The sequence below is a fragment of the Lepisma saccharinum genome, chromosome 21, assembly GCF_977018435.1.
Source record: "Lepisma saccharinum chromosome 21, izLepSacc3.1, whole genome shotgun sequence".
In the NCBI taxonomy this organism is placed as follows: Eukaryota; Metazoa; Arthropoda; class Insecta; order Zygentoma; family Lepismatidae; genus Lepisma; species Lepisma saccharinum.
The window spans coordinates 391,765-463,853 of record NC_139249.1 but is presented as its reverse complement, the minus strand read 5'-3'; positions in this window follow the sequence as shown (position 1 = coordinate 463,853).

Below are 72,089 nucleotides of genomic sequence, written 5' to 3'. Positions count from 1 at the left end.
TTCGGTAGACTCTATTTTTCAAGGTTCCCCACAAATAATAGTCACATACGGTAAGATCTGGCGAACGTGAAGGCCATAAACCTCTTGAAATTATTCTGTCATCAAACACCTCCCTTATAGCGTCCAAAGAATCAGCGGCGGTATGGGCTGTGGCCGAATCTTGTTGAAAATACCCATATTGTCTCTCATTATCTGATAACAACTGAAAAAACGGCGCGAGTATTTGTGTGCGGTACCTCTCTGAATTTATTGTGTCTTCAAAAAATATAGGCCCTATTATTCTTTTGGCACTTACAGCACACCACACACCAATTTTTGCATCGTGTAACGGAACTTCGTGTATTATTCGGGGATTTTCAGTGCTCCAGTATCTATTGTTCTGTGAACAAACATGACCACGCAAGTGAAACCATGCCTCATCCGAAAAAATTATTAACTGTGGATCAACAATACCATCTACAATATTCTGCAAAACCCAATTACAGAAATTTACTCTACTTACGTTGTCAGGGGGCCGTAATTCTTGCACTACAGAAACTCTGTACGGTTTTAACTTTAGTAGCTTAGTGGCTGTATGTGCTGATGATTTTGACACGTCCATCTCCTGTGAAACACGGCGTAGAGGTTTGTTTGGAGAACGTTCTAACGCTGCACCAATTTCATCGAGTTTTGCTTCGGTTAGAATCTGTCGTTTTTGCTTAGGTGTTTTAAAATTTAACGATCCAGTTTCTCGTAATTTAAGGACAAGACGTCTAACCGTATCTCTATGTGGAGGTGAAACGCCTGGGAATTTCTGTACAAATTGCCTACACACGTCTCGACACGAGTCTGTTTTCACGTAAGTGTCATACATAAAAATTCTTTGTTCTAACGTGAACCTTGCGGCTGGCATTCCAATCGTCTGACTGACACAACACACATACACACTGCAATAACACAAACAAGTAACGGCAAGTAACCAAGAATAACACTCTTACGCACAGTACGAAATTAACACGCTCTTGGTTTACATCTGCCTGCCACTATATTCACAGCTCTGTAGTCGCGAAGGAACAAAAAACTTGAGCTAGGAGATTTCGGATTGCAAGGAAGCTCACGAACACCATTAGCTTTTAACGGTTCGTCTGCAGCGTAATCTTGATACAGTGTTGCACATTCGAAACCTCCAAACGATCCCCATCGACACAAAACTCTTTCAAGGATATAAACTTAAGCAGGACGTTACTGGTCAAAACTATGATTAAAATGTTTTACAGAGTATTATCTGTGGCTCTTAATATAATTTCTAAAGCGTATTTATTTGTGTATATAAGGGTGGAACTTGGAAGAATTACAGCAGAAAAATTTTGCGTGTTATAACACAGGTTAGTGCTCGTTTTGCAAGATGTCCACAAAAATAAGCGGGCATTACAGGCCTCAAATGTCGGCATCTCCGTCAGCGCCGCCCGCCACGTTTCTCCCGATCTCTCGGCTGCAGATCGAAATGGACGCACTGTAGTTTCTATCCCTGTAATCTGTGGAGCAAGACCGCACATAAAGGGAGAAAGCGAGTGTTACTTGCGCAGAGACTTGTTTCCGTTGGCTCGCTCCAGAGATTCCGGGGACAGGGTATAAGTGCCAGGCCACCAGGAATTCTAATTCGGTTCATTCAATCAATCCTGGGGCTTCACCTCGAGCGGCAGATGCGAGGAAATAAACTTTAGCTGAATGGATGGAAATGTCGCAAGTTTGCATGTCGGATGGCGTAACTAGGGGCGACATTTCAGCCCTCGAAGCGAATAGCAATGAAATCGCAGCAACTTGAGTGATTTCGGATGCATTGTCCGAGCAGCGTTTCCCGGAGTCTCCCGCTCGAATCGGCCGGAAATTAGTTTCAAAGAGGCCAAGTATCGGGAGACGAGTTTCAAATTGCAACTTTGGTCGGAGTCGATCGGGAAAATTAGCCGCTTCTGTGCGAAGCCCACAAACTTTTGGTCACGAAGGTCACGGAAAGCGGCAGACGTCGAGAAGTTTATCCCAGCGCTCGTTGCTGCTTTTTTGTTTCTATCTTGCTCTCCTTCGGTGGACAAGAAAGCAGGGAATTCCTTAAGGTGAGGAGTTACAGTTTCAATAACGTCGGAATGGGGAAATGCTACTAAAAAAATCTGGGTGTATTCAAGAGTATGAATTTCTCTCCCGATGTTCCAAGTCGAAGCGCTTTTTTATGTCGATTATTAAGCAAGAGACGATAGTTGAAAAATATGATGAGTGACAATTTTCAAGGTCCCATGTATTCCTTATGGAGAAAAAAAAACAACTTCAAGTAGCAGCTTATCAAATGGAAGTTTCGACTTTTCCGCCAGTCAAAAGGTTCATCAAACTGCCCTCTTTCCGTTGATATCTTTTTCTATGCCGTCGGAATATCACCACACTGCACAGAAAGCCCATACGCTGAACAACAGTTTTATTCCACAAAAGGAAATAAACAGAAAACATAGTACACGAATACTACAGCTTTACGAGTACCAACAGTCAGCTCACTTCGAAACACGAATTGCACACCAAACACCGCTCACAGTCTGTACAGCTAGTGTCTGACGTGAATTACTCGACCCCGCCGGTCAGCTGTTGCCACTTGGCAGTGCTGCCCTCACACAATGGCGGAATTTACATGTACTACACACCTTATCTTAACATGGTCGTAGGAAGTTTGATATTTCCAAGAGAAGAAATCAAATAATACTCCAATAAGCGCAATGCATTTCTTCTTGCCTCCTACGGCCATCCTGACAGTGTTGCCAAACCTGATACTCAGAAAAAAACTAAATGTCACATTAAATTGAGTTAAAACTAACTTTCAAGGAGCTTGATTCACGAAAGCTGGATAAAGTGCCTCCTAGGGTAATTTTAATTTTAGGTGTGAAAGGGTGTCAAAGGGTAATGCTATTACCATTAACTTTAAAGTGACGATACTTTATTCTTAGTTTTCCAGCGGCATCACCCATCTCAATAATCGTATGAAATCGAAAATAAAAGATTCCCGGATAACAATATTACGTCATCTCCACGGCGCTATAAAAAAGTAGCTGGGGATGACGACGCAGCCAATATCACGTCACGTGCAAAATGTCTAATCATGGCAAAAGTTGGTCTATGTAGGCCGGAGCCAGTGATGGCATCATAGAGGCGCATGAGGGCAGGCGCCCCAGTTCACAGCCAAACGAGTGCACGACAGAGCCAGATCTGGTCCCAAAAGAGCTAAGTTGGCAACACTGACTCGGAGGGAAGAGTCTAGCGGGAACTGTTCCGCATCCCCTTAAAAGTGAACTGTATGTGGTAGATTCAGATTTTAGTCCTCTATCCGCCTCCGTTACCGAGGGGCTTTAACATCGAAACTGAAAAAACGTACGGTTCTAGGGATGAGACTTGTCGTTCTTTTTTTTTTTTTCCAGCAATCATCGGCCCCCCACCAACCCCACTTGGTCACGCCACTACTGCCCAACTTTCTTCATGCAGATCGTATTAGCTGTTGTCTGGTGGAAGTTAACAGAATAACCAGCAGTGTTGTCGGGAGAGCGCTGGAGCGCCAAATAGTTCGCACGGACGACGCTAGATAGCGTATAGAATTGAGAGGTGCTTCGCTTGAGCGAATAACGCTCCAACAGGCAAAACGAGCGGTATACACTCGAAGCCCATTAGTACACGTGTAACCGTAATTTGTCTGTGGTAGTGGGCCCTCAAATATGGACCCTGAAATAAAGACGCAGTGAAATTGAAACTAAAGTGAACATAGTCATCATCTCCATGTTAAAATGTAGTTTAGTCTATCTCTCCAATACAAATAAATGATTGTGGACTGAAACTGCCAGGACGGGTATTTTACATTATGTGTCTACGATTATTGTCACATTAAAATGCTATTCCATTGTTAATGCTGGAGCATGGGAGGCTCCAACGAATACGAGCGAGAGAAAGTGGTTCGATACAGTACTCTAGAAATTACTGTAAAAATCGCAATATTATACCGTTAAAATTTAAAGGTCTACCAGTAAATTTTCAAAACTGGACGAAACCGTATTTTTTTAAATTCAAATATTTTACCATGCATAAACATAAATGATCATTAGAAATTATAATTGCGTCATCATAAGAGGAATGTGTACGTTTAAAATATCGCAAATTTCCCGCCGTAAGAAGAGTTCTCATCTTCCTTAACACGTGCAAATCTGTTTGCCCGACTTCATGCTGTTTCTTCCCAAAGCGCACTGCGTGATGACGTCAACTTGAATATCATCCATTAACGACCACTTTTCCTTCTACAGCCTTTATGGCTAGTTCAAATAGAAAATCCTGTCCTTTAACTATATCTTGTAACTTTAATATTAAAGAAATAAACCTTCTATTGAGGTTAATATTAAACTTTTGAATACCACGCCCTGAGGAAGCAAACTGCAGCTTGTCGTAGTTTCTTGCTCACTGCTATTCGCGATTAAAATTATGCGATATGCCATCTGGTGTGATTTTCAGGAACTACTCTATGTAGGACACTTTGTGTTGAAGTCGTTAAAGCATGGGGAATGTGCGAAGGAGTAAGGTCTACTGTTCAGTTCTTTTTTTTAGCTCTAAATCATTTTATGGATGATGTCAGAACAAATGAAAAGTTATCATGTGTTTCCACCCCGTGGAATCAACAAAATGAAATTTGAAAATAAATCAGGGAAAACATAATTGATTGACAGAAGACTGGCTTGGGGGATATAACACCACATGCAAGGAAATTACGAAGAATGCACGAGTCTGCTTACTTTATTTTTCGAAAGATGATTAGGCCTATATATTATCATGAAAGTAAAGTTTTAAAATTGTACTTCATAAATAAAACTTCTTTTTCTTCGAAAAGTCATGAAGCGTTTTGCCCAGTGCGGTGCAAGTCGATTAAGTGATAAGATGAAAATAGTTTGAGAATTAATTAATGTCTTAAATGTAACCAGAAAAATCAAGTGGACATGCTAATGTTGCTGTTTCATCCAGTACGATGTCTTTTTTCAGCGAATATAGCCTGGTCAAGAAATCATGAATTATATTAGTATAAAACCAGCCTTCCTCTTTGGAGGAAGAACTGCAACGATATGTTCGCAATTTTCTCCTGCCCCAGCTTTTCAAGTACAGGTCAATTTCAATTGCTTTATTTTCAAATCATTTCCGAGAACCCCATGAGATGCAGATGACACAGCATTGCTTTGAAGAACCAGTGCGTAAGGGAAAGGACCTGATTATCGTCCCCTCTCTCAATACCGTCCCCCATGGTATTGGCGTTGTAACGTGCTGCCATCTACGGAAAACAGGCAGAACTATTTGAACGTGGCCTGTTTAGTATGCAGTGAGAGAACAAAGGTTACTGTGTGCACGCTAGCGATTGTGTTGTGGAAAATAAATGTTTTGCTGTTTCCAAAAGTTTAGGAGTGCTGTATTCATTACCACCGCACCACAGAAATGTAGGTGTTTCACTTTACCTTAATCTACTAGTACATCAAAATAGAAGTTGTAAAGTATAGTTAAATGTATTTGATTGGTTGTTTCTCGTACCACGTCATGCTCAATCACGACGACATAGTGCTTATAGGATAGATCCGAACATCGTCCCCCTGTGTGTGGTAAATACCGTCCCCGGGACGATATTAGGCTCCCAGTTACATTGGGCTTTCGTCGTTTCAGATGCCTCCTGGTCTTACAAAACGAAGATAACAGTGCGATATAGTAGAAGCTATGGTTCGAGCCGTCGAAGCAGTTCGCAAGAAAGAAATGGGCCTGAAGAAAGAACAGAAAGAAGAACATCAAGAATCCAAGTTCGCCATCGGAAGATGAGGAAGAACCTGAACTTGTAAGCACAGATGACGACGACAGCGGTGACGATTATCCAGACGGAGACGAGGATTATGAAGACGGTGAAGAAGATGGCGTGTGCTTGTATTGTGATGGTTTATTTTCTCCCGACAGGAATGGTGAAAAATGGGTGCAATGCTCAACTTGTAAAAAGTGGTGCCACGAGGACTGTGCTGGAGGACAGAAGCCACCTATTCACTTCACCTGCTCAGTTTGCTGAAGTGCCTAGATAAACGATTGCGTCTTTTTTCAGTCCAACGTCTATCAGCTTAAGTTTTTCTCATTATGGTTGCAGGGGACGCACTTTTAAGAAACTTTTTCTCACAGGTATGTTGTATATTATTTACATACAGCCCATATATAGAAATATATATATAATATTCTACTGAATCGTGTTTGTTTTTTTCATTTTTGCTCTTAGCTTTTTCAACTGAAATTTTTGTGTTTTAAAAAAAGGGACGATATTCGGGTCTTTTCCCTTATACATTCGTTTCGTCTGCGTTTTCGGTGTTACGTTTGGTTATCAGCACAGGTTCACCTTCGTTATAGTTCCTGGTATTCACATCGTTCTCTCAATGTTTAAAAATATCGCGTAACTTCAACGTTTCTTCCATGGGCCATGACCACACGCTGCTACTACCTACTATAGCTCTCGCCACGAAAACAGTCCAGTCCACACCCCTGGTCCTCCAGGGTTGCCACACTTCTTCTAAGCTGCTCGGTCGACACTTCGCGCGTTGTACGTATGCGGTGGAAATTGTTGCTCGTTGGCAACACTGTAGGTGGGTGGCTTGACCTTGACTGGACTGTTTTCGTGGCGAGAGCTCTACTAACTGAATATGTAAACATACAGCGGCCATATTGGAAGCGACACTAGCTCTCAGGTGGTAATTTTAATCGCGAATAGAAGCAAAATTCTCTCCAGTGACGTGGAGGCACGTCACAAATTCGTTCAGAAAGTGCTGCACAAACATATAAAGGGGAAGAAAGGGACCAAACTTTACCTTCATCAGACAACTGACAAAATATAAACGTCATTTTTGTACATCGTCAGTTGAAACTTGTGAACAACTCGCAGGAAATCTCAACTGTCGAGTCAAGAAGTTCCGCAGCGCCATCTTCAATTTCTCCGAAAACAAGCGAAGCAACGAGGTGATTGCTAGAGTTTGAGAACTAACTGATTTCTTCAAATTTCAAACTCTCCCTGTTTTTTTCCTCGGGCCGATGAGGCACAACTTGTCAACGTACTCCCCCTGTCATGAAATGAAGTGTCAAAAATCTAGATTAATGTTTTGACATTCCCTTTCCCTCTGTTTTTGAGTGTCAAAGAAAGTAGAGAAACTTTCGACCAAATTCGAGTTTGATTGCGTGGAGGGGGGAGGGGGGTATATCCGACATGTTTCCACCTTGTGCAAGATTCTGACAACTTCGAAGTAAAAATTATGAACTGCTTGTTTTTTATATCTCTACAAACTTATTTAGTATGATTTACTGAGCGTGCACAGTTCATATGCGTGTGAGAGAATGTATATTTTCATGCTATAGTTACAACAGGCTCACAAAAATTGGCAATCTACAGTTGATTTGTAGAAGTCTCGTAAAAGAGCTGTATAACACTCGATCACATCTGTATATTTTTTGTGGAAGTGTGCGGGTTTATAGAATAAATTTGGCAACAGTGAGTGGACATCAATAGTGACGTCACTGAAGGGCGCTGATTGATGGACGAGTTGAGGTGCATGTGCAGGAAGAAAACAGCCGTTGTCTATCGGCAGCCATGGGGGGGGGGGGGGAGAGACCTTGTTTTCAATCCTCAGTTTCCAGTTAAGTATTTCAATTATTGGTTTGATCTTTATTGTGTGCGGCCCACTTAGGTGGGCAGGCCATGTGGCACGAATGGGAGAAAGAGTAGTTTACAGGATTCTTGTTGGGAAACCTGATGGTAAGAGACCAGTAGGAAGGCCAAGACGAAGATGGAGGGACAACGTCGAGATGGACCTAAAGGAAATCGGTAGGGATGGAAAAGAGTATATAGATCTTGCTCAAGATAGGGACAGATGGAAGGCCTGTGTAGCTGCAGCCATGAACCTTCGGGTTTAAGAAGGCTAGAGAGTTAGTTAGTTTTATTGTGTGTGCATAACTGTTAATAGGTTGTGAATTGATTAGTTGTTCATTCCAAAGAAAGTTTATTTTGTTGAATTTTCATATTACCAGTTTCAAGAAAGAAACCTCTACCTACCTACCTAGCGCTCTCTCTCTCTCTCTCTCTCTCTCTCTCTCTCTCTCTCTCTCTCTCATGCGAGCTCTCGCACTAAATTTGTATTCTTAAGTAAATGTTGAACCCAAACAATGTAATGAAGCCACTTATCAGTCTGGATAAATGTATTGTTAGAATGAATTTTGAATACTGAAAATCATGTTACTGTTCGTCCGAGTATTAGGGACCTCTTATGGGCCCAGATTCTGGTAGGAATTCAATCCCGAAAGGCGGTTGTAGCGGGCAGCGACAAGGGCGCACGCAGGATTCTTTTTCAGGGGGAGCAGTTATAGAACCTTTCATTATTATTATTATTATTATTATTATTGCTATAATTTTTGTGGTTATTATTATTATTACTACTACTACTACTTATGTTTTCTTTAAAAATTACATACATATGTAATTTCCATATTCTGTGTATTTATATAGAATTTGCATAACTGGATATTTAGTAGGACAAAAAGCAGTTTTTTATAGATAGATAATCAGTTTGGAATAGACTGTAAGCTTAAATGTAACCTTACTTCAAATAATAATAATAATAGGGTTGCTGTAACTTACTTCTTGTAAGAGAAAACACTATTTTTTTTTACAAAATATCGCTACAATCTCACCATTCGAATTTAATTTACTCTTTCCAGAAATCTCAGGGTGGAGGGGGGCAAGTGCCCTCTCTGGCCCCTCCCTGCGGGCGCCCTTGGGCAGCCAAATATTGTTCAGTAACGAATACACACTAGGTCGAAGAAAAAACACACCGCTGGGAATAAAAACAAACGTCTTCTGGATTACACTATGACTGTATACGTTGATGACCTGCTGTGTAACAAATAGTAACTTGCCAGTGCTGCCATCTGTTCGAGAAAAGTTAACTTCCTTGTGCACGATAAGCAACCATTTGAAGATCAAGGTGTGCGTTCACTGTTTTCACATACTCAGGGTTGTTATTACAGCGTGGGGCTAAAGTCCACAGTGAAATAGTCTCATACCCATGGGCGTCCGGAAGGGGGGGCAAGGGGGGGCCGTGGCCCCCCCTGGAAAACGAAAGTCAACAAAAAATTACATATTTCACACATATAATTTAATTTCAGCCACAATTATGTGTGTTAATTATTGCACGAACATGATAAATTCAAATTTAAGCAATGTTTTTTGAGGGATGAACACTATTATTGGGGAAAATATGCCATGTTGGCCCCCCTGGAAAAAATCCTGCGGACGTCCATGCTCATACCCACCCAGACAGGGAGAAAGAAAGAAACATGGAGAACGAAATGGAAAGCAGGAAGAGTGAGAGAGAGACAGGAGAAGGAATAGAAGAACGGGAGGCGTTGGAGAAATAAAGAATGAAGGAGAGAGACTGTGGAACAAACAGAAGGAATGAAAGAAAGGGAGAAATAAGAAGTAAAGAGAAACAGAGGTGCAACGAAAGAGAAAAGCAGGACTAAAGGAGAGATAATGTAAGAAAGAGAAAGAAGAATAAAGGGAGACAGAACAGGTGCAAAGGCGACTGGGAAACTGAAGAAATAAAAAAAGAAAACTGTGGGGAATGAAATTAAAAGGCAGGAAGAAAGAGAAAGAACGGAACAAAAAGTATGAAAGTGAATGGAAAAGGAATCTAGAACAGAAGAAATACAGAGCAAAATGAAGAAAGGGAGAGATGGAGAACGAAAGAAGTAAAAATATAGAGAAACGCAGGAAGAAAGTGAGAAAAAGGAAGAGAAAAGGGGAACGAGAGAGTGAAGCAGAGATGAAAATAGACGTATTTCGTTTACTGCTGAGCCACGCGAAAGGCATTCTCTCATAACATCACCGTTCTGTCCTCTTAAAAGGATGCTGCATGGAAACATTTACTAGCTAGATCTCAGATGAAAATTCCTACAAAAAAGAAGCGTACTTATGTTTACATGGCTCCATCGTCTATGTTATTACACCTACACGAAAAGAGATAGATGAACATAAATAATTCAAAATTTACTTCATATTTTCTCCGCTGGAGATGCAAAAAAAGCCCCCTCCCCCTTCAGAGTCTCGTCCCCTCTCTTGGAAACCTCACCGAATAGAAAAATAATAAATTTACTATGTAGCTCTCGTCTCGTAGTAGTAGAATTCCTGGACGAAATCTTTCCCTCCCTTTTTTTTAAAGTTTTATTTTATTTTATCAGAAAGGAAATCCGAACATGTTAAAACACAGTACTCGGATTTCTTTTCTATCTTCCCCTTCTTTTCAATTCATTCGTCTCCTGCTGCAAAGGAAGGGTTCTCCAGTGATGAGGAAGGCTGGAGAGTCAAATCACGTTGCAGGACTGGAACTCCCGTTATGAATTCCAGATATTTCGGAGTCCCTCTCCCTCCCCTGTGCGGTGTACATCGTTCCCATCCTCTTGTAGGGAGGATTTCTGAGTATTCGCTTCCAACTTGAGGAATTTGTTATGGATTTTTGCATCGTGAAGGACGTGTTTTCAGGGCAGAGACCCGTCTTACGAGAACAACGGAAACATTGAGAAGTCAAGACGCTAAGAAAGAAGATTCAGAAACGGATACACTCATGTTGGTTTCATCAAAATCAGATTTCACTTTCAATCCTTGCATATGCCAATTTTTGATTGATTTGCTTTATTTTACTTCGCCTTTTGTGCCACTTTTGACTAATTTGCGAAGATGGAGATGACCGAGGATATGATGAAATTGATGAATGGACACTCGCAGGCGGGGATTCGAACCCGGGACCCCTGGTGTCGTAGCGCGATGTGCTAACCACTGCACCACGGGGACTGGCTAATATTTATATATGCATGGAACACTCTTAATTAGTAAGTTATTCGAAGTAGGTTCTAGGTAATGGAGAAATTGATTTTGAAAATAAAAAAGTGGGGTGCGACCATTATGTGAAGCTATTAAGAGTCCACCTCAATGTCAGATGTTAACCAGTAACTTACTTGTGTGTTTGGGGTCTCTCTCCCCAGTTCTGACTATAAGTTTTAAAATTTAAAAGTCTTAATTTACAAAGTACTACAAATATATTATTAATTAAAGTTTTAATATACAAAACAGAAATTTTGCCTGTAGTGAATGTGAAACTTGGTCCCTTACATTAAAAGAGGAACATAAATTAAGAATGTTTGAAAATAAAATCTTTAGAAAAGTAACTTGACCTAAAAGGAATGAGGAGACGGGTGAGTGGAGAAGGTTGCATAATTTGTATTCATGTCCACATATTATCATAATTATTAAATCAAGAAGACATAGGTGGGCAGGCCACGTGGCACGAACGAAAGAGATAAGAAGAGTTTACAGGATTCTTGTTGGGAAACCTGATGGTAAGTGACCTGTAGGAAGGCAAAGACGAAGCTGGAAGGATAACGTTGAGATGGACCTAAAGGGAATCGGTAAGGATGGAAAAGATTAGATTGATCTTGCTCACGATAGGCACAGATGGGAGGCTTGTGTTGCTGCAGCTATAAACCTTCGGGTTTAAGAAGGATATAGAGTTAGTTTCTTTTTTAAAAATTGTGCCGGTATTACCGGTACTTGAAAATCATTTATTAGTAGGTAAAACTATCTTTGTTGTGAGATTAGGATGTAGGGACTACTCGTGAATATACGTTATTATTATTGAATGTCCAAATCTACGAACATCATTTCTTCGTGACAGTTATCGAACACATTTTCGGTCTGGATAAACAGTTACAGTCGACGCGCTAGCTAGGTTAACGACTTCGAAGTCCACGGAGCACGCCCACGAGCTTCAACAATCATATTCAACTCACTTTGTTGCCACACATCTAATCTACGCCACCTTGTTCCTCCGCGCACAAGCACCTTCCCACAGTCTCCACATTGAAGTATCAAAGTACGGCAACAGAGTATCCGCAGTCATGTGACTGAGACTCCACGTGGAGTAGACGAGCAGAATGACAGCTGCGCCCATTGGTTGAAGGTTGTGTGTGATAGGACGTAAACAAGTAGCCCGTTATTTATCCCCACCCACGTTCGTGGCGGCGGCATTCTTCAGTTCTTCGACGTTAGCGAAGTAAACGCGTGGACTATACCACATTAGTTGTTTTTGACTCCGACTTTACGCTGAAGAACCAGCACATAACCAAAGCTCTGGACCTCAACGATCCAAACTTGGTCCAGAGGATCTGGAAGCCAGAGGTAAGAATTACCAGCAGTGCCGTGGGTACAGCAAATCTAGAGTGTTGTAGGGAGAGCGCTCGAGCGCCAAATAGTTCGCACGGAAGACGCTAGATAGCGTACGGAATTGAGAGCTGCTTCGCTCGAGCGAATAATGCTCCAATAGGCAAAACGAGCGGTATACACTCGAAGTCCATTAGTAAACGTGTAACCGTAATTTGTCTGTGGTAGTGGACCCTCAAATATGGCTCCCGAAGTGATAGACGCAGTGAAATTGAAACTTAAGTGAACACAGTCATCATCTCCATGTTAAAATGTACTTTAGTCTATATCACCAATACATGGTGATATATGAAAATGAAACGGATGATTGTGGGCTGAAACTGCCAGAACGGATATTCTACATACATGTGTGTACGATTATTGTCCCATTACAATGATATTCCATTGTAAACGCTCGGGGGTGGGAGATTTTGAACGAGTACGAGCTATCAATTGTGGTACCATGCAGGACTCTAAGCCCTTGTCTATTCCTGAGAGCTTATTAAGCCACTTGAGAAACGTTAGAAGTACAAGGTTGTACAGCACAACATATTTAAAACGTAAGGATATAGAACATTTCTCCGAAGCGAATACGTGGTAGAAATAGCAACCACAGTAACGTAAGTCATGAAATTTTAAGACAATCACACTTACCTTGGCGTGGTGAACCGTCGAAGCTCTGGCGCGAATGGTACATCACAGCACATCACAGGTTTGGCGAGGTGCGTTTCCCCAAGCACTTTCTGAAACGAATAAAAGGTGCCTGTCCTAATTTATCTTCTTAGTTAAGAGACTTATAGCCGTATTGGGTGACGGACAAAAACAGCCTCTATGTTCTGATGTGATGGATCATTCTATTAACCAGTTCTCTTATTGGTTCAGAGTTCTATGGACACCCTGTATGTCTGCTATAGCTCTCGTCTAGTCTTATGGCGAGCGGCCTACATGCTGGCAAGGGAAGTGGGGAGCAGGGAATACGCAGCAGACAACAGCGATGGCGCCGAGAGTTACGACGTTGCGGGAGAAAGTGCTCCGCGCACCTCGTTCTACAGGCTGTTGTGTTTCTTGTGGCGCTGGATTGGTTGCTACCACGTAACAATACATACGCGTGTCTAATGTTTATGTCTAGCAAGAGCGAGGCATCTAAATTACATCAAAGCTGAAGCCATGAAAATAGTCCAGTCAAGGTCACGCCGCCCACCTACAGTGTTGCCAATCAGCAACAATTTCTACCGACGAAATCAACCGCATTCGTACACTGGCGAACTTTTAAAAAAGTTCTCCCTCCTCTTAGTTAGATTGGAAGCAACAAACAAAAACCGATATTGAATTGGAAACACTCCAGCGTCAATGCCGAAACTCTATGCAAGATAAGAAAGAGCTGCACAGCTGTCAGAAGAGCAATGTTAACCATGAGTCATCAAGGAATTAGTACAGCTTTTCTTTCTGTGGTCATTCGGCTTCGGAAGAAATATTTGTTGTCCATTTTGAGCTCTCAAGAAATCAGGTTCTGAGCTGGCGATTTATTTCCTTCATGAATGAAAATAGGTTGTTCATTTTTTTCGTTTCTTTTCTCTCTTTTGTCATTAGCTCTAAAACAAATATAAAAATAAAACGAGCAAAGAAAGTAATTTCTCTCGCCACGTGAAAGGCATATGATGTAACTTTGCTATTTTTACGACCATATTATATCCCTCTTGTTTACTTTCAATGATAAGGACGAATGTTGGAGTGACCAGAAAAAATGAACGAACACAATAAGCTCTCAAATATTACCCACGCTTCGAAAAAAAGATTCCGGCCCCAGTGTCAGCGTGGTTATCACATCACGCTACGGCGCCAGGCGTCCCGCATTCGAATCCTGGCCTGGGCATGGATTTGTTAGTGTCCATTCATCAATTTCATCATATCGTCACTCATCCCCATATTTGATTGAGTTTGATTGATTGAGTTTGTGATTGAAGTCCACTTTATGCACAGTAAGGCTAATCGGGACTGGACCTACAGTTTAAAGTGGGATCCGAACCACTATGTGCCTCCACCGGGTATCGAACCCGGGAACCCTTGATCACAAGGCGACGATACTACCACTGCGCCATCGGGGAGGCCTCCCCCATATTTGCAACTTAGCCAAAAGTGGCACAAGAAGCGAAGTAAAATAAAGCAAATCAATCAATCAATCAATCGAACATAGGGTCTCCGGTTTCATAGAGCAGTATGCAAAGCACTCTGTTATGAAGACCCTCAAAATTGTAATAATAAGTGGAACAAAAAACCTAATATTAGAGTATTTTAAGAGTGTAGGCAGATTAACAATTCACGTCAACCTACAACAATTTCACCTGTATTGTGTGATATATGGTTCTCCCCTAATATAATTGAACGTGCTCTTACGATAATAGTTACACATTTCCGTCTTGCAACACACAACCTCGACTCGGCACGATATGTGCATTTCCTTGCCCCTTTTCTGTATTTTTTCTATTTAGGATATATTACGTTGCCTTTTTGCCTCTTGGTTAATCCGTGGCGATGAGAATGATTGACCAATTGATAACATGGATGTGATGGGGCAAACATGCCTTAATCATGGTTCAAACTTAAGACCTCTGTCTTCAAAGCACGTTACAATCTGCCACGTGTCTCTTTTCATCTCCACTCACCATTAATTTCAAGAGGTAGAAAACGACGTTACTTAAACAAATTGTATAAATAATTTCCATGACTATAAACATTTGTTGCACTTGTTGAGAGAAATCCATACCCTCGTAATGTTATAAGTAAACGTCAACCTAGTTGATGTCCCAGGAACACTTCCTTGCACGAAAATCACACTGTGTCCACAGGATTTACGACTGAACGCTTACTAAAGTAATAGAAATGTGCATCCCAATTTCCATTAATCGTTCACTCTTCGTATATTTTGAGGTTAGCTAATTCGAACATACGACCCTAAGACAGCTACGCACTGCCAAAAAAACTGCAGTGTCAACAAAGTAATTACTGTATATTTATATATTTTATTTTTGGTAATGGAATATTTTTCCCTTCAGATTCTTATTTATGTTTGATTTGGTTTATTTTACTTCGCTTTTCTGCCACTTTTGACTAAACGCGACGATGATGATGAGCGACGAAAAGATGAAATTGATGAAGGGACAGTCACAATGAACACCGAACGAACACAATGAGAAGACGGTGTTTAAGCAAGCTATGTTAACCACTCTACCACGGAGGCCGGAATCCTTTTTAGTTAGGAGTAATCGTTCCTTGACAGCGAACTAAGAACAGTTAATATGCGTCACGTCAGAGTTATAATATTTTAAATTTCTAACGATCAATTGGGATTTACTCTTAACCATTTTTTGACCTACATAAAAACTTCACACAGTTAAGATCGTTTACACTAAGGACAACAGCGTTAAAGTCAATGCTTTAAGGAATGATTAAGCACACTATGATGAAGGAAATAATAATTCACATGACTATAGTGATGCATTACATCGGTGAAACAATAATTTTCGTTCAGGAGGAAATATTGAAAAACGCAGGCACACAATGACCAATTTATTTATTAATTTTACTTCGCTTTTCTTCCACTTCTGAGTAATCACATAGATAAGGATGAAAGGTGTATTAAGACGAAATTTGTGAAAGGCAAAAACAAACGTAGAACACAGCCCAAACTTCACAGACCATTATACTGGCCTTGTGTCTAGACGCCTGATCCTCGCTAGTCTGCAAAATATACTCCATTGTCACAATGACGTAAGCATTCGTAGAATAAATTTGTATATCATTCTCCCCCCTCCCCCTAAGAAATGTGAGCTAAACTAGTGCGCATTCTGCGATATGTTCATTACTTCTCAGGAACCACTCGCGGCCTTCAACTAGTTTATCCTGAAAAAAAAAAATGCGGGTTAGGATGTTAACTGATATTTCAGGGACAATGTCCAAAGAATACTGTCACAAACGCAGAATGCAAAATATTTCTATTTTCTCATTTCTACTACAACCCTGGCGAAAAAAACGCGGCTGGAGCGTGATGCTGATCGTATCACCTCAAAAATGGCCGAGCTCGAGAATATGCGGTGCCCTACTACCACGTCCCTTAAATGTGCCTTCATGGCATATTGCTATACGCACGAGGAACTTTACATAACCTTTACTGCTACTAACTACGCATGCCAGGAATTTTGGTATTTTTTATACTTTTTTATTTGCCCATTGCTAACCTGGTTCATTCCCAGCCATAACAGCAATTAGTCGATGCAATAAAAATATGCCAAACTTAAAACGAAACAGGTGTTGGCGTGCGCTCGCGCGCGCACACACACATACACACACACACAGAGGGGGGGGGGGTACGAACACAAGAATCTTCCACAAACTGCCCAGATCATGCCTGACAAGACTCCAACAGAAAGCTTTCCGGAAACGAGTTTACATGCACATAGGGTAGTGATGGCCTTGTCTGCAACTGCCTTCCCCCACTTTCTTATCCAATAGAGGAGTAATGAAGTGTTTCCAACTACCTTCCAATCTAACTAAGAGGAGGGAGACCTATTTTTAAAGTTCGCCAGTGTACAACACACGAACTGTCGACCGAGCAGCTTAGAAGAAGCGTGGCAACCCTGGAGGGCCAGGGGTGTGGAGGAGGCAAGGGGAAACTCTGACCTTGACTGGTCTATTTTCGTGAAGAGAGCAATAGGCTAATTAAGTCGGGCTATCTCCGATATATTTAATACAAAAAGCACTGCGTAACTTCGATTGAAATTGAGGCCCTACATTGCACCCAGGAGTGCTGCGGGGTGTATATATCAGTCCTGACTTCGACCCCCGCCTGCGGTTGCGTAATTTCACGCTGCGTGGAGTCGGTGCTTGTCCCCGCTCTGGAAGCTGGATGCCAGAGATTCATTCCGCTGGCATCACTGCTCCTTGACCGCCGACCACTTCCTGGAACCGAAAAAGGATTGCAGTGTTGGCAGTGTGCGAAAATAGACACGAGAGGAACGCAATATCGCCGAAGAAATCCGAACGGGAGGAATTAATGCTAATACAAGGGAATTCAATCATGGAAATCACGGAATTGTGAAGGTGACAATTACACTTCAGATTATTGATCTCCCGCTGCAAAGATCAGGCATTGTATGCGTAGCTTTATTGTATGCGCTTTAATGTGAAGGCAAAAATTATGGCTACAAAATTACTATGACAATGAATTACAGCCTTTATATTACAGTTCTTTTACTTGGAATACAAGTTTGCATTACTTTCAAATTAGCGTGAAAAGAAATTATTGTCCTAAAATTACAGTTACTTTATTGTCTCTAAATTACAGTGAAAATAAATTATTGTCCTTAAATTACAGTTACTTCAACGTCTCTAAATTACAGTGAAAAGGAATTATTGTCCTTAAATTACAGTTACTTCAACGTCTCTAAATTACAGTGAAAAGGAATTATTGTCCTTAAATTGCAGTTCTTTCACTGTCTCTAAATTACAGCGAAACGAAATTATTGTCCTTAAATTACAGTTACTTCACTGTCTCTAAATTACAGTGAATTGAAATTATTGTCGTGAAATTACAGTTCCTTCACTGTCTCTAAGTACAGTGAAAAGGAATTATTGTCCTTAAATTACAGTTACTTCACTGTCTCTAAATTAATGAAAATAAATTATTGTCGTGAAATTACAGTTCCTTCACTGTCTCTAAATTACAGTGAAAAGAACAGTGAAAATAAATTATTGTCGTTAAATTGCAGTTCCTCATTGTCTCTAAATTACAGTGAAAAGGAATTACGGTCGTTAAATTGCAGTTCCTTCACTGTCTCTAAATTACAGTGAAAAGAAATTATTGTCCTTAAATTACAGTTCCTTCGCTGTCTAAATTACAGTGAAAAGAAATTGTCCTAAAATTGCAGTTTTTCACTGTCTTTAAATTACAGTGAAAAGAACAGTGAAAAGAAATTATTGTCGTGAAATTATTTTTTTTATAACTGTCTTTATATTAGTCAAAAAGTAATTATTGCCCTTTATTTAGTCTTTTAGTGTCTTTAAATTACTGCGATAAATTCACTTTGAATACAGGTATTCTCAGTGCCTATATATTGCCGTGAACAGGAATAAATTATTAGCCTGAATGCAGGAATTAAAGCTCATAGAACGTTTTGCTCTAACCTACATCATATGAGGAAGGACATCGCGAAAGCATTTGATTGAGTAGGAGAGTTGCAGTAAGTGGCGGGATCCGATTCAATTAAGTTGCAGAGCGTCATTGTTACTCGGCGCCGCTCGTTCAATTTGGAAATAGGCTCCGCGCGGATGGAGTTTGCTGTTCCACTTAGCCGGGTGTCAGGAGGAAGGAGGAAATCATATCGGGTGGAGATGGAAGGATTCGTCACCCGGAGAAGTCGTCCGCAGCATCCGACGATCTCGCTCCTGGAGATGACACGTCCCGGAGAAAATCGCCATTATTTGGAAGCGGTCGTGGATTAGTCCGCTCGTTCCAGTTTTTAAGTTAAAGGATTTACTGGACGAAGTAGACAGCACTGCAGACTAGTCCTGGCAATGAGGAAGGAAACCCCTTTCCATTAAAAGTCGAATTAGACCAGCGGCGTAGCAGGTGGGCGAAAAGGGGGAAGAAATATTTTTCCGTTTATCTCCCTCTTCACTTCTTTAGGCTCCCGCGTAGCCAAGTCGTTAGTACTCTCGCCTTTGGTGCAAGCGGTCCGAGGTTCGATCCCAGTGGAAGGTTCCAAAATTTCCACGTTGATCCAGAGTAGTGCTACTTGAAAAGAAGAAGTAGCGGGCTCCAATTACGAAAGGCAGAAAACAGCGGCGATGGGACTCGATGCGCTGACCACCCGTCACCCAATGGTAAAGCCACTTAGATGGCAGTTTTAGTTGTATTTCCTTTTTCTTTCGCTCTCATCTCGCTTTCTTTCATTCACTGTTTTCAGGCTTATCTATCTCTATGTGTCCGCCTCTCTTCTTCTTGCCCCTCTCTTTCTGTCTCTTTCTCCTCCCCCTCTTTTCCTACCAGTTACTCCCCTTTAATTTCTGTCCACCCGTATCTCCGTGGCGGAGTGGTTAGCACATCGGGCTACAACGCCAGGAGTCCCGGATTCGAATCTCGGCCTGGGAATGAGTGTTCTATGCGAGTGCCCCTTCATCAATTCCATCATAACATCACTCATCCTCATCTTCGCGATTAGGCAATAGTGGCAGAAAAGCGACGTTCAATATAAAGAAAATCTGTCAAGTATTTCCTCTCTCTCTGTCTTCTGTGTGTGTGTGTGTGTGCACTTTACTATAAACATTTGTCATTAGTAATGTTTGTTGCAAGCTATGTGGGTGGAAAACATTCGGTGGGCCTCTGGAACAGACCGTTCGAGAGGAGACCAATCACAGTCTGATTCGACGGACGTAGGCCTCGCCCGTATAAATTCATACAAGGAACCACACAAATATTAAAGAGTTATTGAAGAACCTTCGGGTTTGCTATACCGCTTGCAATTCCAACTGGCAGCGATCAGTTGAATTATCTTCGGTTGACATCGGGCATTTTCGAGTCACAAGGCACCGAAAGTTCCTGGCAGAACCAAACAAATGAGCGTCGGATACACAATGTTGCCAAACGTACTGTAATACGGGGAGAGAGATGATCAGCGCCTTTACTGGACAAAAGTTGTACGATAGTACACAAAGAACGGAAAATTAGTACACAAAACACCAAAACACTGTACAAAGAAGATAATAAAACAACTGATAAAAACAGACGTACGCTTGGCAACGTTGCAACAGCAGAGCGATGTTACCCCTACAGCTCTTATTTCGCAACTGAGGTTGTTGACGATTGCTGGACAGATAGAGCCACGTGGGTCAGCCGCCAGTTGTGCCTGCCATCAGTATAGCGAGAGAATCACCCTGTGCTATCTCAACACGATACTTTTGGTCAAAGCCTCTTCAATGCGACTCCGGACGCAGATATTTCCCGCTCTATCAGGAGGAGCGGAAGAGGGTTAAGTATGGCATATATGTCTTTGTCTCTATCACGGGGAGACCATGCCCCCCCCCCTTTCTCTCTCTCTACCTGGGTTGTTCTGGCGGTACGCGATAAAGCATTGTGTAGTGTTACGTTTTAATGCTCACGTGGTTTGGGGATTTCTTATCTCACTGCGGCGTGCATCATGGTCTAAGCTGTGGGAAATATCTGGATTACCGGAGAGCGATGTTAGGTTCACGTTTCCTCTTTGAAAACACCGGAATTACTCACGGTACATGTTAGCCCAACTGTTCCGCTGAATTTATATTGCGGGTCTTGTTCACCGGATATCAGATTCTTTGAACCTTCTCCCTTCCTACTTATTTATGTATTTCACTTGATTCTACTACGTGAGTAGCTTAATCACTACGACAGAACATCCTGTCCCACATATTATCTCTCTCTCTATAATGCCTGCTTTAGACGAAAACATTTTCCTTAGCATTTTTCGTAACATTCATACCTTGACTAAAATGCTACCGTATCAAGTGAAAAATCTTATAGCATTTCCCAAGGATAGGATCGGTCCTATTTCTCGTAGCATAACCAATCAGAAGCGACCTCTAGGTCACGAGTGCAGATGCAAAGGCGACCGAGTAAGATGTAAACAATGTATCACTTCACAATTTTAAAAGACGATAACTATTCAACCGAGAGGAATAAAGTTTCGTATTAAATGTTTTTAGGCACTAAAGAATGGCGCTGCTTAAATATATACTTTATAGCATAACACCATTAAGCCTTGTTTCCATGATATGAAAAACTCAATATGCTGACCAAGGCAGAATTTATTTTATTTTAAAACATAAACTAAACGTAACGTTTCAACCTTCTAGCAAGGTCTTCTTCAGACTCTGCACCAAGTACAAATGAAACAAGGTACAAAAGCAGGACGATATACATACACAAAAATCACTCCCCTCCAGCCACAAGAATATTAGAAAGTTTTTTTTTTTTTAGAACATTCCAGCAGGTGGCCTTCCCTTGTCAACTGTACTTTCACCTGACAGGCTATTTGGATAAACATTTCCTTTCACCTGGATAGTGGTTGGACTCTTTATCTCACTTCACTCTTATACCTTCTTCTCTCCTTTTCTCTCCTCTTTCTCTCTTGTTCTTTCCACTCTTTCTAACACCTTCTTCCATTCTTTGTTTATCTTGAGTCCCCCATTCCAGTTCATTCTGTCTTCTTCACCTTTCTTCTCTATTTCCTTGGCCTCCTTCCATTTTCTCACTAGTATTCTCTTCTCCCTTCCTATCTGCTTAGCCTCTTTCTCTCGTGTGTGTGGTACAACAGAAGTGATGTAAGTGAGGTGACAAAAAGAAATTCTATAAAGAATATGTAGGACAGGATCAAGAAAATATGCACGAAAGAATGTGAAAAAGAAGGCAAAATAAATAGCCTATGGAAACAGCTGGAAAAGAATGGCTATGAGAAGGAGGATAGACTGGGCATAAACAGAAGAAGGAAGAAAAGTGTCAGGGGAGAATTGGAAGAGAAAGAAAAAGAGAGGAGGTTTGGAATAAGGAGTATGGGAAAGACCACAGAAAAGATATGCAAAGTGCTTAGGAAAGCGGGCATTAAAACTTACAGAAAGGGAGGGAGAAGCATCTTAAGAAAAGCGAAGAATGAAAACAAGAAAAAGGAAAACCGAGAAGAGGAATGGATTATCTACGAAGTGAAGTGTAAAGAATGTCAGAGTGTGTACATAGGAGAAACGAAAAAGAGGCTAAAGGACAGGTTGAAACAACATAGGGGTGATGTACGACTTAAGAGAGAGAAATACGATATTTAAACACACGAGAGAAACAGGACATGACATAGAGTGGGATGAGGCTAAGCAGATAGGAAGGAAGAAGAGAATACTAGTGAGAAAATGGAAGGAGGCCGAGGAAATAGAGAAGAAAGAAGACACAATGAACTGCAATGGGGGTCTGAAGATAAACAAAGAATGGAAGAATATGTTAGAAAGAGTGGAAAGGACAAGAGCAAAAGAGGAGAGAAGGAGGAAGAGGATGGAAAGAAAGGAAAAGGAGCGTGAGATAAAGAGTCTAACCATTTTCCAGATGAAAGGAAATGTTTAGCTAAATCGCCTGTCAGGTGAAAGTACAGTTGACAAGGGAAGGCCACCTGCTGGAATGTTCCAGAAACAACTTTCTAATAATCTTGTGTCTAGAAGGGAGTGTTTTTATGTATATATATATATATATATCTTCCTGTTTTGTGCCATGTTTCATTTGTACTTGGTACAGAGTCTGAAGAAGACCTTGCTAGAAGGTTGAAACGTTACGTTTAGTTTATGTTTTAAAATAAAATAAATTCGCCTTGGTCAGCATATTGAGTTTTTCATACTTTATTGCGTTTACTGTACACGTATGGAAGAATATTTCAGTTTATAACGAAAAAATCTTGCTAATTATCAGGTAAATCAATTAATCATCGTAATAAGCAATAATATGCATTGGATTGTGGCTGTTCACCGAGAGTTGGACGGCGGAGAGCGAAGGACTAGCCTGTTTCCCGAGAGAAGAGGCCGAGCCTCGGGTAAAGAAATATAAAAATACAACTTTATTACCAATGGTCAGATTCAACTGAAATTAAAGACAGCCCAGCAGCAGATTATCATCGACGAAATCCCCAAAGCAGAATTTTATAGGAGATAAATTAAGCCCGATATTAAAGGTTAAACAGCTAGACTGGATAACAATAGCTACAGACTCCATGGCACTGTCTTCGGAACGAACGTGCAGGTTACAATAGGCCCGATCTTAGGCTAACCTCTCTTCGAGGTGCTTTTTAAAAGGGTCAAAGAACTCCAAATATACGGGCGAAGATAGCAGGACAAGAGCCTACGACTTGAGGACAATTTAGCAACGCTTGGACAGAGAGGGTACAGTAACGAACCTTTTGAATAGCAAATAAATAGACGAGCAGAGAAGCGGAAGACGCAGTTTTACTCTGGTTTTCTTTGACGCGCTATCAGACAGTTTTACTCAGATTTTCTTCGACGTGTTATCATCGTCAATCTCTCGCGAACCACCCGCGAAAGTATCCGCTTTGTGTGTCGCTCCGTTCGGTGTTGTTTTATTTCGCACGTATCTGTGTACTATCAAGATGGAGTAGAGACAGAGAAAGGCCCTGCTGGGGGGGCGTCTGACCCAGTTGCCACCTTGAAGATGCGGAGATCCAATCTTATCGCCCGGAAGCTATCTATTGACCACGCCGCAAACATCCACGACTTCACCACGACGACTTCAGACAGAGCCGACAAAGGTAAGCCGGAATGGACGTGAAAATGATAAGCTTCGTTCGCCCCGTCGTGACATCCTATGAACTCGCTTTAATTACATAAAAATCTCGAACATACATTGCTTATTACGGTGATTAAATTGCACCAACTATAATTTTAACATGTAAAACCGTACAGCGTTCAATTATCCATTCATCCAAAGTATTTAACATTCAGATTGTACGACGATATAAATTGTCAATATAATTATATAACAGTGATCCTGGTTAACCGCAAAAAGTAACCATATAAAGATTAACATTCAATTACAACAACATAAAAGGAGTAGTGTTTTTACAGTGCAGGTTAAGCTCCTACCGGAACAGTTTTTTGCCGTAAATGCAAAAGTAAATGTCAAATTAAGAACAGTTTAAATTAATGTAGCTAACCTTAAACATGCCGCCGAACTATTATTGTATTAATTACTCATGTATTTTGGATTGCCGAGATATGAATGCGTGAGTGAAAGTATGAGTGAAAGGGGCAATGATGTAATGTTTATGCATGTGCTCTTTTATAGAAATTACAGTGTATATATAGAACTAACCCTGTCGTGTGATTTGTTCTACCCTATGTAATCTCTTGGGCTCCAACTGATGGCACTTACCCTGGGACAAAAGGTAAATAGGTTCTTAATGATTGCCTTTTGTTTATTTGTTTAATTGTTTTGTGGGTTTGACATTACCATTGTAATGTAGAACCAGAACGACGTCAGGCACGTTAAAATAAGTAGACGTCGCGTTACGTTAAAAGTTGTTTCCAATTGTGAACACCGTGCACTCTCCATAGATGGTGTAACTCGATGTGCCTTTCGTGCTGTATGTATTATACATTGTAATCGCAAAACGTAACTGAAATGTTCCATGAAATGCTTTCGTGTAAAGCCGGTCTAACCAACCTACGTGGCGGAGTGATTAGGACAGCAGAAGTCCCGGGTTCGAATCCCGGCCTTGGCATGGGAGTTCTTTCTGAATACCCCTTTATCAATTTCATCATATCATCACTTATCCTCATCCGCGATTAGTCAAACGTGGAGGAAAGCGACGTAAAATAATAAATACAAAATCTCCCCCCCCCCAACCTCACACACGTTCGCTCCTCTTTCTTACCCTTTCCACTTTCCCTGTCATCGTTTTAACTTTTATCCTTTGCTCCCTCTTTATTTGCACTCTGCCTACTTTCCTCCCTATCTCTACGATCTCCCTTTCACATCCTTTATTTATCTCTTTCTCTCTCTTTTCTTTCCTGTTCCACCTTTTCTATTTTCCCTTTCGCTCCATCCTCCTAAATTTCTCACACACGTATTCTCTCTTCCCTTTTATGGCCTCCCCGATGGCGCAGTGGTAGCGTCGTCCCCTTGTAATCAAGAGGTACCGGGTTCGATACCCGGTGGAGGCACATAGTGGTTCGGATCCCACTTTAAACTGTAGGTTCCGTTCCGATTAGCCTTACTGTGCACAAAGTGGACTTAAAACACCAACTCAATCAATCAATCAATCTCTCTTCCCTTCGTACCATTTTCTATTACCGTCTTCCTACATGAAGGATACGTAAGATTTCTCTAGAAGTTGACTTGTTACATGTTGACGCAACTCTTGAATGGCCGTAGATACAGTAACTCATAGGTAAGGTCAAGTTCCCCCGTGCACTTTTCACCATGGCATGAGGCGTACGTAGGGGGGACGTGGGGGGTAGGGTCCCACACAATCTTCGATATCGTCTACGCTGGAGGTGATCAGCACCAACCTCCAGCCGCCATTACCCCCACGGTTACTCCATGCACCCATTTACTTGAGGCTGGGTGAGCCCCAGAGCGGCTTCTTGCGGGGACAAGGCTGGAAAAATTCAGACTTCAAACGGAGGGAATCAAACCCGCGTCCCCCTACCGAGGCTCCCTTACGTAACTCATGATCTTTTGTCGAGGATATTTTGGGGGGGGATCCACGGCGTCTCCCCTCTGATAATTCGCACACTGCGTCTAAGTGCAATTTCTTGCCTGAGAACTTGCCTTCCTTGAGTTTCCCTGCAGTTCTTTGCAGGAAGCAGCCAACTGCATCTAAACTTTCACGTACACCTAACTCGTGAAGACTTCCAGAGACGCTCGTCGTTGTTCCAGAGAAACTCTTGCATCACTGGCTGCTTCCGTCTTGAGCTAAGTTCGCTAATGAAAACCAATGCGCCATTTACGGGGAGCGAAATGGGCCACGTTGAAGGGATCAATCGTGATTATCCGAAAGAGTTCACTGAACAACGGAAACTCGCTTCTCGCCAACATTTGTCTTCACGCCCCCCCCCCCCTCCCTTTCCTCCTTGTAGCACACAAAGGGATTGTATCTGTGGAGACGGGATTATACGCTCGCAGTTTCTTCGAGATACCCGCTGTATGTTTACTGGTGCGAGTTAATCAGAGGCGTCAAAAGGGGGCAGGAGGGTCGTATCCCAATAACTTATATAAATACAGGATGGCGCATATTGTATCTACCAACATTATACTGAACGCAACTCGAACTGGCGGCTGGGAAACAGCGAATCAGCGATCAGTTAAATTTTCTTGGAGTGAGATCGGGAATTTTCGAGTCACAAGGTACCGAACGTTGATCGCGAGACGAAACAAAAAGCGTCGGGTCCACCACATGTTGCCAAACGTACCGTAAGACGATAAAAAGTATTCTCGGGCAACGGTATTGTCAGCACCAGAAATCAGCAGGTGTTGATGGTACAGCGTCTCTCAAAAGTTTTAGGACAACGACATTTTAAACTAGGCAACCCAATTTACACAAGCCTTTGGTGGGTTGCGTGCATAGTTAGGCTCAATTTCAGGGTTGCCACATGCACAATAGATATTTATAAAATACGCGAAAGAAATATAAACAAGTATTATTGTATAAAATTATTAAAAATATCACTATTATATCGCAAATGACAAAATTCTTTCTGAAAGAAAAAAATAGGTTTTCTAGTATTTCATCGCTGATGAGTCTACAGTAAGGAGAAGAGGTGAGAGGAAACGAAAGGTCACAAAGGAGAGGAGAAAGAGTAAGCGAAAGGAGAAGAGGAAAAGTAGAGGAGAGAAGAAAGATAGGATAGACGAGGAGAGGAGATGTAGTGAGGAGAATGGAAAAAGATTCGAGGAGAGATGAGGAAAAAAGAACAAAGAAGAGAAAAGAGGAGGAAAACGAGAGGAGTAGACGAGAAGAGGGAAGTGGAGAGTAGAGTAAAGGAGAGAAAAAGAGAAGAACGAAAAAAGAGAGAATAGTGCAGTGGAGTCGGAAATCTAAGACAGGAAAGGAGATAAGAGGAGTGCAGAAGAGTGGGATGGAGATAAGATGCGAGAAAAGTAGGGAAGGCGATATGAGATAAAAGCAGAACGGAAAGAGGGGAGAGAAGTAGGAGAAGGAACTGGAAAGAAGAGGTAGTTGCAGAAAATATCGTCTGAGCGTCAAGAATGGATGCATTGGTCAAATTATCGACATGAAACATTTTGAAATGTATTGGAGAATATATTAGATCGGTGCGAAATGCCTTTTGGCTGAGTTCAGAGCAAATTAAAATCTTCCATGTAAGATCTTTGATTTAACCTGCGATTACACCACTAAAAAAATGAACGTAATTTTTAATATTTATAAGAATTATTCAATTTTTCTCCACTTCTCGGTTCGTTGAAATGGAGATTTTGTAATTCAATATTTCCCCTCCCCCCATCGTTAATTCCAAACTGAATCATTCCGTTTCACACGGCGTGGACAATGAACACAATGGGATATGTCTAAAACTTACGAAAATTTTCTGCCACCGGAAGGGTTTGAACCTACGACCATCAGATTGACAATCCTGAACGGTAACCACTACCCTACAAGCTTTAGCTCCTTAACCCAGGTAGAAGAACCACTACACTACGCCTTTACCTTCGAATGAAACAATATTTTTTTTTTAAGTATTCTGTCCCTCCAATATTGTAAATGTCGTTTGGTATACGTGTAGTTGAACTTTTACTTTAATTTTGATTTACTTTCTTGTAGTATAACCGATATCTTCGAGAAATAATTTTCGAAGTGATTAAAAACGAGAATATTGGTAGTTGTGAAAATGCGAGTTATTTCTTCTAACTTACTATTGTGATTAGACATTACTAATGGAAAATATCTCGAGGCTTGAATATTACAGGACGATGTTCTTTCCCTGTGATACTGTAACAGACAAAATGCTTGTTTACTGATGCAAGTCTTGTGTCCAGAACAGTCTTATGAAATGTATTTGCTGTTGCGTAAGATAACACGAAATAATTACACCGTGTGCGAACTACCAAATCTGTGCAACGTTATACGTAAACAGACGGAAAATTTTATTCATAAAATCACTTCACATTTGACAGTGTTAGTCAAGAGAGACTCGTGGGACACTATGTTAAGGTGCTGGACTAAATCCTTCTAATTTTTCTTCCTCGAAGAACAACAATTTCTAAGGAACAGCAACAGTGATGATCTTTCTTATTTCTTTTAAATGCTTACACTTTCCTTTAATTGGGTTAAAAATAAATAAGAATATTGCTTGCATTTCTGTCATTGACGTAGACCAGAGAGAGAGACAGACAGACAGACAGACAGATATTACAAAATAGTTCAAATAGTGCGAACGCCATTAAAAAGTCATGATAATTCTGTGTTGCGTACTTAGAATTATTCATACAATAAAGAACATGTCTAATTGTGAGTTAACAAAAAAAAAACAATAATAAAGAGACATTTTCGCATCACGATTGCAGTTCGAAAAAGTCGGGACAGGGATTGAAAGTAACGCACTGTCCTGACTAAATCGGTGAATCGGACGTCTGGTAGCCTTGCATCAATGATTATAAAACTAAAACCACCCAATATTGCAGCTTGAAGACTTTTGCGCAAGAAACAGATTCATTTATACAAGAGCAAAATTGAAATTTTTACACATTTCATAAATCGACGATGTTATTTTCGTATTTATTTATTTATAGGTTCACAGTTAAATATTTTAGGATTCGAGGGGGAAGCATGGCCCACATGGCCCCTCCCCTGGGTACTGACCTTACGTAGACAGTGGAAGAGAAATTTTGGAGAACCTTTCTATTAAATTTAGTATTTACATTCACCTTATGCTCAGATAGGTTAAACCGTTTATTGACAATCGTGAACTTTTCGTTTAATAGATAATATTTGGTTTTAAACGACGGGAGAACATTGGTCGAATTTCCTTTCTTGTTCTTTTGAGAGAATATATACTTCTACAATAGCAATCGCGTTCGGAAACCGTGAAAAAAATGACTTGGTTTTCAAAGGCAGACAAGCTTGGTAGTCTAGCTTGCTCACGATCAAAGTGACTCACTTACGCTATTCAAGGCCGCTTCTTATCGCAAAACAGTGCTTCGATGCACAGTGTCTGCACCCAGCACGTTACAAGTGACCAGAGTCGAATTTTAAAGAGAATCTGAAGAATGGTAGATTTCATCAGAGGCGGCTAGGTAGGCACCAGTTCAACATGCAATAGTTTAAGTGATAATTCCTGACAAACAAAAAACCGCATTGAATAATTATTGGGATAGTAATAAGTGTATCCGCTCCTTTTTAACAATGTAAGCTCGAAGACAATCTGTATTTCATTTATTTATATTGACAACTTGGTCAACCGGAGGTTATTTTATCGCCTTCGATAATCGAATTGTCTGATCGATTATGTTTTGTTTACCCAGGAACATGCCCCATAGGAGATTTCCGAGACCGGGTTACGCTACTCACTCGTAGCTCCCCAATTTCTTCACGATGGTGGGTTGCCACCGGTCCCATACACAGGACGAGAACCCAGATATTGAGCCCACGTGGACTCGAACCTACGCCGTTCCTCAGTCGGATTCTTATATACAGCTACATATTTTACAACACAATTATAATGTTATGATCTGTACTAATTCTGTCGACTCATATAACCTAATATGTTCTTAGCTACTTTTCGTTTTAAAAATTGAAATTCTATTCATAACTCAACCGATATTTTTTTTTTTTTCGATAAAAGCTCGAATTTTTGACGTGGCTGCAAGGAATTTCCACATTAACGTTCCACTGTTTCTTGATCTGTATGTCTCGTTCACATGCATTTCCACATTTTGTAAGAAGTTTAATATCGAGTAGTTACTCAGAAACCCATTACATTTTTATTAAAAAATAACAGTCGTGCCGCTATGTCTAATTAATTCCATCCTAGGTATACACTATATAGGTATACACTATACTGCACTGTAAAAAAAATTGCCTTTGACGAGAGGCGAACCCAGGATCATTGGTATGTTGGGAAGTTATCATACCGACTTGATCACAATGTCACGTTCACTGTATTTCATTTGTTCACTTGGGTTTCTGTAAAAATAAACTACAGGACGACTTTATATGTTACGTATTCGACAATAAATGCAAGTTTAGGTATTTAAGGGAAATGTAGGGAAGTAGGGATTATGCACTGAAAAGTCTGTTTTGCCAGGATGGAATTCACACAGGAAGTTAGTTCCTTGATCGCTCTGCAATAGGACGTTACCAAAAGGGTCGTGGAAGTGTGATCGCTGCCTCAACGTGTAGCATCCACGATACGATATATGAATATATGACGTCACACCTTGGTTCAATCACGTGGATCCACAATCAAAACATCCTTGCAGGAGAGAGAAGAGTAATTTTGTAAGCAATGGATGTAGTTGTCGGCCGGGGGGGGGGGGGGGTGTTGATGATATTCGTTCTATTTTTAAGAAAAGTTTGTATGTGGATAATGAATGATGAGTGCAGTGATACAAAGTCGATATCTTATTAGCTTACTGCATGTATACAACGCCTAAAATTACATAATTTTTCAAGGTATAAAACAACATAAATGATTTATTATTTTAATAGAAAGTGAAGAAATATAAATGGGAAATTGCAAGAGACATCACTTTATGAAATTTCAGCTTCCCAAAGGTTACTAACAATTACAACATTAACGTTAGCGTCTGTTTATGGATTTAGAGGCAAGATTTAATAGCATAGATTCATCAGCAAACTCACGATGCACAAGAAAATAATATAGTTACGTCAATTCCATGCAAACACTAGATTTAAATAATACACTACTTACATTTTTTTATTATTACATTTATTTGATTAATGTTTTTGTTTATGGTTTGAACTTTTATTAAAGTGGTTTTGTATTGAGCAGTTTCAAAACTATTTGCAATTTCTATTGAAAATAAATCCATTTGTCATCAAATACGCAATAAAATTTTTTACAGGCTTGCATTAGTTGGCATTCTATCCTTAAAAAAAACACTGCTATGGGGAGAGAATCGAACCGGAGACCCTTCGTGTGATGAGCAGGTATCATAGTAACCGGACCACACCGTCCTTCTTGATTTATCACTTATATGCTCCTACTCATGTGTTGAAACAATATTGCACTATTCTATCTGCTATTCATAAGAAAGTATATTACAATTAAATTGGTGTTCCTCGAAACTACGAAGCATAATGTTTCCTTGTTAACTCTACATATTGTAAATGAGGACATTTAGAATTCGGTCATGTGTATGATTCAACAGTCTACCTAAGCGAGCTGAGCATGCGCAGTTCTACGATTGGCAAGCTTCTCTGTCTAAGCCCACAATTCACACAGTGAACGCGAAGGTTCTCGGCAGCATGACGTCATCCTTGGTGGTTGTTTTTCAGCGGGGTGACCAAGAATTTGAAAAAGAGGTATATGCAGTGGCGTATCAAGGGGTGGGCGACAGCCCGGGATCTCGCGTCTCATGGGATTAATACGAAAAATGTATTAAATAGAGAGTGAGCATAGGCGGACTCGAATCCATGCCGTCCTGCAGTCGGAGGTCACGTGTGGAGGACTTTTCTTATTTTACCTTTGCTAATCGTGACGATGAGGTTGAATAATGAATAGAAAAATAAAGAAGGCCACGCACAAAGTAGAGGACGATATTCAACCTCTTAGGTGACGAGTTCAAGCCTTAAATATGAGGATTTCAACCTTAGACGACCTCAATTTCAAAATTATAAACAAAATGTCTACTTACACTAAACATCTCATCAAGGCCAAAATAGTTTGTAACTGTGAAACTACCCCTGAATACAAATTGACATTTTTTTCCATGTGAGTAAGAATTAAATGTGTGGCATACAGAGATAGATGATACCTTTTGAGAAACAATTAACTGTACCCTGTCCCAGCATCTCTGGAGCAAAGCCGCGCATAGCGGAAGAGAAGTGTAGAGAGGGGAGAGGGGATCGAGTGGACAGAGCGAATCAGTGTACGCTGCTGGGAAGGCTGGTAACTGCAGTGGCTTTCCTCCCTCCACGCAATCCCATTCCTCTCACGTGTTCATCGCTGCTCAGATACTTGTTTTCGTTCACCTGCTCCAGAGATAAGTGGCAAGTAAAGAAACTTATCCCAGAATGAAAATTCCACATAGTTTTAAAACGTTTGTTTAAGCAATGAATAACTGGAAACCACACATAATTCACTTGCCAAAATCCAGTGGTCGAAAATTATTTTCAAGACATTTCATATCTATTCACCATATTCAAAGTTATAAGGAACTATTTCGTAGATGTTCATGAAACCGTTATAAAATTACAAATAAAATATATTCACAAGCTTAGATATACTAATACGAAGAAAGAAATTCAGAGTTAAATTTCAAATGCATGTGTATAAAGTAATTTTAGAAGTACAGAGCTATATCTGAGTATGTAACTTCTTTTTTGCAGATAACGTTTACAATATTGAGGCGACAGAATAATTAGGAACAGTAGCTCCAAGAAAACAAAGGGCGTAATGTATTGGTTAGAGTTCTTGAAAGCATTGCGGTCCCACGTTCGATCCTCCATACTAGATGTTCCTTAAAAAAGAATCCCCTCCATTAAACAAGAGCATGGTAACATTATTTGTAATAGCAGTATATAGCCTAGTGGCTACATTGTTCTGCATACGGAATTTATAAAAAAAAATAAACAAATAAATGAATTGACACACGTTCAATGGGATATTTTTATATATAAGATCATGAATTATGATACTCTAACGATAATTGTGTACTGCTTCAAAGACATTGACAAATATTAAGGAAATAAATATTTATATGTGTGGCAATTCAGAACATGCTAATTTTACCCCTTTTCCCACTTGTGTTCAACGCAAGGATCAAGGATGTGTAAAAATTTCAATTTTGCGTGACCTTCTTTATTTTCCTATTCATTATTCATCCTCATCGTCGCGATTAGCCAAAGGTAAAATAAGAAAAGTCCTCCTTTGTGAACTCCGACTGCAGGACGGCATGGATTCGAGTCCGCCTATGCTCACTCTCTAGGTTCTCGGCCTGTGTATGGGACCGGTGGCAACCCACCATCGTGAAGAAATTGGGGAGCTACGAGTGAGTAGCGTAACCCGGTCTCGGAAATCTCCTATGGGGCATGTTCCTGGGTAAACAAAACATAATCGATCAGACAATTCGATTATCGAAGGCGATAAAATAACCTCCGGTTGACCAAGTTGTCAATATAAATAAATGAAATACAGATTGTCTTCGAGCTTACATTGTTAAAAAGGAGCGGATACACTTATTACTATCCCAATAATTATTCAATGCGGTTTTTTGTTTGTCAGGAATTATCACTTAAACTATTGCATGTTGAACTGGTGCCTACCTAGCCGCCTCTGATGAAATCTACCATTCTTCAGATTCTCTTTAAAATTCGACTCTGGTCACTTGTAACGTGCTGGGTGCAGACACTGTGCATCGAAGCACTGTTTTGCGATAAGAAGCGGCCTTGAATAGCGTAAGTGAGTCACTTTGATCGTGAGCAAGCTAGACTACCAAGCTTGTCTGCCTTTGAAAACCAAGTCATTTTTTTCACGGTTTCCGAACGCGATTGCTATTGTAGAAGTATATATTCTCTCAAAAGAACAAGAAAGGAAATTCGACCAATGTTCTCCCGTCGTTTAAAACCAAATATTATCTATTAAACGAAAAGTTCACGATTGTCAATAAACGGTTTAACCTATCTGAGCATAAGGTGAATGTAAATACTAAATTTAATAGAAAGGTTCTCCAAAATTTCTCTTCCACTGTCTACGTAAGGTCAGTACCCAGGGGAGGGGCCATGTGGGCCATGCTTCCCCCTCGAATCCTAAAATATTTAACTGTGAACCTATAAATAAATAAATACGAAAATAACATCGTCGATTTATGAAATGTGTAAAAATTTCAATTTTGCTCTTGTATAAATGAATCTGTTTCTTGCGCAAAAGTCTTCAAGCTGCAATATTGGGTGGTTTTAGTTTTATAATCATTGATGCAAGGCTACCAGACGTCCGATTCACCGATTTAGTCAGGACAGTGCGTTACTTTCAATCCCTGTCCCGACTTTTTCGAACTGCAATCGTGATGCGAAAATGTCTCTTTATTATTGTTTTTTTTTTGTTAACTCACAATTAGACATGTTCTTTATTGTATGAATAATTCTAAGTACGCAACACAGAATTATCATGACTTTTTAATGGCGTTCGCACTATTTGAACTATTTTGTAATATCTGTCTGTCTGTCTGTCTGTCTCTCTCTCTCTGGTCTACGTCAATGACAGAAATGCAAGCAATATTCTTATTTATTTTTAACCCAATTAAAGGAAAGTGTAAGCATTTAAAAGAAATAAGAAAGATCATCACTGTTGCTGTTCCTTAGAAATTGTTGTTCTTCGAGGAAGAAAAATTAGAAGGATTTAGTCCAGCACCTTAACATAGTGTCCCACGAGTCTCTCTTGACTAACACTGTCAAATGTGAAGTGATTTTATGAATAAAATTTTCCGTCTGTTTACGTATAACGTTGCACAGATTTGGTAGTTCGCACACGGTGTAATTATTTCGTGTTATCTTACGCAACAGCAAATACATTTCATAAGACTGTTCTGGACACAAGACTTGCATCAGTAAACAAGCATTTTGTCTGTTACAGTATCACAGGGAAAGAACATCGTCCTGTAATATTCAAGCCTCGAGATATTTTCCATTAGTAATGTCTAATCACAATAGTAAGTTAGAAGAAATAACTCGCATTTTCACAACTACCAATATTCTCGTTTTTAATCACTTCGAAAATTATTTCTCGAAGATATCGGTTATACTACAAGAAAGTAAATCAAAATTAAAGTAAAAGTTCAACTACACGTATACCAAACGACATTTACAATATTGGAGGGACAGAATACTTAAAAAAAAAATATTGTTTCATTCGAAGGTAAAGGCGTAGTGTAGTGGTTCTTCTACCTGGGTTAAGGAGCTAAAGCTTGTAGGGTAGTGGTTACCGTTCAGGATTGTCAATCTGATGGTCGTAGGTTCAAACCCTTCCGGTGGCAGAAAATTTTCGTAAGTTTTAGACATATCCCATTGTGTTCATTGTCCACGCCGTGTGAAACGGAATGATTCAGTTTGGAATTAACGATGGGGGGAGGGGAAATATTGAATTACAAAATCTCCATTTCAACGAACCGAGAAGTGGAGAAAAATTGAATAATTCTTATAAATATTAAAAATTACGTTCATTTTTTTAGTGGTGTAATCGCAGGTTAAATCAAAGATCTTACATGGAAGATTTTAATTTGCTCTGAACTCAGCCAAAAGGCATTTCGCACCGATCTAATATATTCTCCAATACATTTCAAAATGTTTCATGTCGATAATTTGACCAATGCATCCATTCTTGACGCTCAGACGATATTTTCTGCAACTACCTCTTCTTTCCAGTTCCTTCTCCTACTTCTCTCCCCTCTTTCCGTTCTGCTTTTATCTCATATCGCCTTCCCTACTTTTCTCGCATCTTATCTCCATCCCACTCTTCTGCACTCCTCTTATCTCCTTTCCTGTCTTAGATTTCCGACTCCACTGCACTATTCTCTCTTTTTTCGTTCTTCTCTTTTTCTCTCCTTTACTCTACTCTCCACTTCCCTCTTCTCGTCTACTCCTCTCGTTTTCCTCCTCTTTTCTCTTCTTTGTTCTTTTTTCCTCATCTCTCCTCGAATCTTTTTCCATTCTCCTCACTACATCTCCTCTCCTCGTCTATCCTATCTTTCTTCTCTCCTCTACTTTTCCTCTTCTCCTTTCGCTTACTCTTTCTCCTCTCCTTTGTGACCTTTCGTTTCCTCTCACCTCTTCTCCTTACTGTAGACTCATCAGCGATGAAATACTAGAAAACCTATTTTTTTCTTTCAGAAAGAATTTTGTCATTTGCGATATAATAGTGATATTTTTAATAATTTTATACAATAATACTTGTTTATATTTCTTTCGCGTATTTTATAAATATCTATTGTGCATGTGGCAACCCTGAAATTGAGCCTAACTATGCACGCAACCCACCAAAGGCTTGTGTAAATTGGGTTGCCTAGTTTAAAATGTCGTTGTCCTAAAACTTTTGAGAGACGCTGTACAACTGCACACGCGGTCCTGAACGACGAACTTTCCGGATGGACCACCCACAGGTCAGAATGCAGGCGGACACACGATCATAGGTATAAAGATAACTGGCAAAATCAGAAGTACGCTTGGCAACGTTGCTTCGGGAGAGCGATGTGATTGCTTTTACTTCGCAACCTAGTTTGTTGACAGCCATCGAACCACACGCCCCCGAAAATGATTGGAGGACAGGACGAGCCAGAAATAGCCATCAAGGTCAACCGCCAGTTGGAGTTGCGATCATGATCGCAGGTGCGCATGCACAGAAGCAGTGTTGCCACACGAAGGGAAATTTCCCTTTTGAAGGGAAATTCGGACCGGAATTTTAGCCAAGAGAGAAAAGGGAATTTGGATTAAAAATACCACAATTTCAGGGAAATTTTTCCTGCTCCCTTGAATATAGTCTGTATCTAATTATATTTCTGTTAAGTACATCGCTTTTCTGCACCTTCGGATAATAGTAACGATGAGGATTAACAATTGAATGTATTCCTCACCAGGATCCAAACGTGGGACATCTGGTCAGGAAGCGATGAAAGTGACATGTGAAAAATTTAACATTTTTTATTCACACGTACATGGACCAGCGGAAACACTATTACTACTGCTTCCACCACCACTAATAATAATAATTACAGCTTCTGGTACTACCACTAGTAATACTTGTGAAGGGAAAAATTGGTGCAAAAAGGGAAATTTCGCACCTTGGAAAGGGAAATTGTGCCCTCATATTGTGGCAACACTGCACAGAAATCTCCCACGCTTACGCAGCTGCAAGTTTACCATGGAACGTTCTCCAGTTCGGACACGAATCGTGGAAGTGTAGGCGTTCATCCGAACGGGTTCCATTCAAGATACGCAGAAGGTGCTGCACTGAGAAGCATCGGCCAGAAAACACGCCTCCTCTGAGACTTCTGTTTCTGCACGCTGCCATTGTCTCTCTATTGTCTGACCCATCGTATCATGTGACGCTCTGGAGAGTGTTGATGGCGACCATAATTAAACCGTTCGGATGAACGCCTCCACTGCCACGATTTACGTCTGAACAGGAGAACGTTCCATGACAGACTGTTTGCGAGACTCGCAGCTGCCTCAGCGTGGGAAACTTCTGCGCATGCGCACTAGCGTTCTGACAGGGTTGCCAACTGATGCTGGTAGATACAATATGCTCCACATTGTATGTATGCAAGTCTCATATTTGGCAACGAGTATTACGCTACGAAGCTTATTAATTTAAAGTTAACGCCGGACTCTGTGTTGGAATGGTGAGCATTCGTCACAGGTTCGAATCCTGGATAAGACATGGATGTGTTTGGTCTGTCGTCTATTGCATCATTCAGCAGCATCGTCGGACCAGTTCTGAAAGCGATGTTGGTCCAAAATCAAACCGGGAAGGGGGGGGGGGCACAAACTAATACGGAATAGCTGAAAATAGTAGTGAGTAGTTTCTAAAGGTGTCGTTAGGTGGCAGCACAATCTAGTTTGATGATATTGAGTTTAACAGTAGTTAGATAGCAGACGCACGCATGGACAGTTTAGTTTTAAAATGGCGACTGTGTTCGGGGAGTGTATGTGGAGATGGTACGGGTGGAGGAGATTGGAGCTGACAGGCGAGTAACACAAGATAGCATAGCAACTGCAATAGTGTGTTATGGTTTAGCCTAGAAGTACTTTCACTTGCTTGAACCGGTAACAACTTGGCAGAAAATGTTTGAGGGTGATGAAGATGTTGAACGTGAGGTGCGGCTGTGTCTGGAACAGGAGCCTAAAGACTTATGCAGCAGGTTTTTAGGGAACTGATAGAGATATGAGATAAGTGTATCAATATTGGTGGAGATCATGTTGAAAAATAAAAACAGTTTGGCAGTCAGTATTTCACTCGTTATTTTCTAAATAAAAGTTTGTGACCTACATATTGACATAGCCTCGTACATTGAAATAAAATCGAATTTGGTATATTTTCAGTCGACTAAATTCGTTCGTAGCTGTACCACTTCCTGCGATACACTTGCCCGCACACACCTACCAAAAAATCGAGGCACGCTACAGTGAAGAAGGTCTCCGGGAAGGCGCCCTTTTCAAATCGCACGGAAAACCGAGAGAAAATGGTATTTTAGCGCAGGCTTAATCTGCTAAATCATTTTCCTAATTAAATTTCTCTGCCCGCTTTTTTTATTTAACTTGTCAACCACGTATGCGGTTGGGTATGCGTGCATACGCGTTATAACGTGTCATACGCATTAAGTGCGTGCGGTTGCGTATTGCGGTGCGAAACATCCCGCGAGGGGAACGAATATTGATTCCGTTTAAAATTGTGCACACACACACACTTTTCGCGAGGGGGACTACGCTACGTCGTAATTACTTTAGGACGATGCGTGTGCCCCCTGCATACTGACGGCCCTGGATGGAGACTGACGGCGCTGGTGGGCGCAGGTAAGTTGGGGCAGCCGCAACGTGCTTGCCGGTTTCGTCTGAAGCGATCGGGTAAACCTTTATGGGAGGTTCATTGATTGGTTTGTTCTATTTAACTTCGCTTTTTATGTCACTTTTGGCTAATTTGCAAAGATGGGGATGAGTGATGACTAGGGAACGGAACTTTAGGTAAATAAATGTTTTTTTTCTGCGATAAGATACACCCCCTTGTTTTTGCCAAAGCAGCAAATTTTATTTTACATAAAACACATATTTTCCAGTTTTCCGTATGTAAATACATATTTTGCGAATTTTTATTTTAAATACATAAAATCACTCATTGACTTCAGCTACCTCGAAATCCTCGAAGAAAAAATGTTTATTCTCCGCACCTCTTTCATATCGAGAGTGTCAGGTTTGTTTTGTCTTTGAACACGCTCGCTGGCAGACTTCTGGCGCCTCGCCTACGATCCTATTGGGGGAAAATATTACCCCCGCCACTGGATCTAACGCACAAGTGCTAATGTCTAAATGTGCAGAATTTTTTGGGAAAAACCAAGGTTTTCAAACTTTGTGCCAAATTGAAGCTGAAGTAAAGGAAGAGGAAGCTTTGGAAAACTTCAGCGTTAGCGATCTTTCTCAGAATATAAGATGCTTTTAGAGATAATCCTCAATGATTTACGGCGGAGAATTTGGAAAAAAAAACTATGGTGATTCACTGCAACTCTTACAAAAAAATAGCTCGCTAAGAGGTAAGCATTTAGAAACTGATTTCAGGTGTTTAAAATGCATGAAATATTTTGTTTTTTTTAGTAAATGTTTTTCATTCTTGGCACATATTTTCCTGTTTTTATCACATATTTTCAACATTTATGACACACAAAAAAAATATTTCTGAGTTTTTTAGCACATAAAATTTCGTTTCCTAGTGATGACCACGGAACGGATTTATATGTAAATACATATTTATGCATGGGCGAGACACTTACAAACAGTGAGGGGGAAGGCGCGAGCTGTAACGGACACAATAATGGGAATAACAAGAAAACTACAAAACTATGAAATGAATTTCGTCGATAAACTATATCGAGCCCTATTAATATTTTCCGTTGAGTATAAGTGCGAAATCTGGGGGGGCAAAGGGGGGAAGACCTAATTAAACAAATACAGTGCAGCCACTTCAAAAAAAGCCCTGCATGTCGCAACAGGCAGCGCAAACAGCGGGGTACTACCGGAACTCGGGCTAGCGAGGGAGAGCACCAAACTAACGTGGAGAAGGTTTAAATATTGGGCATCTCTTATAATAGCAGGGGGAGACACTATCAAAGGGAAGGCTCTCATACAACAAGTAAGGGGAGGGGAAATGGGCAAAAGAAGTTAAAGGTAAACTATTCGAGATCGGGTTGGGATGGGTATGGGAAGAAGAGCACGTAGACCAGGGAACACTTGAACTCGTTAAACAGCGACTACAAGATAGATCGGCAAGAAATAATAATGGAAACTGCAATTAAAATATTACTAAACCTCCAGACAAGGGACATTCGGGAATGGGGACAAGCAAATTGTATGAAAAATGTAAGCAAGGAAGCAAGAGAGGTAGTAGTATGGCTGAGATTGGGGGGTGGAGACACAGTGCAGTGAAAAGAGAGGGAGGTACATATGAATGTATAATATGTAAGGGGAATGACGGGACGGATCAGGACAAATGGCTGGAGAGTGTGGCAAAAGAAGAAGACGCACTCAAGTTAGTTGTGGAACAGAGTGTGGGAAAGTTGGAGAAAGTGGGGGTGTTTGTTGTGAAAGTGAAGGAAAAAGAGAAGTGAGACAAGGAAGAAAGACTGGAAGAAGAATGAGTGGAATGAATGAGCTGTTAGGGGAGGGGAAAGAATGTATACATTTGGGAAAAACTAAGAGACAGCATATAAGATAAACTAAATGCAAGTGTGTGTGTGTGTGTGTGTGTGTGTATATATATATGTATATATGTATATTTGTAGAAAAAATCCAAGTGTTATGTAGTGCCTACAGCTTATGGCTCGCACGTGAAAGAATAAATCTAATCTAATCTAATCTATATTTTGGATTGTCTTTGCACATCATGGCATATAGACTCGAAAAATTCAGTTTATATTTTCCATATTTGTACATATATTAAGTTTTCGCTCATATTTTATATATTTTAGTTATTTTTACATATTATTTCCATATTTCAGAACATTTCTCAACATATACTCCATATTCGCGCAATAACTACATGTCCCCGTGTGACCAAAATGAGTTGGGTTAATTTCTTGCGAATAACTGACACATTTGAAATACACTCCCATTACTTCTGGCGATATTGAACGCAGTTTTAGACAATACAAATCCATCTTAAGAGACAACAGAAGGAAATTCACTTTCAAACACTTACGACAAAGTTTTGTTATTCATTGCTTGGGAAACAGAAAATGAAAAATACATTTTGTGTTTCTTTACAATTAATGTCAATGTAAGCATACTGTATTTTATGTAGCTCGTGTAGTCTTATATTATTAGAAAGGTTAATTTTTACAATTTTTAGTTCATATTTAACTCCATGTTTTCGTGAAAATAATTACATATGTATTTACATATTTAGCACATTTTTACTGTATATAAATCCGTTCCTTGTTAATGAAAATGAAATTGATGAATGGACACTCGCAAACATGCATGCCTGCGATTCGAACCCGGGACTCCTGGCGTCATAGCGCGACTTTATTGGCGGGACAGGCTCTTGGGGTAATATTATTAACATTCCCATTCAAGCCCTTGTGATGATAGTATAATGGAAAAATTATCATCCAAAGAATTTTTCCAGTCATTTCCTTGTTTCTGCGAGGCTCTGAAACCCACTCAGCCTCGTATCAATGGGTACCTGGGAGCAACCTTGGGGGGTAAAGGCTACTGGGCATGATGCTGATTACATCATCCCAACTATGACCGAGATCAAGAATATGTCGAGGTCTATACCTCCACATCACCCCATATGCCTTTATGGCATGTATGCACAAGCACAGGGCTACCATTTTCCATTCCTGGAAATTAACAACCCGGGAATAGTTAAAGATCCATAAATCCATACATTCTAATGGGTTCTATTGGGTTCCGTAACAGAACGGGGAACCTTTTCTCTCACACAATTTAAATTCGGTCCAAGTTGCGTATTGTTTCATTGGAAAAAGGTTCCTGGACCGAATTGAAATACTTTACAGATAAAAAAGGTTATTTACGGTCCAGAACCCATTTACGTCTTGCTTGCTGGACCGAAATTAAATGTATTTAAAATTCCTTGACCTTTAACAACCCTGCCTTCACGGAAAGCACTCAAATGTCAATCTCGTTCCACGCCCTGAAGAGAATCTGGTGCAAGGCTTCTTGCGTTCCTATGCGAATGCTGAAAGCCCTTGTACACCCTAAGAAAAGACGTACGCACGTATGTTTGTTTGTTCATTTTTCTCTTTTTCCATTTCTTCTTTACTCAATTCTTCCTTTCGTGCATTCTGTTGTTTTCTAGATCGCTTCACATACGCAAACACCAACACAATTTGCCTGTTGATAGGCGGCTAGGTATGAAGTGACAAGGGAGCAAACAGTGTTGGACCACAACGATTTTGAATGGCAATCAATAAATCATGTCTCTGAATATTGACTATTACAGTTTCTTTACTAAAGTGATTGGCTTTCTTCTTTCCATCGATACATTTACACAACCCATACAGTTCAGGCTAATGACATTAGGCAAGCCCACACACCTGGCAACCCGTTGAGTGAGAATGGTTGATTGAATTGAAAGTTTTGGGTGAGTCGGCGCTTTAGGCCATTTTGCAGTATTCTATCCTGACTGAAAAGTTAAAATAAGGGGTGTAAATAGAGCTGCACGAAACAAGCAAAACACATTAGAAAGTCAGAATTTATAAAAAGCTTCCTCACAGACGGTGGAAGAGACCAGCTCTTCGCAAAAATCTAAAAACGTTGGATAAAAACTGTTGTCATGAGCCAACAGGGATGACAAAGAGCTGGGAAGATTAAAAGTCTGTCGGAGGATAGCAAAGTCGGCACATTCAAGAAGAATATGCCGAACACTTAAAACGACATTACAAACACGACACATCGGAGGACTCAGCCTTTGCAGCAAGTGACCATGCGTTAGACGGCTGTGTCCAAAACGTAGTCGAGTGAGAAGAACTTCTTCCCGACGAGAGGGACGGGACGAGGAACGCCAAGCACCTATGGCGGGCTTGATACCAGTTTCCGCATCCCACTCTTCCTGCCAAGTGTCAAGAAGGCTACAACGAGACACATTCTGCAGGTCGCTATCTGCATCAGCAGACTTGGCGGCAGCATCGGCTGCTTCGTTCCCCTGTATGCACGCTACAGGTCTGCAAATGTGATCCATTGCCCATCCCGCCATGCGCAGCTCTTGTCGTGAACCAACCCGACTCGCCCATCTGAAGGGGAAGCTTTCAGGCGTCATCAGGTTCAACAGCGGGCGGGCAGCCGATAACCGTCGCTGTCTACCGCACTGTGAGCATGGGCGTCGGAAGCAGGGGTGGACAGGGAATACAGGAACACTTATGATACACATTGCGAATCTGTTACAGGCAAATATTGTTAAAACTGATAATAAGTTGTTCGAATGATGAATGTCACTGCATGAAAAGGCTGCTCAGGAGAAATCGCAAACGTTAAATGTGAACGAGTGTCCAGTGACTTCCCGTTTGATAGGTTTATTAATTTCAAACAACAGGAAACATAGTGTGGTACTGGTAACCATGTTTTAATAGTTAACCACAAATCTAGGTCAGATATAATTGGATACGTCAGTGGTGTTACAATTACATGAAGGGCATAGGAAGCATTCTTAGCCTGTACTAAATAGTTTGGAGTGCCCATTTGAAAGAACTTTTCCATACCAGAAAATGCATTTCCTAAAAGTTGGATCGTAGTATCGCTCGACTCATTTAAGATTCAAGTTGTTATGGTAAGATTCAAATTTAACAGGAGAAGTCTCTACTAGGGTTATAGCGTGGTCCGAAACCAAGTGAAATTTCAACTCTAACTTCCTGTTTATTAGAGACCAATTCAGAGTATCTTTTATCTTGTGATTTTAAACAAGACAGCTCGACATCCAGGCTACTTCATATTCATCGAATTACTGACAACCTTCAAACCTACGAAACAAAATATTCCCGTTTCACATTTTGTAAAAACACTTCAAAGGCGTCACAATTATCCTTTCTTCTTTCATAAATACGCAATTTATTTTGATTTTTTAATCAGTCACTTTTGGCTAATCGCGACGATGAGGATGGTAACTGATAAAGTGACTCTCACAAAGACAACCTACTTCCGGGACGGGATTCAAACCTGGAATCCCTAGCATCGTAGCACGCTGTGCTAGCCACTCCGCCACGCATGTCGGCAAATTCGTAATTAAAAATCCGTTTAATAAATGTTGTCGATTTGTTGGTCTTACAACCACACAATCGTTTTAAGCCATTGCGAAGATGATAGTTTTAAAGAAATATAATCGAATTCATAAGACTGGTACATCAGTTACATTTTCTTTTATTCAATTTACCAATATGTTCTAATTTACTATAGAAATTCAACGAGACATTAAAAAAGAGTTGCCTGAAGTGGGGATCGAACGTAAGACCCTCACTACCACAAGCACCTGTCTTACCCACTACGCCATTTCGCCAACCTTGCAAATTGTGATTCTTCTGGGACCTTTATGTATGCTGCTACTTACGCTTATAATTTATTTTGTACTGGAACGGAGTTTGAAATAATCAGGTCAAACGCATGGTTTTTTAACGCTGAATCTACTATGATGGTTTCATTGGGAAATCTCAATCGTCTCCTCGGTTATCATCAAATGATCCCTTAGCGCTGTGCCAAGAAGCATGGCTGTGTAGCGTACCATCTACCCCCTTAAAGTCCCGGATGAACTGCGTATACCCGCTGCAGCGTGGGTGCGACTCGTTAGTTCGCGACCGCAGTTGGAAGCACGTGGATCCCGCCCAGAGCAACCGTAGAGCGATGACGCTAGCCCGGTTTTATCCAAGCTGTGCAGGCACATGGAGAGCTGCATCCCCGAGTAGTGGGAAGGCGATTGAGCGGATCCCGGATTACGGAGCGAGTCATGCCCGCCCACGCAGATCGCTAATGCCCACGTGGCTAGGGACACACCAGAAGCGGACTTTAGCATTGCCAGATAATGACACGAGCCGTCCGAAGATGCGTTGCACAACTGGATGCCTGGAATGCGTCCATTCCAGTGTCTGAGCACGCTGGTCGAATCACTGCAGCAAAGGACTTTCTTCACACCACTGACTTCAGCAAAGTTCAGTGCCTTTAGAATGGCGTACAACTCTGCCGTACAGATGGAACAGGCAGGATGTAGCGAGTAACTGGAACTTTGAGAGTCTAGGATGAAGGCGCAACCGACTGATTCGACTGTCTTGGAACCATCCGTATAAAACATTGAAATTGTGTTACCGTGATCGAAGTTCTAAAAACCGCTGCAGGTATACGACCGTTGGTGTCTGCCTTTGAGAGATTAGGGTGTATGCGTTAACATTACTGCTCCCTCAGAAATAGACACGTAACCATTAAGCTGACAGTCAAGTGAGAAATAGATCCGTTTCGCAGCACCTTTTCGAGCAGGCCTCGTCTCCAGGAAGGTATCAACTCGGGGAAAGCCCTGGCACCTACCGACCTGTTGCGTGAAAATGAGTCAAGGCAAGAACTTAATAAACCTCTCAATCACTTCATAGTTGATATTAATTTATTATTAATGAGCCAACTACTTTCTTAGTTACTATTTCACGCTATTCCTAACTCCATCATTGTTTCCTCGCTTCTTAATTTCCTCCTCCTCTTCTGAATTTTCCTTTCCTAAATTATTCCTTTCGTGTCTCGTTTGATTTCTGGACTGTTCCTTTGGCATCGGCTACAGTGCTGCCCTCTTTGTTTCGCCATTATTCATTCCTGAGATATTTCGACGCAATTATCAGTTTTCCACGTGATGATCAGTTCGGCTGTTTCGCTTTACTCGATCGTAAATTCCGTTCGTAAGGGAAATGCAATCCCGCTTGGCCCAGAATTCCAAGGGACTCTGCCCTGTCAGCTGGAGACGTAAGCAAACGAACGCAGTCTCTCCTGAAGAATTGCTCGCAAAGACCTCCCGAAGATTGCCAACCCTGGACGTTTTCTTGGATCCCGTTCAACGCACCCCGCGCACCAAAGCCCCTGCAGACTTTCAATTATCCAGCACCGACCCCGCTACGCGAAATGTGTCCCGAAACCAGGCCACGGGATGGACGATTTCAAAAGCTCTCCTTGCACAGATATTGGCGATTTCCACGTGGAACGTTCCTCCGTCACAAACGGCACGCGCAGGGCTGCCATCTGGACAGTAGCAGCTTCTGCCTATTCGCACGTGCACACCCAAATAAATCTGTAATGCAAATCATTATTATTATACTTATTTATTGAACTCTATCTCCTTCGAAACATCAAGTTTTCCAACGCCGCTACGCCAAGAGAGTTGATGGAGAAGCCTGCGATCAGTGATATCAACCCGCGTAGACCAGGCCGCGATTGGGACTTGAACACAGTGGTAGTTTCGCTTCCTATGACGCTGTTGCAGCAGTCGCGTAGAGGACGCTGATTGGGTCTTTTGATTTGAGCGTCGTGTGAGGGGAGGTTGCATCATTTAGGAAAGCCAGGAATGCAGCGATCGGTGTGCGAGCAAATGATGTGTTGCAAACCCATTCCATTGGAGATCGTGTGGCGGAGTCGATGCAACCCACACATAATCGCAAATTGAGGGATTTTTTTTTTTTTTTAGAAAAGGGAAATTTCGATGGTATATTGTCCCGAGCATAACAGGGGAAGAAAAGGAGGAGAGGAGGGGGGTGAGGGCAACTGAAACCAAAAACAAGTGCCTTTGCTTCGTGCATCTTGGCCAAAATAAACGGTCTCTGTGGCGCAGTAGCCGAATTATCAACCCGCATCAAATAGTCAGCTGTTTCGCATTGTGTGGCTGTTATACTGCGTTACAAACTTGTTTAACGCTGTCAAAAGGTCGTCCCTGTTTCAGTGCAAAGTGTTTGGTTTTATGATGATTAGGGAAACTGTACATAGCGAAAGCAGACTTAATATTTAACGTTATTGAATTTTTTGAGGGAAGTTAGCTACAAAGCCTGTAGCAACTGCAGTAATATATGGATACGGCGGAAGAGAAGGACAATTCTGAAGTACGATTACGAAGCAGGACAGTGTGAACTTAGTGTGTACTGTTAATTGTTTTCAGTCAAAGGTGATCAAAACTTGGGTTCCCATCATTATCAGAGTTAGGATTTTTAGGGGAAAATTTCATTGGGAAAAGGAAGGGAAAAGGTGCTAAAATAAGACCCAAAAAGGGGCAAAAAAAGGTGCTGATAATTATACTACTTATTAAAACTTTCCCTCCTATTTTATTAGTCTAAGCTATTCACTCGAAGCTGTGTACACATCACACACATAGGTTGTGTTACAGTTATTCACCAGGGTCTCGGAAAAACACAAAGCTGTTGTACCTTACAACATTAAGCATTACTAAATGTTTAAAAGTGAGTTTGTTTCCTTTCGGAGATAAAATATCTTTATATAAGCTGAAGCTTCTCTCTACATCCACAGAAACAAGCGGAGCAAACTTAGTATTCACTCGGAATGGCAACTCTGTGGAAGTGGCAAATTCCACAACATCCGGATTCTTGTCAAGACTAGACTCAAGTTTGTCTCTGGCAAAACCATCTAACTGCCCCCTCACAGTAGTAAAGATATCCCATTGTTTTTCCTTTTCGACGCCTTGTTCTTCTAAGCTTTTGATGGCTGTCGACAGGTACTTGTAGCAATGTACAAAAAATAGTTCTTTTTGCAAATTATCTATCTTGTATGGGAGGAGAAGTTGCTGTGCCTTGGAAATTGCACCTGCATCGGTTGAATCCAGGGAAAGCACAAACTCCTTAATTTTTTCAAAATTTTCACACAGAAATGCAGCACACTCAATCCATGATCCCCAGTGTGTAATGATGGGGAAATGTGGCAGGGGCAGGCAGGTAGTTTCTCTGTAGGCAAGAATGCGACTCGGGGCCTTAAGGAGTATTTTCTTCAGATCAGATATGAACTCATTTACAACATTGTATTCGTTCGTAACAGATTCAGAAACCATGTGAAGGGCATGAGCCAAACAGGTTACATGCTTTAACTTAGGGAACAACGGCTTCAATTGGTTAAATGCCGAAAGCATGTAGGGAGCCTGGTCAGTAAGTACAACAACAATTTTTTTCGAACTGAATTCCACCGGGCCACAGTTTTTGACAGAAATACATAAATGACTGCATCACTGTACTGGCATTGGTTTTCTGCAACTCATACATGTTTAGTAACATGGCCTTAACTTCCTCACCTGTCAGAGGAAAAACCAAAATGTTCAAAACATATCGTTGCATTGAGTCTGTCGTCTCATCCAGAATGACACCTATATAGCAATCTGACCTTTCACCTTAATTTTACGAACAGTTTCTTCATACACAGGTTCAATATAGTTTTTCCTTAACGTACTCTCAGCGGGCACTGACAACCGTGTGTACTTTTCAAGGAACCCTTTCAAGGCCAGATGGTTCACCTTGTTGAGTAAAATCCCTGCCTGTGTAAAAGATGCACACAAGTCAACATTAAATTCCTTTAAATTTTGGTTCTTGGAAGAACACTGCTCAAATGCATTGCGTAAGAGAGGCTGCCGAGATTTACTTCCTTGCAGATTCTTGTTCTTTTGATTCTTAGAGCTGGAAATATGTTGCTGGATGCGATCTCTCTGCTGTTTTTCATCTAATGTGATTCCCGTGCATCGAATAACAGTTCCATCACTTTCTATGAACTCGTGCTTAAATTATTGAGCCAGACTGAGAAATCGGGATCTGGGCACTTTCGGCATGGTAAAGTACATGCACTAACAGGATCTAACAGAATGAAAAAGCTGGTAAGGAACTTACATCCACAAACAATATCTGTCCACTCCGCTCACATGAAATGTGAAACCCACCACTTCAGAAACACATTGTTGCTTCACTGCTTCCAAGACCAAACTGCGTTTCCTTCTTCCTTCAAATAGGCAACAATCAAGCACAGTTTAAATACATTCAATTTCAGTTAACAATGTGAAAACATCTTAAAAGAGAAAAGTGTCGCGAAAAAATAAAATAAAAATTCAATGATTTGCTGAGGAAATATATTTAACATCACCAGTAAAAGGACACAAAAAGGGGAGGAAAAGCGATTAAGAACACGAAAAAGGGGGGAAATAGATAATCAGTGGCGCAGGAACGTTTTTCATTTGGGGGGGTACAAAATTCAGCTTCCCATATATATACGTATATATATATATATATATATATATATATATATATATATATATATATATATATACACACACACACACATATATATATATATATATATATATATATATATATATATATATGTCCAATCAAGTGTCGCAATAATAATAATTAGGATAATTATATTTAACTAAATTAATTAATTAAATATGTACATTAATTAATATTGTATTGTTATTATTTCATGAATAGGTAAAAAATAGTAAAAGAATAGAAATATAACAGCAAGTATTCATTATCTAGCTTACGTGTAGTTAAGATTGCCAAGATTTGCACAAAAACAACTGCCCTGGCAAGGAATTTAATGTCGGATAGAAAAATTATTGAATATTTATTGAATAACAAAAAAAGGAGTTAGATCCAATTAACGAAAAGTAAAGTTCCTGATTAATATTTTATGGATATTATCGTTAGTAGTGTGCATAAAACTTTGGAATCCTTCAAAGCCGTATGAGCCAAATTCCTTGCCTTCCTATAAGTTCAGCGGAGAAAACATCGAGTATACAAATAACTCCCGGATTTCATTCGTGAATAACAAAGCAACGATAGATGTTATGCAAAATTTTATTTCACAGTTGGAAAGAACAAGGATTACCATTTTGTTTCCCATATGTACCGAGACAACTCCATGAACGCCCCTACTTTTTTTGAGGAAGACGGCACGCAGTTAATGTAACGTCTGACCGTTATGTATGGATGTTACGCAATTTCCTGCAACCGCAATCGAACGAACGTGGCAAATTGGCTGTGTGGTTCCAACAGGATGGTGCCACAGCACGCGTATCGATGAACGTGCTACGTGAAATGTTTCCAGGGCGTCTGATCTCACTTCGAAGTCACCTTCCATGGCCAACTCGTTCCCCCGAGCTCGCACCCTGCGACTTCTTTCTGTGGAAGTACCTGAAGGCTGAAGTTTACCAAGGAAGGCCGAGGACAGCCAATGATCTGAAAGATGGTATCAGACAGGAAAGAGCGGCAATACCGACCAGACATGACTATGAGGGTAATGCAGAACTTCAGGGCGAGACTTCAGAAATGCGTACACTGTGCAGATCGGCATTTGAACGATATCATTTTAAAACAAAGTCAACTATGTCACACAAAATGGTGACTTGTGGCAATTGTGACAAAAAAATAATTGGAACATTTTGTTCTTTGCAAATGTGCAATAAAATGGTAAACCTTGTTCTTTCCAACTGTGCAATAAAGTTTTGCTTAACATCTATCGTTGCTTTGTTATTCACAAATGAAATCCGGGAGATATTTCTGCCGCACCCTAACTTTTAATTGTTACGCGGTTCAAGCATGGTATTGGCATTGATGGAAATTGAGTATAACAAATGCTAAACAATTATATTTTGATAAATTACTTTGACTACTTGGTAAGTCTTTCGGGGGGAAGGGGTCCGGACCCCCTGGACCCCCACAAAAACGTCCTTGATACCTAGGTATAATGTGAAGCCATGAGAAATATTCTCTTTTAGAACAGCACACACGAATGTCCTGTTATTTAATGCAAAATATGCATAAATATTTTTCATTGTTTTTGTTAGAATTTAAGTTTAAAAAAACAACAAAAAAAGCAGATTTTAAAATCAGATAACAATTCTGAAACATATAAGGCTAAGCTCTGGACCTCATTCTGGGCTTACTTGGATTTCACGGAACGGAAAATCAGGGGGGATCTTGAGCCACACCAACCAGGAATAATCATCTCCCACCCACTGGATATAGAAACTACATTATATAGAGTTCCACTTCAGTTCCGTTCATTCTAATTTTAAAAGTCCCATAGCTACGCATAAAAATATCTTTAAACAATTTATGGCAGATGTGTACCACATCCAATGCCTTTTAGAAGCCATGTATTTGGTATTTTCTCAGACATCTATAGGGTGTTGTATTAAAAAAGAAAAAAATGAGTTCAGATGGTTCCCAATCAACTCGTAAGAAGTCTAACTTTGAAATATTTGTGAAAAATTTGACAAATCATTTATTTGTAATATAATTAGCTGTACCTAATGCCGCTCTTCAAGTACTGAAAGTAATATCATTCGGTACATTTACAAAACCGAAATCCTTCAGCTCTCAGAAGTAGCAAGGAAAGCAATACGCTCAAAAGTTTATTCTTTCTTTTCAATTTTTTGTGGACAATGTGAAGAGCCGGCCAAGGTTTATTTTCGTATGTAGTGGTATTAAATGCAGATACATGCGTGTGTTTTAGGATGACATGTCAATTTCTCGTTTATGTGAAAAGGTAAAATTTAATGTAAGCAGAAGCATGTGCGCGTCACAGTTACAGATTTTCGCATCTACAAAGAAAATCCAAAACACATTCCCACCTCGCCGGACTCCGTGGCGGAGGGATTAGCATAGGGCGCTATGACGCCTGAGGTCCCAGGTTCGAATCCTGGCCTACCCATGGGTGTTATTTTTGAGTGTCCATCAATTTCATCATATCATCATCACTCATCCTCATCTTCGCGATTAGCCAAAAGTGGCAGAAATGCGAAGTAAAATAAACCAAATCAATCAATCAAATATTCCCAGCTTACCCCCAGAGACCTTGTAAATCCAATCCAAAATCTACCAATAGAACCTGCAGTGAGTCTCATTTCTCTCGTGCATTCATCTGACTAATGTAATTTTCTTACAATTTGACTTTAGAGTTTAACATAAAATGGCGTTGTGTTTGTGTTGCATTCGATATCACAATTAGATTTTAAGCAATTAATGTCCAATTATAAGTATACCTAATACATAGGTAAAAAATAATCCCCCCTCTGATAAAATCGCAAATTGCACCCTGTTTAAATATCTAGGAAAGATTTCATTTCACCTAGGAATGATATCGCGATGCGATGAGTCGAGAATTGTCACAGCCTCATCTCGTCTCCTGTGTGGTGAGGTCCTTCTCGTTCTTGTTTGTGCTTATTTTTCTTTCGGTTTCTACTCTGAAGTTATGAAAACTTATTCCAAATTCACCTCATTCTCAGATAGGCTAATCGGCTCTCTATTTTTTTAAAAAATACATAACTTAATATATAGGTTTAAGTATAGTTTATGTAACAAATTTATGTAAAACATGGGTGAGGTACAGGAGTGCATTGTAACCCCCCCCCCCCCCAAAAGTTGGTCTGTCGTGTCTCGTCTCGTTCGTGTAAGTGTTCCGTTTCGGAAAATTCCATTATAAATATTCAAAAGAAAATGGGGTCAGTCATATACTCTTCTGATGAAGATTTGTATCTTATCTTCGAATCGACGCGACCACTGCTTTAGAAATGTGTACCCCCCCCTTACGCAAAGCAGCAATCGTCTGCAGCGTAATTGTTTGAGAGCCAATCTGATTCCATCGTTCCACACACATTTTAAACAATTTTCATCTCCTTAAAGATATTTCCGAGAACTTAGGTCAATGAACTAACTAGTAGCAAGCACAATGTACAATAATAAGTTTACAATTAAATGTTTTGAATTTCTGTGGTAAGGACTATATTGCTTAAAATGTAAAGGGTGTCGCAAAACTCTTTCAACAACGCTTGGGTACTGGTAGATATCATAAAAACAAGTAACTTTTCCCTATAAAGTTTACCTCGAAAGCGCTTAGTTTCTGCGCCATAAGCGCTTAAAATCTATCCTGTACGTATGCAACCCAACACAGCAAACGCTTGCTCTGACATAACTACCAGGGGCGCGTGGCAGAGTTGCCACTAGCGTTCCTCGTTAAGAGAGACGACTTGAAAACAACAACCTGGGAGTCTTGCCTGAGCAAAATCCAAAACATTAATGATACTTGCGATGTTGTAAGAAGCATTGACAGTATTTATAAACTGACCAAGACAATTAATGGGCAGACTGAAATTCAAGATTACGTACTCATTCTAAAATATCTCCATAATTGATCGATTGATTTCGTTATTTTAATTTGCTTTTCTGCCACCTTTGGCTAATCGCGAAGATGAGGATGATAGCTATGATGAAATAACAAGTGACACCATTGTCTAGGTCAGGATTTAAACTCGAGACACCTGGCGCCTTGGCGATCTTTGCTAACAACATCACTACGGAGTGTTTCGTGTATCATGCAATATCAACAATTGCAAGGGACACGTAAGATACGGGAAATCCACTAACGAACCAATGTAAATAAAGCGCAAATGTGCAATACGAGTGCCCTTTCCAAGTTCAGCGCTTGACATAAGTATGCATTTCTTGGCTTTGGTTCTTAATAAGCACTCGTTTTAATGTGTGAATTTTGTTCATGTCTAAACGACGTTTTTCATTAAATTGAAAGTCGGCGTCTGTGGTGGAGTGGTTAGAACATCGCGCTACGATGCCAGGAGTCTTGGATTCGAATCCCGGATTGGGTATGAATGTTTGTGAGTGTCCATTCATCAATTTCATCATATCATCACTCATCCCCATCTTCGCAAATTAGCCAAAAGTGGCACAAAAAGTGAAGTAAAATAAAGCAAATCAATCAATCAATGAATCATTAAATTGAAAGAGCCTTGCAATTATTTCCTTATGATTGATTGATTGGGTGTTTTAAGTCCATTTTATGCACAATAAGGCTAATTGGGACTGGAGCTACAGTTTAAAGTGGGATCCGAACCACTATGTGCCTCCCCAGGGTATCGAACCGGGGACTCCTTGATTACTAGTCGACGACGCACCACTGCGCCATCAGGGATGCCTAATGAGACGAACACGATTAGCAATAACGGTAGCACAGATAGGAATAATTTTCAAATAAATTGTAATAACATTACAGTCTGCGAGTTCGAAACGAGGAAGCAAACACATCATGTTTACATTTGTTCGTTCGTGGATTTCCCGTATCTTACGTGTCCCTTGCAATTGTTGATATTGCATGATACACGAAACACTCCGTAGTGATGTTGTTAGCAAAGATCGCCAAGGCGCCAGGTGTCTCGAGTTTAAATCCTGACCTAGACAATGGTGTCACTTGTTATTTCATCATAGCTATCATCCTCATCTTCGCGATTAGCCAAAGGTGGCAGAAAAGCAAATTAAAATAAACGAAATCAATCGATCAATTATGGAGATATTTTAGAATGAGTACGTAATCTTGAATTTCAGTCTGCCCATTAATTGTCTTGGTCAGTTTATAAATACTGTCAATGCTTCTTACAACATCGCAAGTATCATTAATGTTTTGGATTTTGCTCAGGCAAGACTCCCAGGTTGTTGTTTTCAAGTCGTCTCTCTTAACGAGGAACGCTAGTGGCAACTCTGCCACGCGCCCCTGGTAGTTATGTCAGAGCAAGCGTTTGCTGTGTTGGGTTGCATACGTACAGGATAGATTTTAAGCGCTTATGGCGCAGAAACTAAGCGCTTTCGAGGTAAACTTTATAGGGAAAAGTTACTTGTTTTTATGATATCTACCAGCACCCAAGCGTTGTTGAAAGAGTTTTGCGACACCCTGTATAAACAATAATACATTTTTTTATTGGGCTAATTGATAATAGGTAAATTTAACAGTAGCACCTTCCATCTGCTGTCAAATTACCAAAGGGGGGTACAGGGGGTACAACTCGATTTACGGGGGTACAATGTACCCCTGTACCCCCCCCCCGTTCCTGCGCCACTGTAGATAATGTCCCAGGAAAGGGAGGGAAGGGGAAATGTTATCAAAAAAGGGGGAAAGAGGTGCTGGAAAATTAGCTCCATTCTCACCTTGAGGCAACATTTCACACACTGAGTCCTTCCAGAGGTCTCACTTTCACTACGAAAAAAAGGTGCGCACCTAAAAATCCTAACTCTGATCATTATGTACGCACTAACGGGTGAGAGTATTTCACAGGGGTGGTATAACACTTCTGGACGCGAGCTCAAGTGCACACCCATAGAGCCAGACCACGAGCCGCCACTGCATCTTGAGCAATGTTGCCAACTGCTAGGTCCAAGCCGACCTCCCGTGGCGGAGTGGTTAGCATTGAGTGCAATGACGCCATGGTCCCGGGTTCGAAACTCGACATAATCAATTTTAACATGTCATCACTCATCCTCATCTTACCGATTGGATGTCAGCCTCAAAGCGACCAGTTTTATTGTTTCTTAATATTGGGTTATTTAACTCCCTTGGTCTATATCTTTAGGTTATTCGGACGATAAACCATTCCTGGAGTAATGCAATATTCCACAGAGCTTTACTGTGAGCCAACATACGTTTTTAAAAATACTGATTTTATTAACAACCAATTACTCAGAAGGTCGTAAAGATACAGTTACTAAAAGAGGGGCTTCCCTGCAAGAAGGCTACTTTCGAAGCCAAATTCATGATTGATTGATTGATTTGCTTTATTTTACTTAGCTTTATGTGCCACTTTTGGCTAATTTGCGAAGATGGGGATGAGTGATCATATGATGAAACTGATGAATGGACACTCACAAACATCAATGCCTAGGCCGAGATTCGAACCCGGAACCCCTGGCGTCGTAGCGCGACCAAAGCCAAATTCAATTTCAAGGAACTGAGTCACTGGCGTACATGGGCGCCCGCAGTGGGGCACTTGTCCCCCTGAGATTTCCGAAAAAAGTTAATGTAATTCCAATGGTGAAATTATAGCGATATTTTATAACAAAAATTATTGTTTCCTGTGACTTACAGGCCGTAAGTTACAGCAACTATTATTATTATTATTTGAAATAGGGTTACCTTTAAGCTTAGAGTCTATTTTACACTGATTAATTATGACTATAAAGAACAGTTTTTTGTCCTACATGAATTAATGTGAAGTATACAGTTATGCAAATTGTATATAACTTAGATATACAGAATATGGAAATTACAAATGTATGTAATTTTAAAAAAAACATAAGTAGTAGTAGTAATATAGTAATGATAACAAAAATAAAAAACAATAATAATGATAATAATTATAATAATAAAAGTTTATGTGACTGCCCCTCCTGAGAAAAAAATCCTGCGCCCTGACATACCCTGAATTTTATTTCCTGGGGGGGCTGGAATTGTTCAGGTAGATAGTACACAGCTTCGTTCTAAAGGGGTGGACAATAAATTATTTATTATATTTGGGGCTTTTACTATTAAAATTGTACTCGAAGACAAAATAGTGATTCGGGGAGTTCGCATTTACAAAGTTATTTTTCCCGAATTCTTTAGTACTTCATTTGAAAATTTTGATTTTCTGAAAATTTCGGGAGGGGTTGTGGCCCCATCTGCTCCTCCCTGCGTACGCCATTGAACTTAATTTGTCAAATCTAATTGAAGTTACTCCCCTCTTGAAGCGAAACTAAACAACGTTGGGTAAGCAGGAAAGTTTTCGAAGCACAGCCACCCTAAAGTGTTTCGCCCCCTCTCGTTCTCCCCCCCCCCCCTCCCCACCAACTTACACCCTCGGCGGCTGGCCATTTATTAAGCGGAGGAGAGCGGATGTTTTCATCCAATCAAAAACCCATTTAAGCTTCCACGAGATGTTCTGCTTTTTCCAGGCTCTTATCAAATTTCCAGGATCATTAATCACTCTTTATAAAGTTCCGGAAAATAAAATATGATTTGCAACACTGGAAGTTCCATTTTTGTGCTGCAGTTATCGCCCTGTTTATTTATTTACTCTACCTTTTAGTTTTGCGAAGCTAACGAAAGCAATTGTTGCGTTAAGAATGTGTCGACAATAACGTTTCGAGCAGGTAGTTATAGATGGCGCTATTAAACCAACAGTAACTTCGAAACAAGCCACTGTAGCCAGATCAGGTATTTTTACACACTAGTTTACACACGTAATCACTAAATTCTGGAAGGTTTGCTATCTAGTCCACAGAGAAAAATCAATTCCCTGTACTGTATATATCATAAGTCTATCTCCAGCTTCCAGGGTTATTAATGAAGCATTACGAATATGTACAGGGTTGCTCATAAGTCACGACGCGAATTGAACAGCTAATAATTTGCGCTGGTCGACATTCTGAGAAAAGATTCTTTCAAATCAATGGGTGTTTCTGGAAGTATTTTGAATGCTGATCACGGAAATGACATCCATTTCTACCCATTAGGTCAGGATTTTTCTCCATGTCACTTAAGTTCAATCAACCAAATATATTATAACATTGAGTATTGGACATTTTGTTAACGAAATTTTTATGCAAGATATCGAAAATAAAAGTACGTAATCAAAGTCAATACGAGGGTCACTATTTATATTTTGAGCCTTGGCAACACTGATTGAAGTTAGGCGAGATTTGACGTTTGCACGGAATCGTCTGGCATTATTGACCATAACGTACTTCAAATGTTTTGTCAGTAGCTTCATTTGTATTGTTTATGTTGCCTTGGAGATTGCGCGACAACAATAAAATGGAATTAACTCGTGAACATTTTCGTGCGATGATTTTTTACGATTTTCGACGTGGATTATCAAGACAAGAGTGCATCGATCAACTTACTTCCACATTTGGCGATGAAGGCCCATCCTTTGCCACTGTGAAACGCTGGTATAACGAATTTAATCGTGGCCGCCATTCGCTCACCGACGAGATTCGCGAAGGTCGTCCAAAATCAGTTGTTGTTCAAGAAAACATTGATGCTGTGCAAAACCTAATACTGCAAGATCGTCATGTGACATACTGTGAGATTAAGGCAACCATAGGCATTTGTTCCACCAGCATATATAAAATATTACATGATCATTTAGCTGTGAGAAAGGTATGTTCTCGTTGGATCCCACACAATTTGACAAAAACTCAAAAAGACGCTCGCGTCAATTGGTGCAAACAAATGCTCAATAAATACAATCGTGGTGCTTCAAAAGACGTATATAAGATTGTAACCGGTGACGAATCATGGATATATGCATATGAGCCGGATCGTAAACAGCAGTCGACTGTATGGGTGTTTCAAGATGAACCCAATCCAACAAAAGTTGTTCGCGCTCGAAGCACATCGAAACAAACGGTCGCCTGTTTTTTCGGGAAAACTGGTCATGTGGCAACTGTGCCTTTAGAGGAACGTAGAACGGTCAACTCTGAATGGTACACAACAATTTGTTTGCCAGAGGTCTTCGGTCAAATACGGAAAACAAACAAACGCCGTCGGATCATTCTTCATCAAGACAATGCCAGCTGTCACACATCTCGTCTAACAACCGACTTTATGAACAGTCAAAAAATCGAATTGATGGGTCATCCGCCGTACAGTCCTGATTTTACACCCAATGACTTCTTCTTGTTCCCGAATAACAAGAATAAATTGCTTTCGTCAGCGGAAGACGCCGTTGATGCGTTCAAAAACCATATTATGGAGGTGTCTCAAGAAGATTGGAAAAACTGCTTTGACAAATGGTTCGAACGAATGCAAAAGTATATTGACCATAAAGGAGAATACTTCGAAAAACAATAAAGCAGTTTTCAATGCCAAATTCCTGTTTTTTCATTGTTAGGCTCAAAATATAAATAGTGACCCTCGTACAATTTTCATGTCAGTGTGTCTGTGAATGTGTAAGGTGAATTAAATGCATACAATTTACGTGCATTTACCGTTCAAAATTGGAGGTTTTGTGTTGTAGAAAATCAATATTTTACCACTATCAAAACACCTATTTGAAAAATAATGGAACTAAACATTTCATTGTGAAATTGTGAAAAATCCTGACGTGATGGAAAAAATGTGATGCCCTTTGCGTGATCAGCAGCCAAAATACTTCCAGAATCACCCATTAGTTTGGAAACAACCGAACTTTCTGTTTTGTTGCGTTATGTAATAAATGCAATGTAGTAATGGCGAACATGAGTATGTATTCTGATCGTGAAATTGTGAAAAACTCTGACGCGATGGGAAGAAATGGATTTCATTTTTGGAATCAGCATGCTGAAAAGAGATAAAAGTCACCTGCGAGACATCAAATCTCATATCGACCAGTGCTATTAATTTATCATGGAAAATTTCACAACTACATAGTGAATCATAATTGTGGAGTTTTATTTGGAAAACATACACATCATAACTCCATTGCAAACAAATTAGGAAATACCGTTTCCTGAACTTAAACTTCTCCCTCCTTCTTCTTGTGGAATTATTTGGAAGAGAGGGCGTATGTTATGAAGCCTCAGACCATCCACCAACCGAAGGAGAATATTCACACAGAAATTAGAGCACTACAGTCAGCGACGCTAACAGCTGTCATAGAACACGGCGTAGAAAGAGCACGTCTATGCGAGACCAAAAATGAGGGTCATTTAAAGGATTTGATTTTTCGTACATAATGTAAACAAATTTCCCAGCTTTGAACTTTATTGTAACTAAAAATGGATAAAAACACTTAATAAACAAAAAGTTATTAGCTGTTCAAACCCCGTCGTGACTTATGGGGCACCCTGTAGATGAACACAAGAGCTCAATCATACAGCTAGCCTATACGAAGACTGGACGTCCCACTGGGTGATATCAGGGAGGAACCTGTGGTCGCGACACTAACTCAGTTAATCACAATAATGGCTCCAGAGAGGGCTGTAGTCGAGGCAATACGGTGGTAAAGGCCGCATATGCATAGTGACATGAAGGTACATTTACGGGAAGTGGGGGTAGGGTCCCACACATTCTCGATCTCTGGCCATTTTGGAGTGATGTGATCATCACCATGTTCCAGGCACCTTTACCCTCCAGCGTTGTCCCAAGGTACCCATGTGATTCGCTGAAAAGACAATGGGCCTACGGACGATGCAATTCCTGTGGGAGACGTTTTTAAGTTACGATTTATTACTGCATCAGAGAGTTTGAGCCCTAACATAATTAACTTCCAGGGCAGGAGATCCTTTGGCCGTCCAAAACGGGAGATTCCATGGATATCGAGGACGGGATATCCCATGGACGTTCCATGGATATCCAGGAATGAATATCCATGGATGTGATCTGTACATTGTGGATATCATATGGACGTCCCTTGGAGATTTGTGCTGTATGGGTTGATTTAAGGCTGGGTGAGCTCCAGAGCAGCTTTATGCGGGGGCTAGGACGGAAAATCCCGATCTTAGATCATCCACCCTACATAAAGTTTGATGAGGCTTAGCGTGTACAAAGGTGAGACTATAGCACTGTTCCAGACGCCAGAGCCTCCTTACTCTGCGAAAGGCAGTCCAGGGTGTACCACGTGGAAGAGAGGTTTTCATTTTGGTGTGTTCGGAAAGGATCACTCCTTGCAGCCTTTGCCGGCATTTGTGAATGAAAATACGAAATTCCACTTTCAGTGTAGAACGTTTCAGTCAGTGGCGTCCCAAAAGAGGGGTTGGGGGAGTCATAACCCTCCTTTGGTCTAGTGAAAGAACATGAAAGGCAGGAAAAGATAGAAAAATGAGGACTTACAACTGAAAATAGTATTCCTAACCAGGGTTGTTAATGGTACAGGAACCGACAAATTCCAATGGGTTCCGCAACAGGACGGGAACTTTTTTCTCGCACAGTTTTAATTCGGTCCAAGTTGCATATTGTTTCATTTCCATACGGAACTTGGACCGGATTTAAATTGATCCGGAAAAAGGTTCCTGGACTGAATTTCGGTCTCGAACCCATTTACGCTTGCTGACTTTGAATTGAATTTATTTAAAATTCCGGGACCTTCGTAACCCTTCCCTGCTTCGAAAATCTTGGGCACACCACTGGTTTAAGTACCGTATTTCTAATTGTAAATAAATACATACATAAGAAATATAAATAAATCATATGGAAGAGCGGAATGGCAATATCTGATTGTTTAGTATTCAATGCAAATACTTGTAAGTGGAACAAACAATTTCAGAGGGTGCTTAGGCGACTACGGAAGGACAGAGCGAACGTTGCGGCGCTTCGCAGGCTGCGATGAAAGTTGAGAGTCGAAACTTAATTATCTAAATTAGCCCGGTTGGCCGAGGGGACCGCCGCAGCTGCAGGAGCCGGAGGATCTGTTTTGTCTCCGGTCGCAGAGTTGAATAACAGCTGCCTCCTTCCTAATTCCGCGTTTCGGAGTCGCCTTTCAAACTAATGAATTTTTCCGTCGTCCGATCGAACGGGTGCAGCGAATGCAAGTGTCGCGTGTGCAACATGAACTCGAGGGCGATGCAGAATTCGTCTGTGTGGGTGGTGCAATAGCGTGTATTAGCTCGATTCCAGATTACGCAACAAAAACAGAATTTTGCAATTAACGTTGATTCTCGTGCAAAAGTAACTTTTCTGTCAGGTACAAGGTAGGTAAAGTTCCCCGTGCAAGAAAGCATCGTGCTATTAAGGCAAATATACGTGCGTTACACCATTTGATTTCAATACGTAGAAGCAGATAACAAACTTCTGTTACTTTCTGTTTCCGTGTTTCTAAGCGTCTCAGTGTGCGTCAAGCTTGAAGCTCTGGGGCTCACCCAGCCTTAAATCAGTGGTCGGAACCTGGGGCCAAACCTGGGGGGTAAATATAATATGTATGTATGTATATATATATAGTACACACAAACAAATGAAGGAGACAGAAAACACTTACCACACAAAAAGAAAAAGTTTGATATTTCGCGACCCAGCTCGCATTTTCAACGGAGAAGAGAGAGATGGTCGTTACGAGGAGTAGAGGCACAGAATACTGACGGCAGCGTCACTACCGTCAGTGTTGCCAGAAACATTAGATAGAAAACAAAGTTACTTTCACCTTCAACAACTGTTTCCGCGTTGCCATTATCAATCTTTTACCCCTCACACAGACACGTCTTTTCCCAGGCGATGGGAAAGGGCCTATATATCAGGCATGCACGCCACTATACCTCCCGGACTCAACCTAGCCAAACAATAACCCTTTCCCCTCTTCCCGGAACCACCCACCCACCATGCAGTAAACACTGGTGAAAGTAACTTTGTCTTCTATCTAGTGTTTCTGGCAACACTGACGGTAGTGACGCTGCCGTCAGTATTCTGTGCCTCTACTCCTCGTAACGACCATCTCTCTCTTCTCCGTTGAAAATGCGAGCTGGGTCGCGAAATATCAAACTTTTCCTTTTGGGTGGTAAGTGTTTACTGCCTCCTTCTTCATTTGTGTATCCGCCCTTCTGGCACCTTTTCTCATCCTATTCCTGTGTGTGTATATATATAATCAATATAATATCATATACGTATACCACAGCCATTTTTGTAGGTGATACGATGAGCACCACACTCCGGCCCTCTTTTACCCCACAGGGTTGCTCCCAGGCACCCTTTGATTTGAGGCTGGGTGAGCCCAAGAGCAGCTTAAAGCTCGACGCCCACCGAGACGCGAAGAAACGTCGGAACAGAAAGCAACAGAACTTCTGTCGTCCGCTTCTATTGAAATGAAATTGTGTAACGCCCACTACAGGTAAACGCGCGGAATCGAAGCGGGAATTACCGTACCAGAAGTCTGCAGGTCATCTTAAAGATTATTGCCCACTGAGACGCCGAAAAAGGGCCAGTGGGCGCCAAGCTTAATGCGGTGACAAGGCCGGAAAAATTCCGACCTTAGTTCACCCACCACGAGAATCGAACCCGGGTCTTCCGCGTAGAAGACACACGTCAAACCGATTAGATTCTATACAGAAGATATTGTCTTCAATTAGATAGTTAAAAAGTTTTGAAATTTTTTGTAATATTGTTGTAATTTTCGCATTGTGCTACCGAGCTATTCAAATATGTAATAAATTCTGTAGAAATGCAGATTTCCAAAATTAGTTATGGTCAATAGTATCTATTTTATAAAAAATAATTGCATAAAAATATATGTACGCAGTGGCGTGCCAAGGATTTGGAAAATGGGGTTACGTATAGAGTTTTTTTAGTATTCAGCCATAATGACAATTTCCTGCGTTTGTACTTTATTTTAGGAATACTAGGCCAAAAGAGGGGGGTTTACGAACCTTATCCCCTAGGGCACGCCGCTGTATGTACGTGTCTGTTTATACTGTTTGGTTTGGTTTGAGTTGGTGTTTTAAGTCCACTTTATGCACAGTAAGGCTAATCGGGACTGGACCTACAGTTTAAAGTGGGATCCGAACCACTTGTGCCTCCACCGGGTATCGAACCCGGGACCCCTTGATTCTGTTTATACTGTATTTTCATTCTCCTGTACACGTGTTTATGTGGTTGTATGTTGTTTGGAGACCACTTTATGTTCAGGTGGGCTAATCGGGACTAGACCTACAGTTTAAAAGTTGAATTGGAAAACGTGTGCAACGTACGCCGTCAGGGATCGAACCTGATCCTCCGTTTTCAAGATCAGCCTCTGTATGCATGATATTAACCATTGTAACATATTACTGAGTACTAGTAATTCTTGTCTCGGTTCTTCGATACTTTGATACACCCGATATTGTCTTCTAGTCTTTTCACAAAAGAGAGAGGTCACAGCCCCCATCACCCCCGAGTGCGCCGCTGAATCTGGGTAATTTATTAGCAAAACGTTTTCTCATCTCAAAGCGTCAGTGTCCTACGAAACACAAGGAACAGCGTGCATTTGTACAATGGCCCGTGAAGATGCTAAAATTCCCCTTCCGCACCAGCTTCAAAGGGAAAAGGGTCGGATTACATTCCACGTAATGGCTGCGACGAGGTCAAATTTCAGACGCTGTTTTCTCCGTGAATCCCCAGGCCAAGCTAACAGAGAAATTCTACGCCGCTTCTTTAATGAGTTGGAAAATTGAGTAGAAATTCGACACCGGAAATTTCGCCTTGGAGTGTGCCCCTCCTTCCCCCCTTCTGCAGTGCAGGGGACGGCGCCGCTTGATTATACCGGAACGGTTTCATCAGAAGCCAGGTTACCTCAGAGTGCCTTCGCTTCAGAAAGAGATATGAATATTAAGGATTGCCGCAAATTATAAAACCGTAAATTCAGATTGTTAAAACTTGCTTGCCAATTCTTTACTTTGCTCTATTTAATATCTCTGAGCTGCCTTCTGGGTACTATTATCGTATGGGTGAAACACCTACGAATCATATATTTCGGACTTCTTTACATTGCTAACGTGTTGCGGAACATTTCTTAAGGCGAAATAATGCGTTTCTAACTAAGATAATGTTTATTTTCTCTATTTACGAGTACTTACTGTTACTTGTTGTTTCGAATCTGTAACACATTATGGCCGTGATAGCATACTGGTTGGGGGGCGTTCTGAGAGTGTTTTGTCGATTTATGCAGTGGTGCAACCTCGTTCACCGGAAAATATCTACTTTCGTGCCCCTATTTGAAATTATGCTAATACGTCGCATTTACGTGTAGAACTTGTAAAATAACCTTGCGATTTACCACGTTCATTGTCCATACACAGCAATTCGGAACCATCTTTCTTTCGCAATTCGTTAATGCTCTTCCTTTACGCACAACACTATTGCAACCTTGAATATTGACGTCAGACGAGGAATGCCTACGTGGTTACGTTAGGCCTGTTAGGTTAGGTTCCATTAGCATAAATACAAAGAAAAAATAATATTTTCGCTAAGAGACGCGTTACCTTTGTATTGCCTAACATGAAAAAGGTCTCTCCTGTGACGTCAGAACACAATAAATTATTATTTTCGCTAAGAGACGCGTTAGCTTGTATAGCCTAACATGAAAAAGATCTTTCCTGTGACGTCAGAACACAATGTTGCTACAGTGTTGTGCGATAAGTGACACCCATTCGGGTCGGAACCATCTTTCTTTCGTAATTCGTTAATTCTCTTCCTTTACGCACAACAATCTTGCAACCTTGAATATTGACGTCAGACGAGGAATGCCTACGTGGTTAGGTTAGGCCTGTTAGGTTAGGTTCCATTAGCATAAATACAAAGAAAAATTGTAAAAACAGCTCGCTCCTGTGACGTCCGAACACAATGTTGCTACAATGTTGTGCGATAAGTGACACCCAATTCGGGAAAAATGGCTTGTTCCGAACTCGACAGGTGGTTCTAGTGAAAACACGGCGAGGCTGAAACACTGGCTACAGGGTTGCATCGTCTTAACACACGGAACATTGCACTCTCATGCAAAAAGCAAATGGCGGGAGCAGAAACAGCGTGTCGGACAGAGATTTTCGGAGAAAACAAAACGCATTCACATTAAAATGGATCAAATCTACATTCAGGAACTTCCAAAACGCTCAAGAAAATGATTTCCGTAAGTACTTTCTCCTGTAAATTTGAAGGAAATTTGAAGGAATCCGTTTTACCCATACGATAATGTTACCGCCTTCTGTAGCAACTTCAAATTATTGCGCGAACTAGAGAAAATTCAGTTTATTATTGGGTGTACATTCATGTATGAATCATGTTCATTTGTTGCCAATGGACGCAACTGAATTACTCTTGTGCCAGAGGCAGTTCAGACTGTCTTTTACGAACATGTAACTGATACCAAGTTCCACCGCCATCTATGGTTATTGTTATTATTAGACCCCTGATTTGTATGTAATTACATATTCTATTCCTGTCTACATACATACCTTGAACAGGAAAATATATAAACGAATTATATAACTGACATGATTTTTTCATAAGTTTTATGTTACATATTTTTACATATTTGCCAGGATATGAAATACTTGACATATACAGGGAAGACCAAAAAATACGGGAACTGTTTATCGAAAGATGCTGGACTTTCGCCCCTCCCTCCCTTCTGTTTACATAGATAAATTCGGAGAAATTATTTGTGGGGGAAGGAATTCCAGGCATCCCCCCCTTTAATTCCCACACCGTACATAGTTCTTATTTCGGTAAAAGTGCATAGCCTTGCTGCAAGGGCGCTCGCAGGAGTTTTCTCAGGGAAAGGGGTAGTGTAATACAATTTTACTATTATTGTTATTTCTATTATTTTTGTTATTTTTATTGTTACTACTACTACTTGTAATGTTTTTTTTTAAAAGATTATACATTTCTAACTAGATAATCAACGTAAAATAGACTACTAGTAAGCTTAAATGTAACCCTACTTAAAACAATAATAATAATAGTTGCTGTAACTTACGGTCTCTAAGTCATAGAAAACAATATTTTTTTGTTATAAAATATCTCTACAATTTCACCATTCGAATTACATTAACTTTTTCCAGAAATCTCAGGGGGGGAAGTAACCCCCCTGACCCCTCCCTGCGGGCGCCCTTGCTTTGCTGCAGAATTGAATGCAAAACGGCACTGGGTATGTTCCGGAAACTTGTTTTTTTACGCTACATAAAGAAATTTCTGTATAATTGCAATGGGACAAGGAAGTTAGACTTTTGAATTGCTATTCTTATGTAATAAATATCGTAAAAGTAATATCGTACATGTTTCCATAATACTGGAAATCAGGAGTAGACGTGAGCGAATCACCCTTTTAATCCTTGCAGTTGACAAACAATTAGAAGTCGAATTTGCTACGTGCGATCGTTAAGTGGGCAATGTTTTAAACCGCTACGACGAGCGAAGCAAGTGGGGTGTTGAAAAGGCACAATGTCGGCTGTTCACTTCAGTGGTAAGTACACAGTTCACAAAAATAAATAAATAAAATTATCGCACATAACTAAACTCCATACGTTCAATCGTGGTAGAATTTTCCCCAACGTTAGTGTCCAGGTCCCGTACATCTAAGCTCTCGCACCACAAGAACAACGAACGAACGAAGGGTGTGTTCGGAAGCGCCGTGGCTACGTACGCCCAAGGCCAGCGTGCCTTGTTGGATCAGCAAGCTCGTGTACGGATATTGCCGACGAGAAAGCAACTGTGTGGCTGTCTTGCTTTTTTAGCTTGACTGAAAAGCATGCTCGAGACCCTTGACCGACTGTAACCCAACGAGAATTCCGTCATTTTTTTCCCCCAGCGGGTAGATTCTGATGCTTTATGTGACATAAGATGTATTTCAGAACGCGGAAACCACAAATAACCGAGATACTTGATCCTAAAATATGTCCCGCGTAAGTAAAAAAAAAAAAAATCTATCCCGGGCTAGTTTCACTTTTTTTAATTCGTAAAAACCAGTCGTATACATGCTTAAAGAAACACGTGCAAATGCTAACACCACCTAACAAAAACGTCGAAGAATATTGTCAGCGTCACGTCTAACACTCCTAAAAAAAATCATGTGTAAATAGAAATCCATGGTCAAGAAATACACATACATACCTTGAAAATATGCATTTTCCGCTATGAGGTTGAAGAGTGAAGGAAGCATGTCAAGTTGCACAAGAATGACGTACTACAAACCCAGCCACAGTCGTGTTCCAGAGCACTTTCCTCGCACGGTATTCTTCAACAAAATATCATTGTCTACACACCTACAATGCCAAAAAACGCGTAACAACAACGAACTTAACGATAACATAAACTTACTATTACCACTTCAATCACGCTCACTTACGATATGCACGTGCACGAATGATAACAGCGCCACCCACCCCTACCCAGCAGAATTCGAGCCACATCAAGGTCAGTGACGCTAGATCAGAACTGCCACCTGTTGGCTTCAGATTCTCGCCCTAATTCTTTTAAAATACAAACTGAAACATGACGTAACCACATGCAGCTTGCTTTCCTGTTCTTCTGTAAGCCATGAAGCACAAAACCGATAACATTTTGCAACCTACGCTTCAAATATCAATGCACAACAATACATGATTTCCCACAAGTAGCTCACACCCCATGAAGTACACAACGACGTAATAAATAGTACCACATTCAACGACTCATTACTTCGCTATAACACATCTCCGCGAGCTAAAAACAACAGAAAGCTTTCATAAACAACATACTCTTCATAAACCATGCAAAATGTCCCACTTTCTAGCTGACAGAGGGTTTAGGATGCCACATGTTTTCAGATGGCTCTAATATGCACCGAGTTTACGCTAGCCGTATGGGGGTAAATAGTAGATTACGTAGCAGCAAGAACAGAAAAAAAAAAGTACGCAGCAAGAAATAAACAAGTTACAGCGGAACAAACCTGTAATTATACTGGAGTACAATATTATTTTTGAAAACTGGAATGTTTCGATGAAGAAGTTGTCAGCCAGGTGATTTCCGGATAGGCTCCCGAGCTTTCGAGAGCTAAAGTCACTCTCATCTTGTTTCGGTTTTATTTTAAGGAGGGGGAGATAAGACAAGTGTTCAACCTTCCCAGAAGAAAAAAAAACAAGTGTAGAATTTAATTTTTTAGAAGAAAAACTGGTTTTCGTATTGGATATCCTTGCACTTTAAAAACTTCGAAATACCCCTTCCCCTCCTACATTTCTTCATTTCGAACACTTTATACACATACTTCTTCACTTCGAGCACTTATTCCGTTATAACACCATTAAGCCTTGTTTCCATGATTATGAAAAACTAAATATGCTGACCAAGGCAGTAATTTATTTTATTAAAAACATAAACTAAACGTAACGTTTCAACCTTCTAGCAAGGTCTTCATCAGACTCTGTATCAAGTACAAAAGTAACAAGATACACAAAAAGGGCATTATATATACACAAACATTACTCCCTCCAGACTATTAGAAAGTTGTTAGGAACTTTCTAGGAGGTGGCTTTCACTTGCAAACTGTACTTTCACCTAAAAGGCTAAAAATATTTTCTTCCATCTAGAATGTGGTTGGACTCTTTATCTCACACTCTTTGTCCTTCATTCTTCTTCCTTCTTCCTTCTCTCCTCTTTCTCTCTTGTCCTTTCCACTCTTTCTAACACCTTCTTCCATTCTTTGTTTATCTTTAGCCCCCCCCCCCATTTCAGTTCATTGTGTCTTCTTCACCTTTCTTCTCTATTTCCTTGGCCTCCTTCCATTTTCTCACTAAGATTCTCTTCTCCCTTCCTACTGCTTAGCCCCACTCTGTCATGTCCTGTTTCTCTCCTGTGTTTAAATGTCCCATTTCTCTCTCTCTTAAGTCGTACATCATCCCTATGTTGTTTCAACCTGTCTTTCAGCCTCTTTTTCGTTTCTCCTATGTACACACTCTGACATTCTTTACATTTCACTTCGTAGATAATCCCTTCCTCTTCCTTTTCTCTGTTCTCCTTTTTCTTGCTTGCATTCTTCGCTATTCCTAAGATGCTTCTCCCTCCCTTCCTGTAAGTTTTAATTCCCGCTTTCCTAAGCACTTTGCATATCTTGTCTGTGGTCTTCCCCATACTCCTTATTCCAAACCTTCTCTCCTCTTTTTCATTCTCTTCCAATTCTCCCCTGCCCGTTTTCTAACTTCTTCTGTTTATGTCCAGTATATCCTGCTTCTCATAGTCATTCTTTTCCAGCTGTTCCCATAGGCTATTTATTTTACCTTCTTTTTCACATCCTTTCATGCATATTTTCTTGATTCTGTCCTCCATATTCTTTATAAAATTTATTTTTGTCACCTCACTTACATCACTTCTTTTGTGGCAGAATACCCCAGCTGCACACTTCTTCTGATGCCAAGCGGTTTCAATTTCTTTTCCTCTCTTCCTTTTCATCAATATATCCAGGTTGCTTAATTTGTCTTCTTCTTATATTTTAAGTTCCAATAATATTCCTCTTTCTTCATCTTGTATTTCTTTGGCAAAAATGTCGAACTGCCTCTTCGTTCCCTTCCATATGCCAAAACAATCGTCCACATATCTGCAAAACAGAATTATTTTGTCACCTCCTTTTTCTATCACTTTCTTTTCCCATTCATTATTCCGTATTAATTTTACAAACTACTCCTCAAGGGTCAATAATCAGTAATGCAAAGGTGCTTAAAATCAAACAGCGTGTACGTGGAAGTGAGCTATCCGGTAGACCTGTGGCCATAAATCACGTGGAAGTAAGTCAAGGCAAGGTAAATTGATTGTTCTCGTTTAGTGGAACACCGTAGTATAAAATATGTTAAACGTTTTAATGGTTAAAGATTTGAAACTTCATGCATTATGCGAGTTTTCCCACGTACATTAAAGTTTACAGTTGATAACGTAATTCGTTCGTTTTCACCGTATTTCGCCCACATTGCAATCGTTTGGTTGGGGAGAGAAATAAAAGTTGTATGAAAAATCCTTCTGTGTTCCTCCTGCCTCTTGCGATACGTCGTTTCAAAAATTGGAATCTTTTCAAGCCAATCATTAGTCTGCAGTCTTTCCTCGTGTTGATTGAATCGCAGAAATTTAATAATTTCGGTGGTATCAAACATTTCGTCACGCTGTTATCAGGATCTCCTTTCATTACGTCATGAAGTGGAGTAGTCCCTGAACGTCGTCTGTTTCGATGACAAACATGAATTCATTAAAATGCAAACTTATGCTACTACTATCTACTTAATTATAATTAACAAAGAGTACCATAATTAAACAAGGTACGCAGTGTGTCTTACAAAATCGGTTCTACCACATGCATCACGCCATGTATCACTCCGCGGTAGAACTTATAATGGTAACACATTAGATGGTAGGGGAGACCGGGGTAATTAGAACAGGAAACAGCCTGCAGAAGTTCCACTGTAAATTACTCAGAAAGTTACTGATGGATTTTTTAAAAATTTCTACCATTTAAAAGGACATCTTTTGCATATTTTTGAAAAAAATAATGACCATACCTGCATTGCAAATACTCGTCCAAAAAAAAAATTGTCATGACACCATAAAATTGTTCCAATTACCCCATTTGGGGTTAATGGAACATAAGTTAGAAATTTCAACTGAATAGCTTTAGATTGCTGTTGGGGTAATACGAACATCATATATAAATGTCCCATTTACCCTGCAAATTTGAACACAATAGCTCTACTTCTTCTGGAGTTATCAATGCTTGTTTAAATAAAATCCCAAGTTAACGTCTTTTTTTCATAAAGTTCAATTTCCCAGCTGTGAAGCAAATATGTGTGAATGAAAATCGGTGTTCTATGATTTATTTGAAAGGTTACAGTGTAGTAAAGAAAAAACTTCTAATAGTTACATGTACAATCTAGTATACCCAAGCGAAATCAAGCAAATTACGCAATGTTCTAATAACCCATTTGCAGAAATTTTTGGGGTAATAAGAACTTTGCTTATAAAAACCAGGCAAATTGACCATAGACAACCAAACTCACATGAAATGATGTGTGCCCTTATGTTTTATTATAGGGGTGAAGAAAATTTTGAAAGGGTTCTTTCATTCACATCCAGTATATGCAGAAGCAGAGAAACACCAAGCATGCGTCACATCATTTTTGCAGGTGTATAATAAAAGTCAAATAAAACTTACTTTTGTGTAGTTATTCCAATAACAAATTTTCTGCATGTAGGTTTAGTGTAGGTACATAGGTATGAAATGTTATTACACCAGTCTTTTCGTTTTAAATTATTCTACATTAACATGTTCCAATAACCCCATGTTCTAATTACCCCGGTCTCCCCTACTGCGTCTGAGATTCTAAACCAGTGGCGTATACTGGGTATAAGATGTGGGCTATCTCACTATGTCACGTGGACCTAGGCTATGAATAGAAATACATTTACCAACTCCTAAGAAATCAAGATTGCCAACTCATAAGATATCAGGTTACCAACTCATAAGAAATCAGATTGCCAACTCATAAGAAATCAGATTGCCAACTCATAGGAAATCAGGTTATCAACTTATAAGAAATCAGGTTGCCAACTCCAGAATCAACATCATCGTCTCACTGATATAAATAATAATATTTACAATTTCTGATCGATTTTTCTCCTCGATTTTATTCTCTACACTTCAGGCTTCGCAGAGAGCCTACCTAACTTAGAATATACGCTCCTGTTCTAAACTATAAATACAATTTGCTTGTTTTAACCAGATTTTCGACAAATAACAGCAAACTTATTTACTAATGCATTGGTAAACTTATTGTTGTGAACATAGTCGTGTGTGATCGTTAAATACGCTGAATAATCTACGAGTTATCAACTGCACGAAGAAAATACGTGACTGGAAGGCCATATACTTTGCGGTTTGTGTAAAATTTCATAATTGAAGACTAAAATTGGCAAACGCTGTAAGTGCCACAATAATTCAAACACCGTTTTCCACGTTAATCTGTGAAATGTACCATGCTTTATAATGTGGTAAACGTTAAATGTGGCTAAGTAGTTCTTACGGGCTGATGTGCGAAACGATGCGATTTTCCAACACTTTCGCTTTTGGCACTTACAAC